Source organism: Desmodus rotundus, chromosome 11 (assembly GCF_022682495.2).
Source record: "Desmodus rotundus isolate HL8 chromosome 11, HLdesRot8A.1, whole genome shotgun sequence".
Taxonomy (NCBI): domain Eukaryota; kingdom Metazoa; phylum Chordata; class Mammalia; order Chiroptera; family Phyllostomidae; genus Desmodus; species Desmodus rotundus.
In genome coordinates this window covers 26,818,947-26,891,035 of record NC_071397.1, presented here as the reverse complement: position 1 = coordinate 26,891,035, position 72,089 = coordinate 26,818,947, and positions in this window count along the sequence as shown.

Sequence of the window (72,089 nt, the reverse complement as noted above, 5' to 3'; positions counted from 1 at the left end):
AGTCATGATATATTTTAAAGGCACATTTTAGAAATAAATGAGGGAGTTAAGTGTGGGACTTTGTATTCCTTGGAAGAAAGCCATTATACATACACATACAAGTGAGTAGATTTATAAAGAAAATTATGCTGGTCTGGAACTGGTACTGTACTGCGCTGAGCATCCTGATAATAATGTAATTATCCTCATCACCTGTTATTAATGTTAGTGGTATAGAAAAGGAGGTTAGATGTTTCTCATGGGATATATAAAGGATTTTCTAGATCTAGCCATGGAAACTTTTCTGTATAAAAATAGTATAAACAAGGTTTAGTTTTGACAATGTTCACATTTTTAATTTTAAAAAATGTGAAATTGCCTTTCCTTCAAGATCTATCTGTCTAGTACTGCATTATATCATTCTCATGAATAAAGAGACCATTACTGCATCACATGTTCTAAGGACAGAGTAAGTCACAGCAAAGGGTAATGAGAAGAGTCACTGAGAAGGAGCAGATGAAGATGACAAGAGTGCATCTTTCTAAAGGACAAGTGACCAAGTCTCCTTTGCTTGCATGGGAAGGGTACAGCCAACATCGAAGCAGCTGGATTTTCAAACGACTACCATATATGTACATATAACATTATATAATTATGCATATGTTATATATCTATGTAAATCCCTTATTCAAAATTCTGAAGTAGTCATTTACCCCAATTGTTTATAATAATACAGGAATATGTGGATCAAAGTTCATGATTTCAAAACATTAACAAAACAACTATCATCAAAAAGAAAAAAGTTCTATTTCAACTCACAGACTAGTTTATTATCTTGCAAATGTGTAAAGGATTTAGTAACACAAAATTTTACTACTAAAAAAGAAAAATAAAACTATATACTAATGATATATTCCTTCCAGTCCACCTATGTGTTATATACATTATTTATATATCTAGTTTGACTATGAAAAAGATAAAGATGGTGTATAAATTGTGTATGAATGTGTGTGCTTGTGTGTGTACTCATAATCTGAACTTCCAAAATATCTGCTATCAAAAAGATAGCTTCTCAAATTTAAAACAAATTCAATTTTGGTAAGCAAAAACTTTATGCTAAATAAACTACACCAAAAGGCCAATAAATAGAATGCTATTATCTAGTTTAAAATTCTATCCTTTATTGAATGTATAATTTCCAAGCTTAAAAATTATAAATTCAACAAGTTATTTTGCAGTTTAGGTAATATATCACTTCATATTTTTCCTGGAAATATGTATACAGCACCAATGAACCTATCACAATTTCTTTTTTTTTAACCTACTGTGTGTATTGGTAAAGTGCCGTACAGATTGTAAAGTACTTTCTCATGCATTACCTGCCCTGCCTTACAAAGCAACCATATGAGGTGAATAGGGAAATATCATATTTCCACTTCTATACGTATTTTTTAGGTTCAAAAGATTAAAAAAACTCTCTGATGTCAAATTTCTATGAAATAGCAGAACTAAGATTGGTAATAAAACTATATTTTTTGGAAGAAAATCATGCTCGCTTGCACTTCAAAATATTATTAGCTACCTTGTTTTCCTAAGGAGAATTAAATAATTAGATTCATGAGTATCTGATTTTGCTTCAGAGACACAGAATCTGACACCTTGTCAAATCTTGGTCAATCCTCTGTATAGATTTCTGCACTTATTTGAATATGTTCTTCTCTAGGGTGTTTGTTCATAATTGAAATTGGTTCCTGTTGAATAAAGTGCTAGGAATTTTAGGTAATGCCCAATAAACAAGAATGAAAAATAAAGTAAGGGTAAAAAATAAGTAAATAAACAGAAACAGAGTTTTAAAATACTAAAAAAGAAATGTAGAGTGAGAAGAATGGCAAAGAAGAAAATAAAAATGTGGGCATTGGAAAAGGAGGAAAGGAATACAGGGAAATATTGGAGAAAAGGAATGTAGGGAATTGTTAGAAAGAGAATATCCATGACTCACCCAATTATCATCATTTAATTTCTAATTTCATAGAAAACACTTCCTAAAAACAACTAAAAAATGATTGCCTGTATATCTGTGTTCTAAGTGTGTGCATTTTTTTGGTGTACAGTGACATGCCCTCTAGCAGAAAGAGCAGGGTGTTGCCTTGCTATGTGCTTTAGTTACTTTTAGCCTTTTTAAGTCCTTCACAAATCTGTGACTTATTACTTCTACTAATACTGTTTTAACTACTATCGCTACCCTACAAGTAATAGCATTTTTAAGCAATTTTTGTTAAGATATTAGCTCCACCTAACAGAGAATTATTGCTTGCATTTTTATTCTTATGTTTGAAAAAGAAACAAAAATCACCATCACCGGGGATTACAAAATCTAGGGGAGAGTTCTTCCTCTCTCACTCATTTGCCCTATCTTTAAATTGCATAGGTCCAGTTTGATTGTTGCTTTTCATACTGCTAACTTCTGTCAAATATATATATGAAGCGTTAGCCTATAAATATATTGTCATGGAGCACATATGTCACTTGACATGAGTCAGCTAAATCCTATACTTATATAATTTTAATTTGCATTTTTTGAATGACAGCTTAGAAGAGACATTATTCTCTTCTAAGAGTACTGCTTAGAATTCTAATGACTAATAGAATCATTCTTCTTCTACCCTCCGTTATAATATATTGTGTGTTATATATTATATGTTGAATTTTATATATTATATGTTATATATATCAGAGAGAGAGAGAAAATCTAGCCATTCACCTTTGTTTGTAATTGGAAAGTTTCATCTTCCCATAGACAATCTAGAAGAATGAGAAGTCGTATATGACTACTAGACAGGAGGACTTGTTTGATTTTTTCCCCACAGTTTCATTTTTACCCACTGTGTAACCAAAAAAAGTGATTTTCCTTTAGTATGACATATATACTTATAACAACATTCTAAATAAAATGTTTGCAAGTATTCTTCTGACTCCACGTGGTGAGTTACTAATTTCGGAAATGTGTGTACGTGTTGTGTTTTGTTTGCTGTCTCCATCCTATAGACACATTCCAGGAAGTTTAAAATATTTCAGTGGTGTTTGATTGGTATTTTCCTGTTATCTAATAGATTATTGAGCAAGATTTTATGTATTTATTGGACATTTATTTAAAATGCAAAGATAGCCTCATATATTCTGTTCTTCTTTTTATTAAATGAAAAATATTTTTATTTTTTAATTCCTTTTAAGATCTAAGGATGATTGAGAGATGGCAATAGAATTTAAATAATTTCCAAATATTTATTGGCTTTTAAAATTATTATTTTCATTGATTCCTATATTAAACTACTGTGGAAAGAAAACATGTCATAGGGTTTTAGTTTTTTGAAATTCATTGATAATGATTTTATGGCCCAATTTTTGAATTTTATTCGTACTTGGAAACAATGTATGTTCTGTCATTGTTATTTGTAGTGCTTTGTTTCATAATTCTGTCCAATCTTCCACATCTTTGAAGACTGGTTTTTTACTTAATTTTTCAAATTCTAAGATAGTAGTATTGAAGGGCCCAAATATTTTTTACATTTGTCAATTTCAAATTTTAGTTCCATTTTGTGCTCTATGTTTTGAAGGTTTGTTACTGTGTGCACTGTGTTTAGGATTGTATAACCTATCTGATGTCTTTCCTTTCTGAGTAACACGGTGTGCATTTTTCATCTCTGGTAACACTCTTTGTCTTAAAATCTATTTTTTGACATTGATAAAACAATACTCTCATTCTTATATTTAGTATTTTATGGTATATTTTTCCCAATCTTTTAGCTTCAACTATTTTTTCTTATACTTTAAATGTTTTTATTGTGTTAAACAATAAAATAATATTTTCTATTTTAACACTTTTTAATGTATAATAAGTGAAATCAATTACATTCACAATGCTGTATAAACCACTCTTCCTATCTAGTTTCAAAATATTTCATCTCTCCAAAAATTTTTTTTACCCCATTTAGTAATTTCTCCCCATTTCCCCCCTTCAACTAGACTCTGACAAAGAAAAATCTCTGCTTTGTCTATTCTCTATATTTCATACAAGTGGAGTAATGAAAAGTATGACATTTTGTGTCTGGCTTTTTTCTGAGAAAAAGAATACAATGATAAAATTACATAATGATATACTTATTTATTTTTGCTCACATAGCCCACATAGTCCTTCCATTGTTCATTTATTTCTACAGATATAGGCCTGCATTTGGTGTAATTTCACCCTCATTTTATGTACTTTAAAAAATATTTTATTTATTTTTAGAGAAAAGGGAAGTAAGGGAGAAAGAGAGAGAGAGAAACATCAATGCGTGAGACCTGTATACATAGACCGGTTGCCTCTTGCGCACCCCAGCTGAGGACTGGGCCTGCAACCCAGGCCTGTGCCCTGATAAGAGTCTAGCCAGTGGCCTCTCAGGTCACAGGCCGGCAGTCCATCCACTGAGCTACACCAGCAGGGGTGCATTTAATGTATTTTTAAATAATTTCTTGTGGTACAGGTCTTATAAAGATAAATTTTCTCAGCTTTTGCCTTTTGGAAAAATTCTTTATTTTGTATATATTTGGGACTCAATTTTATATTCATATTAAATTTTATGTTGTCAACAATTTTTTTCAATGCTTCAAAGATGTTATCCCATGGCCTTTTGAACGCCATTGTTTCTGATGATTGTTTCTCTGTATGTAATGAGTGTTTTCCTCTCATAGATTTTAAGATGTTACTCCTTTTTTAGTTTTTAGCACTTTTACTCAGATATGCTTAGGTATGATTTTTTTGTATGTGTCTTATTCAGGTTTCTCTGAGCTTGTTTGATCTTTGAGTTTTTACCTTTCATTAACTTTTAAAAACTCATGGCATTACCTTTATTTTGCACTTTATTTTTGTTGTATTTTTCCCGTTACCATTTAGTCTTCTTATATCACCTCCCCCCAGCAATGACCACATGGTTGTCCATGTCCATGAGTCTTTTTCCTTTTTGCTCCATCCCTCCACCCCCTCAACTCCCCCACCACTAGCTGTCATCCTGCTCTCCATCCATGAGTCTGTCCCCATTTTCCTTGTTAGTTCAGTCCTTTCTTTAGATTCCACATGAGTGAAATCATACGGTATTTGTCTTCCCTGGCTTATTTCACTTATCATAATGTTCTCCAGGTCCAACCATACTGTTGCAAAGTGTGAAATTTTCTTCTTTTTTTATGGGCCAGGTAGTATTCTATTGCATAAATATTCTATAGTTGTTTTAATCACTCATTTACTGATGGACACTTAGGCTGCTTCCATACCTTGGTAATTTTAAATGAAGCTGCAATGAATATAGGGGTGCTTATGTTCCCTTAAATTAGTGTTTTTGGTTCATTCAGATATGTTACCAGAAGTGGGATCACTAGATCAAAATGCAGATCCATTTTCCATTATTTGAGGTATCTCCATACTGCAGTTATTAATATGTTATAGTAACAGGTATTCGCCAGTACAGGGCAACCCACTGTGCCGTTCTGTGGCGCTGTTATGTGGGGTAAGGGTCAGAGAGGAAACAATGCTGCTCGGTGGGCTCTTGCCCTGCTTTCAAGAAACTGTTAGTTTTCCCACCATCACAACCCCAAAGGGTTTTACTGACAGAGGTTCCGAGGCTTTAGCGAATGCTGGAAACCTGGGTTGCACAGTCTGCCTAGCTCCTCAGTTGTTCCTCCTGGTTTATCCACATGTGAATGTGGAAACTCTAGGTGCACCAGCCACCACCTCTCCCGTCTTGTCTGTCAGCAGCAACTTGCCTCATGTCCTCTCCTCCAGGGCTACCTATCTCCATCCCTCCTACCACTCTGGATGAATGTTTCTTCTTTAACTCATAGTTGTCAGACTTCCATACAACTGTTTTCTGGCAGTTTGGTTGTTTTTTGTTTGTTTTTAAGTTGGTTGTTTCCTTCTTTTGGTTGTACAAGGGGGTGAAGTGTATCTACCTGTGTGTCCATCTTGGCCAGACCACTATGGAACAATGTCTTTTTGCATGTGTTTCAGTGTTCTTCTTGTGATTGATTTCTGCTTTCATAGAATTATGGTCAGAAAAGATGCTTGATATTATTTCAGTCTTCTTAAATTTCTTGAGACTTGTTTTGTGACCTAACATATGGTCTATCCTAGAAAGCATTCCACTTGCACTTAATAGGTATGTATAGTCTGCTGCTTTGGGATAAAATGCTGTGAAGATAATATAATTAAATCCATTTGATCTAGTGTATGTTTAAGGCCACTGTCTCATTGTTGATTTTCTGTCTGAAAAATCTATCCATTGAAGACAATGGGGTGTTAAAATCCCTAACTATGACTGTATTTCTGTCAATCTATGCCTTTATGTCCCTCAAGATTTGCTTTACATATTTAAGTGCTCCTGTGATGGGTGTGTAATTGTCTCTAGGGTTATATCCTCTTGTTGGATTGTTCCCTTTATTATGTATGTAGTGCCCTTCTTGTCACTTACAGCCTTGGTTTTAAAGTCTATTTTGTCGGATATAAGTATTGCTACCTCAGCTTTTATTTATTTCCATTTGCATGAAATATTGTTTTCCATCCCTTTACTTTTAATCTTTCAATCTGAGGTGGGTCTCTTGGAAGCAGTATATATATATATATATATATAGGTCTTGTTTTCTTATCCATTCAGCTGGCCTATATCTTTTAGTTAGAAGGTTTAAGCCATTTACATTTAAGGTGATTATTGATAACTACATATGTATATTATACCATTTTATTGTTAGACTAGTTTATCTGCTTTTTTGTTTTATTTTGCACGTTTGTTTTTCTTTTCCTTCTTCTTCTTCAAGCAAGCCCTTTAACATTTGTTGCAGGACTGGTTTGGTGTTAAACTCCTTTAGCTTTTTCTTGTCTGGGAAGCTCTTTATTTCTCTTTGGATGTTAAATGATAGCCTTGCTGAGTGAAGAAATCTTGGTTGTAGGTCCTTACTTTTCATCACCTTGAGTATTTCATGCCTCTCCCTTCTGGCCTGAAATGTTTCTGATGAGAAATCAAATGACAGTCCAATTGGTGCTCCCTTTTATATTAACTACCTACTTTTCTCTTGCAACTTTTAGGATTCTCTCCTTGTTGTTAAGCTTTGCCATTTTAATTACAATGTGTTTCACTGTAGGCCTCTTTAGGTCCAACTTGTTTGGAACTAACTGAGCTTCCTAGACTTGTATGACTTTTTCCACACCAGCTAAGAGAAGTTTTCAATAACTATTTCTTCATATAGTTTCTCCATCCCTTGCTCACTCTCTTCTTCTTCTAGTATTCCCATGATGTGTATGTTGTTATGCTTTATATTGTTCAAAATGTTTCTTAAACTCACGTCATTATAAATTCTTTTTCCCCCTCCTCTCCTTGGCTGTTTTTTTCCTACCATGTCTTCCAAATCACTGACTCAGTCCTTTGTTTCATCTAACCTACTGTTTATTCCTTCCAGTGTATTATTTCTTTCAGATATTGCATTCTTTGTTTCTGACTGGTCATTTTTTATGGTTATATGCCTTTTTTATGCTGTTGATTATCCTTATAATCATTACTCTAAACCCACTAACTGATAAATTGTTTGCCTTCATTTCATCTAGTTCTTATTCTGGTGAATTCTCTTGCTGTTTCATTTGTGGCCTGTTTCTTTGTCTTCCCTTTTTGGCTACATCTTTGTGTGTGTTTATATTTATTATGTAGATCTGCAAAGACTGATGCAGACCTTTGTCACATGCTGCTTGTCACTGTCCCTGGGTAAACTGGGGCATCAGTGATCCACAGCTTGCTGTGCTGGGCCTGTTTGCGAGCAGAAAAAAGCCAGGCTGCACACCAAGGCCAGCTTTTATGAGCACCAGGCAGGAAAGTGTCAGCTACAGTCTCAGAGCTCCCAGTTATCATCCTTAGTTGTTAATCAATGATATAGCCTCAAGTTGTACTCAGCAGCCCAGCTTAAGCTCATCAGTGTGTAGCTCAGTAATTCCTGCAGGTGGGGCTCTACATTCCCCTCAGACTGATGCCACTTGGAGGGGAGCGCTGTGCCTGAGAAAGGTGGCTTTTGCAGTATGGGGAATGACTCAGCACACAGACCCTGACTTTGGTTTTCTCTCAAAAGCCACCAGCCCCAGGCTCTCCTCACACATTTCTAGTCCACTCTGCCCTCACTCTGCTAGAACCCAGATTATGTGGCTGCAAACAAAATTTTGTGTGTTGGCCCTTTTAGAGGCTCTTTGTGTCTCCAGATGTTTCTCCCTGGCAGACAGAATCCCCACTGCTTTTCACAACTGGATGTTATCTGGATTCTTTTCCCAGCTCTGTTGCTATAAGTTAGGATTCCAGCTTGGGGTTTAGACCCCACACTTCTCAGGCAGAGCCCTCAGATTTGAAATATCCCTCTGGAACTTCAGCTGCCACATATGAGAGCCCATCCAGCCCTGTCGCACCTCTGCACTCCCTACCAGTCATGCTGTGCTGAAGTGGTTTCCTCTGTCTGTCTGTGGTTTTAAGGGTTCACTCCAGCTAGTGTTCAGTTGGTTTGCAGGATGATTTCTCTACAGTTTAGCTTTAATTTCAGATTGGTTCTGGAAGGAGGTTAGTAGTGTAGCTTCCACTTACACCTCCACCATCTTTGGTCCTAGATTGCGGGTTCAGTCCACGGCTGGGGCATGTACAGGAGGCAGCCGATCAATGTTTCTCTCTCACATTAATCAGCATTATCTTTTCATAAATTTCTTCTTTCATATCACTTACTTCTTTACTTCTAGAACTCCAATTAAACAAGATATTTCTACAGTTCTTAAAACCTTTTTTTTTGTATTGTTTTTTGTTTGGTTTTCAGTTTAAATTATTTCTACTACAATCACTTCAAGTTCAACATTTATATAATTGGCATCTCTACTAAAATTACACATCTAATTATGTATACTTTTCTTTATAATCAAAATTAAAAAATATATTTTAATAAATATTTTACAGTTCTCATATGATAATCCAAATCCCACCATCTGAAATATCTCTGTGTTTGCTTATATTGATCAATTAATCTTTTAAAAATAGATCGAATTCTCTTCTTTCCAAGTCTCATAATTATTTATTGCATGCTTTATATTCTAAATAGGGATGAAAATGAGCAATTCTTATCCACAAAAAGACAAAAAAAGTGGATTGTGTTTAAATAGATTTGGGTATAGTATCTATAATATTATATGTTCCCTTTGTTGATTAATACTGTATGTAGTTATATTGATGGGTTCAAACCATTTCATACCACAACAAGCATTTAATTATCATGAAGCAAAGAGTGTTGTAGGCTAATTTGACCACAGAACTTAAGGAAAATAATAGCTCAGTTTGCACAGGCTACAAACCAAGGGGTCACCAGTTTGATTCCCAATCAGGGCACATGCCTGGGTTGCAGGTGCCCAGTGGGAATCACATGAGCGGCAAACACACATTGATGTTTCTCTTCCTCTCTTTCTCCCTCCCCTCCCCTCTCTCTAAAATTAAATAAATAAAATCTTAAAAAAAGAAAAAAACTCAACTGTTGGAAAGCATTGTTGGATAAATGCTAAATTAGGTTATTGGGACAAAAAAAAGAAATATAACTACACAAGGTCTTTTTGTAGTTCTTAGTACATAAAAAAATTTTAAAAGAACTTTATTACTGTAGATTAGTACTTCATTAAGACAAGTGAGGAGGATATAGCAAACCTATCTGATGGAGAAGTTAAAGCCCTGGTAATCAAAATGCTCACAGAATTGATTGAGCTTGGTTGAAAAATGAAAGAACAAATGAAAGATACCCAAAATGAGATAAAACAAAATATTCAGGGAACCAACAGTGACAGAGAGGAAACCAGGACTCAAAGCAATGATTTGGAACAAAAGGAAGAAATAAGCATCCAACTTGAACAGAAAGAAGAAACAAGAATCTAAAAAAAGGAAGAGAGGCTGAGGAATCTCTGGGACAACCTGAAATGTTCCAATATCCGAATTATAGCGGTCCCAGAAGGAGAAGAAGAACAGCAAGAAGTTGAAAACTTATATGATCAGATAATGAAGGAAAACTTACCCAATCTGGCAAAGGAAATAGACTTCCAGGAAGTCCAGGACACCCAGAGAGACCCAAAGAAGTTGGACTCGAAGAGGAACACACCAAGGCACATCATTGTTAAGTTACCCAAGATTGAAGACAAAGAAGCAATCTTAAAAGCAGCAAGAGGGAAGGAAAGAGTTACCTACAAAGGAATTCCCATAAGACTATGAGCTGATTTCTCAAAAGAAACTTTGTAGGCAAGACGGGGCTGGAAAGAAGTATTTGAAGTCATGAAAGGCAAGGACCTACATCCAAGATTACTCTATCCAGCAAAGCTATCATTTAGAATGGAAGGGCAGATAAAGTGCTTCCCAGATAAGGTCAAGTTAAAGGAGTTCATCATCACCAAGCCCTTATTCTATGAAATGTTAAAGGGACTTATCTAAGAAAAGAGAAAAGGAAGATCAAAAATATGAACAGTAAGATGACAACAGACTCACAACTCTCAACAACTGAACCTAAAATAAAACAAAAACAAAAACAAACTAAGCAAACAACTAGAACAGGAACAGAATCAGAGAAACGGACATCACATGGAGGATTTTCAGTGGGGAGGGGGAGGGGAGGAAGAAGGGGGAAAAGGTACAGGGAAGAATAAGCATAAATGGTAGGCATTAAATAAATGAGGAGAGGTCAAAATTGGTATAGGAAACAGAGAACTCAAAGAATTTATATGTACAACCCATGGACATGAACTAAGAGGGGAGATGCTGAAATGTGGGGGGTGTAGGGTGGAGGGGGATAAAGGGTGAAAAATTGGAAAAACTGTAATAGCATAATCAACAAAATATAATTAAAAAAAGACAAGTCTGAATCAATGAGGAGAATTTTTGTAATTAATATAACCATTCTAAATTGTATATCTATTAAGTTGATAAATTAGTCACTTTGCAAATAAATGACTAATTTAGAGTGTTGGCCACATAGACAACACTCTGTTTTGTTTACTTTGCCACCAGATGATTTAAATTAAATTTTGTTAATATAATAAATTTATGAATAGAAATAGTTTTCCATACAATTTGTATACTTTGATTTAAAAAATATGCCATTTCCATATATTTCTACAACCTTGAAGAATATTAATTCGTATGCATGCAACATGTTGAGTCAAACTTAAGAAAGAATATCTGATTGTGCCACTTTCCTAAGGAATGTCCAAGTAAAACAAAAGTGTGACAGTGATAAAGATAATATTTTGAAGCAAGGAAGTCAGAAGATCTGAGTCCTGGTGTAAATTACATGAAAATGTTACTCGAAGCATAGAAAGAATTGTGATAGGGTGTGTGTGGTTTTAGTTCAGCTAATAAGATCATTTTCCATACATATGCTTAATTTTTATAGTTGAAAGTTGACTGTGCTAGTATCAAATATCAATATATATGTGGGTTCTAAATACTAGTCATTATTAGTTTGTAGTAAAATACAAGATTGGTTGGGACAGGAAAAGAGAAAAAATGTAGATTTTTAATGAAAATAAAACTAATTATGTTTTTAAAAGGAAGTAAGTTGTCAGTGCCTTTTTTTTTCCCCATGAGATTAAACTGTTTCCTGAAAGCCAAAAGTCAGAAGCTGTTATCATATACACAGTAATGGTAAACTGAAGAGCATCCACAGAGTGAAATTCTTCGAGCATCAGCTCATTAAACAGAAAGGCCTTTGAGTTACTGGGACTGGGAGATGTTTAATGGCCAAACATAGGAGAGTTAAATGGGCCCAGACAGGAAGAGATATATTTTCAAGAAATTACTCTTCACAGAAATTGGGGTAAAATTGTTCCTTCTATGCTGTGAGGATACAAGGAATGCTGAGGGGATCAAAAATAATGCAACCAACAATGAAAAGACAGATCGATTAACATGAAAAGACAATTTGTAATGTTATTAACATTGGCCTTCAGAATTTTAAGGAAAATATTAAAAGGAAGCCAAATCATCTATAGAAACCATCTGATAGAAGCAGTATGTGAAGATCCTTTTAAAAGCTTTTCGGCAACTTCATAGGAAAAAAAACTTTATGCTTTCAGTGAAGAGGCCTAACAGGAAGAACCTTCTACCTCAGTGTAAAGGACTGTGGAAGGTATGGAACTGGAAGACAAATCCTGGAAGAGAGATGATGTAGACTAAACTACACTCATTCTCTTTACATCAGAGTTACTTGGTTTTTTCCTTATGTCAGTATTACCTGAAAAAAAATTTAAATGACCATAATCAAGCTTCACTTCACACAAGATTACAATTTCCAGGTGATTTTAATGGAGCATCAGTGTTGCTGTCATTGAAATGGGTAGACTTTATCATAAGGTTATTATTTTAAGATAAATCTGGATTGCTACATCAGACTGCATTTTATAGTTATTGATTAATCCCAATAAACGAAAGCACCTGGAAGCTGCCTATAATCTAATATGGGATTTATTTATAGTTTCATCAAGAACACCACACTCTGTGGGGAGCATTAGAGACTCTTAGGAAGAGGGACCTAGGAGAAGCTTGCTGTGGGATTTCACACTGTCCTGGGTGATTTGAGGGAGGGCCGGAGGGAGGGAAGGTGTAATCTGGATTGGGTGCTCTCAGGAAGCAGAAGCAATTTCTTGATTGACCTCAATAATTTTTATCAAGGAAATAAAAGTATTTGATGTGTCATTTGTAAATGTAAGGGGCCACTCGGAGAGCCAAGAGAAAAGAGCGTATGGGATTATTTTTGTGGTGACACAGTGTCCTTTACTTTGGCTTATGTTTAAAATTGAAGCTAGACCTTGTTTTTGAATGTGTCCAAATATTTTTGACATTCTGTAAACTTATTATCAAGTAGAGAATACTACAATTTAACTTTAAGCTGTCAGCTTCTAGAGACTTTTAACCTCACAAGCTTATATAACAACACATAATTTTATTTTAAGTTGTTTTCAGTCATCTTCAAGAAATTTTATGTGTCTACACAATTTGGGATTTAAAAAATATTTTTGAGGATCTCTATAAATATTGACAGATATGGGTAAACCTTGTTTGAGTTTATAATGTGGAGCACTGATTAAAAAATAAAAAAACGACCCCTTACAGAATACTTTAACATGATCTATGATATAGTTTGTTTTGTTTTTTTCTCACTAGGTAGAAGATATGACATACACCCTTGCTGGTGTGGCTCAGTGTATTGAGCGTGGGCCTGTGAACCAAGGGGTCATCAGCTCGATTCTCAGTCAGGGTTGGGGACCAAGTTCCCAGACGGGGAAAGGGGCACCAGAGGCAACAACACATTGATGTTTCTCTTCCTCTTTTTCTCCTTCCCTTACAGTCTCTCTAAAAATAAATTTTAAAAATGTTTAAACAAAATATCACATTACTTTGTCTCCCTCTTTTTTTTTTAATACTCACCCAAGGATATGTTTATTTATCTTAGAGAGAGAGAGGAAGGGACAGAAAGAGAAAGACAGAGAGAGACATTAATCCATTTGGTTGCCTCCCTTACACTCCCCTATTGGGGTCAAACTTAGGTATGTGAGCTCACCAAGAATTAAACCCACAATCTTTTTGGTATATGGAACAATGCTCCAATAAACTCATCCACCTGGCCAGGACACAAAATTACCTTCTCTTTTCAGGTTTACAATGAATCCTAAGCCATATAGTTTTCTATTGGATGTGTACATGTGTGTATTCGGGGTTCTTTGTGCATGTATATTTGTACATCAAAAAGGAAATGTTTGTGCATTATTAGGTTGTAATGGTCTTCTGTTTTCAAGAAGCTAGAATTTCTAATATAAATTCCAGGAAGAAAAAGCATTAATTTAAGGTTGAGTCCAGGATTGACTTCACGGAAGGAATACAAAATTTTTTTAAAAAGATGAAGAGGCAAGAGAAAGAAATGTCCACTTCTTGAGATCCACTAATCTAGATACTTATTTTCCATGTGATATAGGGACACTTTCCCTGGGAAGTTAAAATGCCTTTTAAATGTCATTGAGGAAACATTCAACCCTTAGCATCAATAAAAATAACCATATATATAATAATATAAGGAAAAAAATTCCCTGTGACATAGGGAAAGTGCCATTCAAATGACAAAATAAAGAAAAAACAGAGCAGGTTTCAGTGTTTTGTTCTTTTTAAGCGGAAAGTTTACCATAGAGAGACAGAGTCACATAAGAAAATTCTGCATGATGAACACTATGAGCAATTTGCAAAAAAGCATCATGAAGTTAAAGCCGGAAAGGTGGACAGATTCTTGTGTATTCTGAGGGGGAAAAGTAGCCGTTTAAAAAAATCAGTAACAGCATTCTGAGATTAATGTCAGGAAATGTCAAGGTCATTTAGCAATTGCAATGTTTCTACACCAGTAATTGTATTTTGAATTCCAGAGTAGTAAAATAGAAGGTAACTCCTCCAATAAAGAAGTCTTTGCACTAATGCAGAGAAAGGATGACAGGGTTTAAATGTAAGGGAGGAGCTGTGGCAATGGAGAGAGGATGGAAAAGAGACGTGTTAATGAAGTGAAATAAAGAATGCTTTGTGTGTTCTTAGAGAGAGAGTGAGAGTGAGGTTACTTTTTTCTTTCTGATTGGCATGTGAAGGGAGGAAGTTGTCATGAACTAAGATGAGAGATGCAGATGTTCTCAAACAACTTACATATGGTGTCAAATGGGTCCTGGACTAAGCAGGGTGATCACTGCGAGTTACAAATGTCTAATCACTGGGTTGTGCACCTGATGTTAATATATTGTATGTCAACTGTAATCCAAAAAACTTTGTTTTAATTATAAAAATTGAAAAATTAAATGAAACATACTCTTACCATACAAAAAATATGCAGAAGACGAAGTGAGATTGAGAATAAGAAGAAAGATGATGAAGTGAATAGATTGGATCATAGAGTAATCTCACCACTGAGTATAATTTGAAAATTACCCAGGGTTTGAAATGGTAGCTACAGGAGTGATCAAACCTTGAAGGAAGAAAATAAGAGAATTACCAACATCATGAGAGAAGAACAAACACAGATGAATGAACAGACAGGGTCTTGGAGGTGAGAAAACAAACATTTGGCGCTGTCTGAAAAGCCAAGGGGAGAGACTGAGGGGGAGCCACAGGGCGGAACAGGCAGCAGTGGGGAGACTGCTGAGAGCTCCTTGGATGGAGCCACTGAAAGATCATTGTACATCTTTCCCAGCACATTACAGTGGAATATAAGAGTGAAAACCAGACTGCAGTGGGCGGAAAGAGCAAATACGATGTGAGGAACATAAGACAGGAAATATGGAAATATGCTCTCACTTGTTCTCTGGAAAGGAAAACTAGGGTGACATAGTGAGGAAAAAATTTGTTTGAGAAAGAATGTATCTTTTGATGTTTTTAGTACAATAAAGCTTTGTTGTTTTATTCATCCATGAAGTAGATAACATTGAATACCTAATATGTGCCAAGTATTATATAAAAATGATGTCATTCTATATATTATATTGTTATGTCATGTTTTTTTGCCTAAAATTCAAGACTGTCATCTTATGTGACTCAATAAGATTTGTTGATTATATATATATATAATAGAATATTGTTCTATAATAGTTATACAGATCATATATTTAAGATGTTTCAAAGTTGAATATTATTAATAAAATTTAATTAGTTTCCTTGCACAGGTCCCTGAGTATACACTAAAAATAGTTATTTGATGATGAGTGTATGTGTGCATTTTTTTCTTCCCTAAAAATGTTAGGGAGTCTTTATTACTGTTTTATCTTGGCCATAATATCTGTAACACCACTCTGCATTGGTTTTTTAGGTCTTAATGACAATTTGACAAGTTGCTGAATTCCTTGTCCTGAAACCTAGAGAAACTTTTATAAATCTAGGTCCCTATCAACAAAGCAGCCTCCTGTGACATCAATAAGTAAACTATAATAACTCACAAATAAAGTGGGACTACGCAAAGTAAACTTTTTTTCCTTAATTTGTGCAAGAGATATATATCTCAACAAACCATAGGCCCTCCGAAATTTCACTGAGGGAAAAAAGCCACTTTATTTTTCTGGTTTGTTTGTCCCACACTTTGGCATGTGTGTCTCAGGCATCTAGATTGCCTGCTACGCCCTTCACTTTGGGACAGGTCATCGTAAGCCTGTTGCTTCAATAGGGTTGGCATATGTTGTTGAACATATGCTGTTGTAGGGTCAGATGATCACGAGCTCTTGAGGCCTAAATCATAGCAAATAGGGCGAATCAACCTCAGTACACCTGATGTGAGAGCGTGGAATGTCAAGTGTGCTGGGATCTGACACGCATTATAAATTCGAGCATCTAAGTCAGTCACGGGTGAGGTCTGAGTTTAATTGGCTTCATCTCCCTGGGTAACTTTCTCAGATGAGATGTTCAGGAAAAGCATTAACAGGCACAATGTAAAAAAGGAGGAGCAACTGATCCAGCTTTTAGAAACACTCAGTCCCTCCAGCTCCCTCTCCTTCATCTCACTATTTCCTTTCTCCTATGCTGACCCTTTCCACTGTCACAGATCCAACACCTTGCTTAGCACCCCCAAATTTTGCATAAGTGTCCTGGCAATGCTGTGAATTCTATTTATGTAATTCATAATTTAGCAACTTGTAGGATCAGATATTCATTTCATTCAATTACCTTAGCTCTGCTGTGGCCAGTTATGGGTACATTTAGCACTGAACTAGGTTTTGGGAACGGGAACATGTCATTCCCATTTAACTCTACTGCAATCTTAGGAGAATCTGCCTAAACTTTTCAGTATTTGAAACCATTGTGCCCTTACAGAACAGCAGCAAAGATAGAGGTTTACAAACTGTCCTGGCTTATTTCAATGTAACAATTTTTTATATTTATTTATTTTTTAAATCGTGCAAGTTCTAAACCAGATAAGAAAGTGGGCGTAAATACTACTTTCTCCAGGCAAACTAAACATACAGGCACCTTGGTGAGTTGATCCAGTCGCCAGTGCCTCTATGCACCTGGGAAGGAGCAAATGAAAGCATCTGTGAGAGGAGATAAAAATCCCAGAATTATATATATATATATATATACGTTTTCAAATACCTGAAGACATAAGACAAACTGAAGGAAAACTAGCAGAAACAATAAGCAGGAAAAGATCCATAGGAAATTCAGATAATGGAATTAAAAAACACAAATAAGATAACTGAGCCAAGTCTGAAAATTTTTCCCAGGGAAGTGAACACTATAAAAATTGACCTAGCTGATTAAAAATAAAATACTTTTATGAATCTGGAAAATAAATAAGCAAAATTTAGAGCACAATAGAAACATTTAATACAATTTGATTCTATTTTCTTTCAACAATTAAAAAATGTCACTGTCTTTTAACATTCAAAAAGTTGATGTGAATTCTAATTGTAATTCCTTTGAATTAGTATCCCTGTACCTTAGAGCCCTTTTTTTCCCCTTTATCTTTGATATTCTGCAGTAACACAAAAATTTGTCTAGGTTAATGCTTCTTTAATCTTAGGATGTATATTATTCATTGTGAAAAATCACCAGCTATATTCACTTCAAATATTGTCTTGCTGCTATCTTTTCTATTGTGTCTTAATGGAACTCATTATAGATTAATGCAAGACCTTCTCATTCTACCCTCCATTACCATCCTTTTTGCTTTTGCAACACATTTTGATGTTAATAACATGATAATAACAGCTACATTCTCGTACATGAATTTTGTTCCAGGAACTGTATAAGTACTTTACATTTAATTCCTAAGACTTACATTGGAACCTAAAAAAAACAGAGACTAAGTAACTTGCTGATGCTCACACATTAACTCTTGTGCTGGTTTCTTTTAAGCTTTGTGTGCAATTAATTCCCCAATCAAAGTTTAAATTTATTTCAATTGTTAAAAATTTCACGGGGCTTACTGTTTTTTCTTTTCATATGCATGTGCTTTTACAAAATGTACTATTCTTGTTTTATTAATATTAATTTAAATTGATCTCTTTGAACATGTTTATATGCATATTAAATATCTCTCATGTAGTTTTAATATCTATCTGTTTCTCATGCAATTTATTTCTTTTTTTGTTTTGCAACTTAGCTTGTGAAATAATCTTCAGCAGGCTTTTTATCTAGAAGATTCTCTTTGAGTTACCAGGATATACTCATGTTGCTTTGTTCATGGTGAACGGCAGCAGCTGTTACCATCAGAGTTAGACCTCGGTTCTTGAGTTTGGCTAAGAAAGAGCTCTGAGCCAAGAACTCAAACATGCAAGTAAAAGTTTAGAAAGTCACAGAGGTAAGAGAAGTGAGGCAACTGGGTTACATGTGTTCAGGTAACAAGTTAGAGGCACAAGTATGGCCCTTGGAGTTTAGGAGATAGAAAGCAAAGGCACCTACCTCTAGAGAAGAAAGGGAGGGGAAAAGGTGGGCATGCTCTAGAGAGAGTGAGCCACGTGAGGAAAAAAGGGTGTGGGGAAAGGTGCATGTGCTGGCAAGGGAGAGAGAGAGAGAGAGGGGAGGGGAGGACAAGGGAGAGGGAGAGAGAGAGAGCTAGCTCACTGGCTGGGTCCTTGTCTTGAGGGTTTTTATCAGGTTTCCACAGGTAGAGATTTTAGGGGAGGTATCAGAGAAGGATCTCAGTATAATATTATCAGCTTTCCAGTGTGTCCTTTCAGTGTCAAGGTCTCTACTGCTCGGTCAGTGCCAGGGGTCATTAGTCATTGCATCTGATCCTGATATCAGCCATGGCGTCACCCTGCCTGGCCTTGCTGCTTTCCTGGTCCTGGAGCAGAAACAAGACTGAGGCCTAGATGGTATCTCCAGTTTGACCAAAGCTCTGTCTCTGTGGTCAACACACCCAAGGCTTTGTTCCTATGATTACTTGATGTGGGTCAGAACCTGATTGTCCTAAGGCCTTCTGGTTAAATTTATTTATCATTGAATTTTAGAGAGAGAAAGGGAGAGAGCAAGAGCAAGAGAGAAATAAAGAAACATCAATTTGTTGTTACACTTATTTATGCATTCATTGGTTGCTTCTTGTATGTGCCCTGACAGGAGATCAAACCTGCAAACTTGCTGTATCGGGGCAACATTCTAACCATCTGAGCTATGTGGCCAGGGTCTGCCCTGGGGTTAATGCTTAAGGGAGTGGTTGAGAAAGTCTTGTATGGGAGTCATCTAAGGCTATTCTCTGGCCCCCTTGCCCCTCTTCCAAGGGGGCCTAAACTTCATGGCTAGCTGTATGAAAGGTCAGGGAGTCTGAACTGCATGAGTAACAATATGCTAAGGGTGGAAAGGTCACCCTTGGGGTAAAGTCCTGCACTATACAGCTTGTTTTCCTGGTTTTGCCCACTGCTAGGCACCTGGGATTTTCTACCCTGGTGCTACTCTGTGCCTGGCCTATCCTTCTTGCTCTGCTCATGCCTGTCTAAATGCCTGTTCTATCAGCTTCACATGCTATAGAAATAACAGAAGTTTTGAGTTTCCTTTGCCTGAAATACCACTCTATTATGATATTGTATACCTCTATTAATTATGCACAAAATATCAAACTCAAGTTATCTGAGAAACACAGTTAATGTGCATATGGACCCACACCACCACACAGCCGATTTTAAGTTCTCATTTCTTTCCAGTGACACTTCTACTGTACATACAATCCCGCCTGAGTGACACACTTCCTTGTCGTATTGTTAGGCCAGGGACTGATATTATTTTAGACTCTCTTACATGAAATGATCTGTCCTTCTCCGAAGTTTCAGTTCCAAACTGGAGAGAGGATTTTTCATACAGCATCCTAACTAATTTTTTAGCCAATGTCTTGCCCAGAAAAAAATAGCCTGTTTTAATATCTCCCAAAGCTTTGTGGACTTACTTTCTTTTCTATAATGGTATCCTTTCTTTTTTATAATAAAAACATGATCATTTTTATTAGGTACAACAGATATAAAATAACTATGTCAATTTTCTTTAAAATTTCTTACATGTAACTCTGAACATTATCATCACAGACCAATAATGAACAAAGTACCAGACAGGTACTTTGGAATAGCACTGTGGTCAACAGTGACCCCATAAATGCTTGGCTCAGCATTTTCAGCACTGCCACTATTTATAGTTCTATATACCCCTTTACCGGGAGTTCTGTACAGAGACATCCAGCAGCTAACTTTCAAAGATGCTCAGCAAGTATTTATTGAATGAATGACTGGATGGATGGATGGGTGGGTGGATGGATGAGGCACAACAGAACATAAGCATTTCTGCTAACATTTACAGGCTTCTAACATCTAGAGCAGCTCCCATGCTCTCCTCACTTCTTTTAAAAGAATAGAGCACAGGTTTGGCCTCCAGGTTCCTGCTTTTCAGAGATAATAAAAACTTGGGGATCTTATGCCTTTATTTTGGGGGTTTCTCTATTTTCTTCATTGGATTTACTGCACCATTATGAAAATATTTATGAAATCTTTCTTTGGAGACATTTGCTGCTTCCCTCAGCTCTGACATTAGTGTACAACTGCATAATGAAATCCTTTTCTTGTTCATTTCTAGCATGTGAAATTCTCTTTGTTGCTGTAGAACTAAAGGATGCATTTGAAATATCCTATTGTTATTCATCCAAACTTTTAATGTGTTTGCTGTGATTTGAGGTGTTTTGTGTCCTCGCTTTCCCAGGAGGTGAACCTCTTAAAAGGAATCCTAGAGAACAGTTTAATACTGTATCTTCTTGATTCAAGGTTCAGAGAAATCTACCTATACATGCAGAACTGCTGTGGAAATGCAACAGGACTTACCGGCAAGCCTGATCACTGGAAAATTCTAAAGTTTCTCCCCTGCCTCTTGCTCTACAGTCCAACTTCCTGTACTGGAAGAGCATTTCCGTCAACCACAAATTAGGTTCCTCTATGAGAGAGCAGTGGATGGTTGAACAGCTCCACTACAAGAATTTGCAGCTCCTTCCAAGCAACTATTTGCCTTGCCCATCATACTCTTCTTTCATTCTTTATATAAACTGGGGGGTGATCATGTTTAGTGGTCTTACCACATTAAACAACGTGGTGAGCACCCTGGAGACAGTTCTTCAAAGGGTTCCATGAGGAGGAGTCACGTTATAGTTTCCCTTATAAGTCAGCCAGGTAACGGCTCGGCGAGTGCCTATGGAGCAGCCCTATACCAAGAAATAGACAAAAGTCACATGAGGTAACTATGCTATGCTACTCACTATGCTATTCACTTTTTATTGAATACAGGTTCACTCAAAGTACAACATAAACATACATTAATATCCTGTTCACACTCACAATCTAGGAGGAATATAACACACCTAACAATCAATGGGGGATAATGAGCCTGAGTCCCCAAGTCAAAGTCAACGGGAGACAAGATGGTAGGCAAGGGAGCCATCAGCATCTTGAAAGGAAGAGCTGGTCTCATGGGTGAAAGAGGGTATGGTCTTGACCCAGTGGCGCAGAGCCTTCAGCAGCCGATGCCAAGAGAGATTAGCACTCTCCTGTGTGGAGCTCAGCTGTCTCAGCAGTGGTTTGAAGTCTACCTCAGTTATACCCATGAGGGTGGTGCACTCCTCCCCTCTGGGTCTCTTGATAAATATCTGAGGACCCCTGATGACAAGTGGGGAATTTCCCTAGGCGCCTATCTGTGGGTGGTCCCACCCTGCAGACACATCTGTTCTAGTCGTGTGTGCAGATATCTTAGGTGTGGCTCCTTACCATATGTGTCTCAAATAACTTAGGTAGTTTCCTTCTTGAACCAAAGTGTCATGGCTGAATTTCTTGGTTGACACGGGTGACTCCATTTTGTTTTGTATACTTTACCTATATTGATCAGACCAATGCCATTTTATTGGCCCTGCTTCCACAAATAATATAAAAAACAAACAGCCTTGGCCAGGTTGCTCAGTTGGCTGGAGCATTGTCCTGCACACCAAAATTTTGAGGGTTCAATCCCCAGTCAGGTCACATGCCTAGGTGGTGAGTTTGATCCCCAGTTGAGGCATATACGGGAGGCAACCAAAGGATGTTTCTCTGTGACATAAATGTTTCTCCCTCTCTCTCTCCCCCCTGCCTCTCCCTTCTCTGTAAAATCAATAACATATCCTAAGGTGAAGATTACAAAAATTTGTTGTATTTGCAAGTCTGAATTAGGAAAAAATAAATTTCACTATATTTGTGTCATACAGTTTTCTAAGGATGTCTAGTTAAGTCAGGGTATTTACCTAAAATAGGTTTGCCTATATCCCCAAGTGTTACAATATTATTATTTCTTATTATTAAAATAATTACGTATCTCAGCATATTACCTAATAAATTATAACTTCTGGTAATACAATGGCTAGCACAAAGTAGTTCCTTAATAAATAATATTTTAAATAATTTTAATAATAACTCATGAGAAATATGAACACTGTGCAATGAAAAATATTTAAGATTATAAATTGATATTCAATAACTAGTAATTGAGAAATGACACAAAAACTCAGTGTAATGTAAGGGTAATTATAAATCTTGGAATAATTCATTTGATCATTTTTGGGGGGTGTAACATATTTCTGCCTCTAAAATTCCTCAGTAACTACTATAACTCTTTAGCATATATCAGAAATTGACCGCTCATTAAAAATGGGTAAAGGAAATATATTTTGTGTGGTAGCTTCTTACTCATAAAATGTATTTGAAGTTTGGGCCAAATCCAATCCAGCATTTCAGGAAGACTAAATATCCCTGCTTAGCAATAATAAAAAACACAAACATGCAGGGTTGAAATGACAAAAAAAAAAAAAAGCCCTAAATGTTGATGTATTTCATCAAATACCTCAATGTGATGTATTTTATTTTTCTGTTACTTTTTCTCTGACTGCCAATTTATAGAAGTTGCTTATCAGTCTCCAATCTCCTCAAAATTCATGCAGTCATCATTCATTCCATTTTCATAATCATAAAATCACTTCATCTGAACTTTAGAGAGTATTTGAAATTATTTATCAATAGACAAAGAAGTCAAATCACTTTTTATGAATAAACACTTAAAAAGATGGTATATCAAAATGCTTTTTTGAATAAAGAAGAAAATCACAAATTTTATAACAAAGATCTACATCTATGCTTGGAGTATGATTTTAACTGTATATAGAATTTAATAGTAGTTTAGCCTGGGGGTAGGAAAACTATGGCCTGTTGACCAAATCCAGCTCACTGCCTGTTTCTATAGATAAAGTTTTATTAGAACACCACCACACCCATTAATTTTGAAATTGTCTATGGTCACTTTCATGCTATTATAGCAGAAGGAAGTAGTTGCAAATAGGCCCATAAATCCTAAAATATTTACTATTTAGTATTCACTATTGTGCTGAATTTTGGTTAGACTGAGATCATTTGTATTTATCTTGAGATTTATGCCATTCAAGTTATAAATGGTATATAAGAATAGTGAATATTCCTCTGGCTGGAAAGTCCACAAGACTGGAAATCTTTAACTGGGCAGATTTTACTTTGGACTTTGGATACCTTTAAATATTTACCTATGAGTAAGTTATAGAAAACCATACAATGATATACAAGCTGAGATTGTAATTTTGGTTTTCACTTTCTCTCTTGTTATTTTAATGGGATGGAACCTCAGCCCACATCTGTAGTATAAAATAAGTGTACCAAGTATGTCCAGAAAGTGTGCAGCCATGTAATATGAAAAATAAAGCCATTTACTGAACAAGATACAAGAAACATTGTACACAGGACGATGACACCCCAGTCCTCTTCAAAGTAGGCCTTGGGACCTCGGGACCTCACACAGTTCTCCCAGCATCGCTCTCACTTTTCAAAACACTCTGCAAAATTTTTGTGATGCTTGAATGGGCATGTCATCATGATGAAGCTACAAGTCACCAGTTGCCTGTCGCTGCGGCCATTTCTGTCATACTGCATCTCTCATACTGCATTAATGTGGTCTTGAACTTGCTGAGACTTTGCTGCACCTTCTTCAGACGAGGAGAACCAGGAGACTTCCATTGAGATGACTGAGCATTTGTTTCCAGATCGTAGCCATAGACCCACAATTCATCTCTGGCTATGACCTTCTTGAGGAATCTGGTTCATTGGTAGCAGTTTGAATCAAGTCATTAGCAACTGCAGCACAATGTTGCTTCTGCTCTGGTAGCTGAAGCCACAGAACAAATGCTCCCATGACACATATCACATAAGATGCTGTGTCAAAACCTCGGCACAGTAGTTTTGGAATCCCCAGATCAGCTTCTAGTTCTTGCACTGTCAGTCACTGATCTTTGTTGATCTCAGCCTGTTAACATTCCACATTCTCAGGTGTTCTGCTTGCTCAGGCCTTCCAGAACATGGATCACTTTCAACATATTCTCGACTATCTTCTATTTGTGCCACACTTTTATTTGTGCCACACTCATTACATCATCCCTGAAAGCCTTCTGAATCATCCAAATAGTTTCTACAGAGCAATGTTCAAGCTTAACATAAAATTTGATGCAGATTTGTTGCTCTACTCTCTCAGTCATTTTGAATACAATAGCCACACAGTACACATGCTCACTCAACAGTGTTTACTGCCCCCACTGACTAGTACAGTAAAGTCGTCATTGTTCACACACGTTCACTTCAGTCCACTCTCCTTGGCTGCCAGGTTACATCGATGTCACACAAACTTTCTCATTATATTAACAATGCCTGGACTTTTTCCAGACAGATCTCATATGTTAAAATGTTTTAACTACAATTTCTATTTTAAATCCATATTCCTTCTTGGTTGGAAACTTTTAAACTCAGTGTGTCAATATGTGGATTTTCTTCTTTTGATAATTTCTATGTGTATTTGAACTATAGAAATATTGGAAGGACTGGTTATGGTTGTTTTATCTGGTTTTAGTTATTAACCCAGACTCATTCCAGGGTTACCAATATTCTATATGGCATTTGCTCAAGTAACCTAGACAGTTCCTCATAAGACATTTCTTCTATACCCCATTCTGTTATATGTCTTTTGGATCTTGCTTCTATGTCAAGGCCATTCCTGGGGATTTGTGGCTCACCTTGCTCTTTCTATGATACTCTGTGGCAGAGAAATCTCTATAGGTTGACTTACCTATTCTTGCTCTATAACTTGTGTGTGTAGCTTTCTGTGGCTCTGCCTGAGAGTAAGGAGTAGTGATCCATTTTTAGGCAAAGCAAAGCCTTACCATTTTCTAATATATTTATTTATGCCCAGTAGTCTTCTCCTTTAAGTGATAATGGGCTATGCAAGTTAAGTTCAACAGAAGAGCACATATCAATATATCCTGCCTCATCTTTCTGCAAAAGGAAAAAAAAAACAATGACAAATATCTGGTCTGTTTAACTGAATATAAGAGAACAAAAGGAAGACAAAACTAATGAACAAAAATAAAAGTCTTTTAAGATTTCTGAAATAATATTTCACTGCACTGATTGCTTGTATTTGCCTGCTTAATCTGATCAAATATTAATTTTGTATGTCAATATCTCAGAATGCAGATCTATTATTGGTTGGAATAGGTTTAACGTAAAGCAACAGTTAACCCTCGACACTAAGTAGTATAATGTGGTAAATGTTAGTACCATTTCAACATATACATCCACTGCCAGGTGGTGTAGGCATCTGTGCCACAGGATCACTCAGGACTTACTGTGACGGAGCTTTCACCAGTCTGAGATCCACCTTTTGAAACCTGAGTCATTTTACATCAACAAAAAGAGAAAGAAAAAAATTAAAAAGCTGGAAAACAGTGCAGAGACTTTACCCTGGCCCAGCTAAAAATGTAAAATATGTCACTTTAGCTCTCTTATTATTGACCAGAGTTAGAACACAATTCCACATAAGTAAAAATAGGTAGAAAGTGAGTTTTCTGAATGGTTAGTCAGGAGGTATTTGAAATGAGATATAGTAGTATTTTTAACACAAAAGGTGTTACATAACCATAAGATTCTAATTCTTTTAAACTTTTGTAAGGGACTCTCAGGATCATATTTTCAAACCATCTGATAAGACATATCAACATAAAGAAACAATTCTCTCTTAGAAGAAAAACAATACACTAACAATACCAGTTTGTCAGAACCAAGTAAGGATAGCTCCTCATTCTACAGGAAACAAGTGAAAGAACATTTATGCTTTCTCCCGATATATTCCACATATCAGAACATCAAAAGACATGTAATATTTAATTGATTCTTTTACCGTATAACCATAATGGAAAGATAGAGTTCATAGCAAAAAACAGAAAACACACACACACACACACAAAACAACCTATTTAAGTTTTGCTTTTGCCATGTTAATGAAATATATTTTAATTATGTAAATACATAAATACTTAGTAAATATTTTCATTATTGTGCATTTTTCTCTTTATATACTTTCTTCATCTAAATGAATTATCGTAAGAGACAGGAAAAGACAGTTCTATATTCAAAGCATATATTGGCATGGTGTGCCCTTCTAATAATGTTCTTAACTGAGTGGAAGGGAAGGATTATCACAGAAGAACATGAATTTTCCTTTGTTTCATATATATATCTGTGTGTATGTAATTACATATAAACATGTGTGTGTATTTCTTTTGTTTCACATATGCGTGTGTGTATATATATATAATACATGTGTGTGCTATATTTACTTTGAAATGAGTGGTTTAAAAAATAAGGAAAGCAACATTAAAATATGAAAGATAAAAAGGAAAAATTAAATTTTATTATTTAATTTGCATTTTTAAAATAAATAGAAAATGCTCTTTTTTATTGATTTGAACCAATATCAAAGAACGTGATAATTTTTGCAGAACATATGTTTTTGTAAGTGCTAGAAATGTAAAAATGATTGTTATAACTAAGAATATATCTGGAGCTGTATATTATAACTCTTCCAATTGCAAGTCTATCACAATGTGGAAAAAAACTATTTAGTCAGAAATAACTTGTAAAGCTAAATAGGTTTGAGTCAGCAAACAGGCCACATGGCTGGGAAGGACTGATTCACTTGCTATCATTTAGTCCCCCTATCAAGTAAACTGAAGTTTAAATTACTGTCTTCAAAGTTTAATTTATTTTCTTAGTCAAGCAGTTAACCATATTTATAGAGGCCTGACAATTCTAGGAAGAAAAAATGCTGATAGTAGCACTAGTATGACAGAAGGATAAAAAAAATGTAAATGTGTATGTAAAATGTTAATAAAAACTGTTCTTGAAAAGCATATGATTATAAGTTACCAATAATTTAACTTTTGGGAAACATAGCAATTTAATAAGAATTCATCCTTTCTTTAATTATATAGGCATTTGTTTAATCCAGATTCACAACTCACAACTATATATCTTACCTAAGTGGATTGAAGCATAATGTTTTAAAAAAGAATATTCCCAGCCTATAGGAAGTTGTCATCTTATTTTAACACCCATAGAAAAATAGATGCATTTATTTTGTTATATATATAAATATATACATGAAAAATGGTTATGAAGTTAAAGTCATTAGGGGTATGTGCCATGATGTAATGTATTTTCTTTTACTGGAAATGCATAAGCATAAACTTAACTCCAAGAGCTGCATTATAGATGTGATTTTTATATTAGATGAAGTTAAAATTACATGTCTTCTAAATAATCTTCAAATTATGAATTAATCTTTTAGATTCAAATCCTCTCCACTATAAGTATCTCCATCTGTAATACATTTCTGGGAGTTAGCTAAATTTATACTTGGATATTCCCAATAAAATAAAATATACTATAAAATGACATAATACCTCTAATGACTTTAACTTCATAGACACTTTAATTAGATTGGGCTGCCTTGGGGCCCATGAAGGAGGTTTATTCAATGCAGGATGGGAGTGCCCTTGGAATCAACATCTGTGCCAGAGTGAAGAAAGAAGGATTGTGCAGAGAAATTGATTAAACTGGAATGAAATTGCAAAAGGCCTCTGCCAGTATTAAGGAGAGCTCGGGAGCTAGGATGGCCCTTCAAAGTTAACCTGTCTTCAGAGAGTGGGGGTCTTTACAGCGCTGTATAAACCCTCATTGGACTTAAGAAGCCTCTGGGGAGGGCCTTTGACCTCAGTGGAGGTAGCACTTTGCGGGGAGCAACTTGGCTATGAGCTCTCAGGCTTCAATACACTCAGCAGCTGGGGGGAATGAATGTTTCAATCAAATAAGATAGATATGTGTGATTTACCAAATATTTTATTCAGCCCAATTCTTGCTTCACTGAGATCATTTTTAATAATACAATGTTCAAACAGCTTCACAATGTTCTGATTGATTTTTCTTGAGAAAACTTTCAAGAAGGATAGTGGGATCAAGTACACTGCCACCTCCTCCCCATCCTTGCCAATGGAACAGAGTTCTTAATGATATTCATTGATCCTGGCAACTACTACCCATTCAAGATTTTTTTTAACCTAGGCTAGTACATTTGTGAAAAGATGATCAAGAACCTCATTTCTAATGGTCTAAGTTCATGGTACCATGCCTTTTTCAGGTTGTAGTAAATATAACAGTCCATTTGCTATCAAGGTTTACTACAAAGTACCAAAAGATGCTTCAAGGGATCACCTGAAGAGCCACATATTTCCCTCTATGTCCCAGGATTGTAACTGTGGCCAATCTCCTGTTGATAATTGTGGTCAATTATCCTAGATAGAATAACTTCATTTCTTTTCTCATGGTTTTGTGATACAGGCAACCTGAACTAACCAAACAGCAGTCATAACCTAGTTATTAGAACTATTGCCAAGTCATCAGGTGAAATCATTCCTCTTAAGCACTTCTAAATCCACAGAGTTGGCATGGGAAGTACAAATTCCCTAAGCAGGTAGCTTGGTGTGCTAGTAAGCAAGGACACTACTCCTGATACCACTGGGTTCCCAGACCTAAGTTTTCTATTGGTTGGGCACACAGCATAATGTTACAACTATTGATTTATTAACAACTCCAAGTTGACACTTCATTCCATCTTCAGAGACATTGCTTTTCTCTATCAAGCCAGTAGTTTCTGGGTGAAACATATTCTATATGACAAGTGGATGTGTCACTATCATGTGCTTATTTCCTTTGCTATAAATTGTATCTGTTGGTCTGTGTTACATGAGATCCTCTGTCAGAAAATCAACATTTTATAAATGGGCAGATACCAGATGCTAGCGAAAAGCCTGAGAGCAAGAAAGGCAAATCCATAGCAAAAAACATAGTGGATTCCAGTTAAGATACTATAGAATTTACATAGAATTTTATGTATGGTCTGCTAATGCCATATTGGGAGATAAATACTGGTCTCTCTGGTAGGCAGGTTGGGTATTCTGCAGCAACAATAACTAGATTAGCTTTGCTGAGTAAGACCAAACCCTAAGCTCTATGTGTTATCTCCCTGCTTACTGCTATGTTTGCTTCAATATTCCTGCCACTGTGCCTGTACCGGAGACTGATAAGGAAGGCTGGCTGGTAGAGTTGTTCCGTCTGCTGTCTTCTTGGTTGTGTAGTGCATCTACCATGATGGTTCTTGATTAACATATAGTACAAAGATCATCATCACTTTTGAAGCCCATCCATATGCCTTTTTTCCAGATGTATTTGTCCTTAGCCTCACACCCTTTCTACTTCCCAGCCTGTGATAAAACCAGCTAAACATTTATAAATCTGAAGGTATATATTCGTAGCTCTGGCCATTTCTCTTTTAACAAAAAGTAGATGGCAAAGAACATTACCCAAAGATCTGACCCTTGGAAAATTGTCTTTAAATTTTGTCTTTCAGGGCCAGACATAGATGAACAATAGGGTAGCAGACTCCTATTTTAAGTCTGCAATCACTGAGTCAAAACATCTCTTAACTCAGTGTGACCTATTCCTTTCTCAATCCATTGGACATAAGGGACATCCATTACCTTATCACCCATAGGTGTGAGCTGAGGGAAAGTCAGTGGTGTAACAATGCTTAATGATACCAGGTTCTAGGCTCCCTGATGATACAGCTTGTTTGTGAACTTAGAACATTATCATTTTCAGTTGTGAGCATACCACTTCTGTCTTAAGATGCATCAGGCTTGGGGTCGGGGGGAAGGGTGTTGACAGACCCCAGGCCATGACAGACCTGCATGGCTGCATATTCACCCAATGCGTCATAGTCAGATGCATCCCCCCACCCCGACCCTGGACTCATTTGCACTCCACTAGCTGTTTTTGAATGGGTACAATTCAAATGGCTTAGATGTGTTGCAGGGCCCTTTCTTGCTTTTAGACTCACTAAATGCTGACATTTTTGCATACCACTCAGAAAAATGTGTTGAATTTATATTCCCAAATGGGGAATTGCCATTGTAATCTTGCCTCTCTAATTTGGCTACTCGTTATAATAATTATGCCTCAACTCCCTTGCTCCTGATAGTTAAGCATCAACATATACACTGTAATATGTGGGGATCTTATCATCATTTTGCTAAATGGGATTCCAGTTCTGTAATAATATCATCTATTTTCAGTTCACTTGCAAAGAACACCCAATACTGAGTTTCTCTGTGATGCTTTGCCTCTTTCTCCAGCACAGTGCCTACTGCTTTGACAGACACAGTGTCCTCAGAATACTCCCAGCATCCAAGGAACACACTCAGTTGCTAAGTGTTCAGACCTCACTTAAGATATCTACCTCCTTCTTTGAATCTTTTGATTTTTCTCTTTCATTGATTATCAAAGCACTTATGTCTTTGAACTACACTTAGTGTTAGTTATTACATTCTCCAAGGACTAGCCTAGTAATGTGTGAGCACAGTTTCCTGGGGTCCTTACCAGGATGTTAGCCCCTCTATCAAGAAGAGCAATGCCATATCAATAAACTCCTCTTGATATAACTTTATATTTTGCTCTCCATGAATACAACCCCAGGCATACTCTCCAGGCTCCTGTTCTACAACTAGGTTAGTTCCTGTACTTCCTTTGAAGTATAATCCCTTTTCTTTTTTAAGACACCCAGTACTTCATTAGCCATATTATATGGCTAATTAGCCCTAGTTATTATTTTGAAGGGGTAGATCATGAGGAGGGAGCTTATTTTCTCATAAAGGCAGAGACCAAAGTGACATCTTCCATCAAAGGCAGGGGCAGGTATTACTAGGCTTTAGCAGAGAGTAGTGGGCACCCTTGCTTACCCAGAAGGTTCATAGGCATATGGAAATTTCAGGTTTTCCAGTGTCCTCAGGCAATTTCTGAGGATATCATTTCTTCCTACTCAGTGACACAATTTTAAGGTAGCCAACTTGCTGAAGTTGAGAGCTCCTCTGGAGCTTTGCTACCATTATGTTCTTAGCCTTCAATTCCTTCTGGCCACAGGATGCGAGACTCTCTATGTGTTGCCAAGGACTGCCTATTACTTTCAGACTTAGCCTCAATTTCACACCCTCAGGGATCCATTGTCTTTCTCCAAATGCATCAATTGATCCCAGCAATAGCCAACCAATTCCATAGTCCTAGAATAAGGACTTCCTATGAACTTCTCAAATGACTATGGTATTGTTCCCACTAATGCAACTACTCTTTTTCACTCCTTTCCCATCAAGATCACTACCGATATGGTATCCACCTACTAGCTGTGATAATCGTTTTTATTGCCTATTGGCTGTTAAGTGATAAACCTCAAAAATCTCATTCCTTTGAACTACTCCTGACATCAATTATCTGGGTCAAGTTGCCAGGAATTAATCTCTGAGATAGAGATTTATACACATGATATCCTAGTAATTGATATCTATAGGAAATTAAAGAACATATGAGTAGGCAAAAAAGGAATTCAACTGAACAGTTAGAGCACAAATGTCTCAGTCCACCTTCAGGGAGATCTGGAGCTAAGCTGGTCCTTTGGAATTGTCCAACCCTGAAGAAAGGTAGCTAACCCTTGGTATTCTTACATATAGAATGGCCTCTATAACTCCTGCCATAGAATCCAAGCAAGCCAGAGAGTACAAGGTGACATCAGATGTGAAGCTGTCTTTAGCTGAGGGCAATTTTTGGGAGGCTCCTCATTTGAGTGGTCATGTGCCAACACTCTCAGCAGCAGGGATGAGTGCCTGGGTAGCGGATCTGGGTGGCACGTGATAGTGTCCATCCCAACATTGCAATACTCTTATTGAGATTATCCATTATGTTGTGCAATGTATTGTCTCTTTCTTACACACAATTCACACACACAGTGGCCTTGACTATTAACTAAGTACACCTTGTACCTGACTGAGAGTATCTCAGAACACTTACTTCCATATTTCAACCCTCTCAGTTTCAGAGCATATTTTACTGTTAGGTTCTTGATACGCTCTTCCAACACAATTCTCCTGTCACATCTATGAAGGCCTAGTTGTATATTATCTTAGATTTTAAGACTTAGAGAATATTTGAGTAAATCCATGAGCTATTATATTACAATTTTACAAAGGCATGTTTATACATAATATTTGACCTCAAAATTTCTCATTCCAAAATTAGAAAAATAAAGACTTTGTATAGAATTTGGGAAAATATCAAAGTCAAAAACTTAAGGGCATGTAGTACATAAAATATTTTCTTGTGCTCATCAGAATTTTGGAGACTTCAACTGTATAATGACTTCAAAGAGTTACAGCAAATTCTTCCTTTCTAAATTAGAGAAATTTGCATGAACAGAAGACATTGTTTTTAACAGTTCACAAGCTTCTGCTGTTTTTATACTATCTGAAGGCTGTATCATCTTTTAATGTCAATGCAGTTGGTTGCCATAGAAATTTTAATGATGTCACTCACTATTCAAGTCTAGAAATAAACAGCAGGAACAGATGGGCATTTCAGAATGAAGGGCAGAGTTTCAATGCAAGTGTTCTTAAAAACAAAAAAAAAAAACAACAGGTTAAAAATCACATGCAAAAAAAATAAAACTACCTTGTGCAACATTAAACATGAGAATGTGCCTCCAAAGTTAGTTAAGTAGCTGGATAGGAATCAGGAGTCTATGAGCAGAAGGAACAGGAAGTGCATTTTAACACAGCAAACACTGACACAGAATCTTGTCTAAATGGAACTGGAATTGAATCATGGCTGCAATATACAGATATAAATGCCCAGTAATCTTGAGCAGGGAGGGGCCGGGACAGACTGAACAAATATCAAAGAGGTTGGGGCAGGTATGATGACAGTTAAATAAAAGAAGCCAGTGATATGTGTAAAGACAGAGAACCAAAGAAGACACTTACATTTATGTCCAAAATCACAATGAAAATTGCTTTAAAAATGCATTGTTCCATCATTGCTACACCATGTTTGTATAGAAGCTATTTCTACTTTATTTTATATCACAAAACCTCACCCTGACATATAATATTCACAAATTACTCAAAGTATAGCATTTAATGTACTGTGGGTACCAGTATTTGGGAGATCATACAAAAATCAAACAAGCTAAGCCTGCAAAACAAAACACAACCCTACTAATTTAAAATTAAGACAATTTAAATAGGACTTAGAGACATTGATTTTTAAAAACTTTGTTTTTAAATACTGCATAGGGATTATAAAAACCTAAGGATGCTTTCATCTGGAAGCCTTTGTTGTGTTAAATTCTGTTTACTTGGCTAGAAAAATTTACTCAGTGGTCACTAATATGTAAGTAGAAAATAAGAACAGAAAAAAATATCTACCTTCTAAAGATACACATTAAATAAATTAAAAGTGGAAATTCCCACAAAAATGCAACACAAAAGTTATTTGGAAGACTACTTTAAAACCCTGCACTGATGTTTACTATTGATCTTCTTAAGTTTGCATTGATATACAGTGATACCTTGGCATTCGTGGGCTTCAGAACTCATTGAACTCTTTACTCATCACATTTTGATGAGAAAAAATAATGTCTCAGCACTCAGTGTTTGCTTGGGACTTGTCACACTTGCTAGAATTTGTATGAAGCACAACACTGCCCGGCAAGAGAAAACGCTCCATCACTTGTTGCTTGCTCAGCACTCATTGGTTTCAGAACTCCTCAAGAGTTCCAGAATGAATTAATGACAAGTACCGAGGTACCACTGTATTTAAGCATAGGCTATCTTGAGTCTTGAGCCTGTGAAACAGTTGTCTGGAACAGGTGACTATGCAGTGATGATAAGAATTGTCCTTCAAGTAAACTGAGCAACCATTGTAGCTCTGTTCCTGGTGGCCTGTACATATTCACCCTTCCACTTGCTTCTTCTTATATATGTTTTTTATGTTTGTGCAAAGAGTGACACACTCACACCCAGAATGACACTTTAAGTCACTGTTTCATAAGTACTGTTTTTCTCTGAAACATGAATTCAAAATAATTGGCTATTTTGAATTCACCTCTTGTTCATGATTTCAAAAAGGATTTTGTATTACAAAAACAAAATGACATTGAGGGTTTTGTTATAGAATTAATATTTATGTTCCCCTAAATTTCATATGTTGAAACTCTACCACCTAATGTGAGGATATTAAGAGGTGGGGCCTTTGGAAGATAACAGAATTAGCTGAGGTCATCATAACTGAGTCCTTATAAATGAGATTAGTGTCCTGAGAAAACAAAAATTGGGACTTCCAGCCAAGATGGAGACATAGGTAGACACACTGTGTTTCCTTGCACAACCAAAAGAAGGACAAAAACAAATTTAAACGCAAAAAACAACCAGAACTGACAGAAAATTGAACTGTATGGAAGTCTGGCAACCAAGGAGTTAAAGAAGAAACATTAATCCAGACTGGTAGGAGGGGCAGAGACGGGCAGCCAGACAGAGAGGACTTGCAGCAAGCTGGTAGATGGAGGACTCAGTGAGGCAGCAGATTGCAGACTGGGCAGTCCCACATTTGAGTGCAGATAAACTGGGAGGAACAACTAGCGAGTGAGACAGACCCCGCAACCCAGGGTTCCAGCACAGAGAAATAAATCCTCAAACCTCTGATTAAAAACACCTCTGGGGGTTGAGGCAGCAGCAGGAGAAACCCCCAGACTCACAGGAGAGTTCGTTGGAGAGACCCACAGGGTCCTAGAATGTACACAAACCCACCCACCCAGGAATCAGCACCAGAAGAGCCCAATTTGATTGTGGGTAATGGGGAAAGTGACTGAAAACCAGCAGAGAGCGAGCATTGTTCCCTTTAGGACCCCTCCCCCACATACAGCCTCAAAATGCAGCAATGTGGGTTGCCCCACCCAGGTGACACCTAAGGCTCCACCCCTTAGTACATAACAGATGTGCCAAGACAAAAAAAAAAAAAAATGGCCCAAATGAAAGAACAGATCAAAACTTCAGAAAAAAATACAACTAAGGGAGGAAGAGATAGCCAGCCTATCAGATGCACAGTTCAAAACACTGGTAATCATGATGCTCACAGAATTGGTTGAGTATGGTCACGAATTAGAGGAAAAAATGAAGGCTATGCTAAGTGAAATAAAGGAAAATGTACAGGGAACCAACAGTGATGGGAAGAAAATCAGGACTCAAATCGATGGTGTGGACCAGAAGGAAGAAATAAGCATCCAACCAGAACAGAATGAAGAAACAAGAATTCAAAAAAATGAGGAGAGGCTGAGGAACCTCCAGGACATCTTTAAATGTTCCAACATCCAAATCATAGGGGTACCAGAAGGAGAAGAGGAAGAACAAGAAATTGAAAACTTATTTGAGCAAATTATGAAGGAGAACTTCCCGAATCTGGCAAAGGAAATAGACTTCCAGGAAGTCCAGAAGCTCAGAGAGTCCCAAAGAAGTTGGACCCAAGGAGGAACACACCAAGGCACATCATAATTACATCACCCAAGATTAAAGACAAGGAGAGAATCTTAAAAGCAGCAGGAGAAAAGGAGACAGTTACCTACAAAAGAGTTACCATAAGACTGTCAGCTAATTTCTCAAGAGAAAACTTGCAGGCAAGAAAGGGCTGGGAAGAAGTTTTCAAAGTCATGAAAAGCAAGGACTACATCCAAGATTACTCTATCCAGCAAAGCTATCATTTAGAATGGAAGGGCAGATAAAGTGCTTCCCAGATAAGGTCAAGTTAAAGGAGTTCATCATCACATAGCCCTTATTATATGAAATGTTAAAGGGACTTGTCTAAGAAAAGAAGATAAAAAATTTGAACAGTAAAATGACAACAAACTCACAGTATTAACAACCAAGCCTAAAACAAAAACAAACAAACAAACAAAAAACCCAAACAAACTAAGCAAACAACTAGAACAGGAACAGAAACACAGAAATGGAGATCACATGGAGGGTTATCAGCAGGGGAGTGGATGGGGAGAGAGAGGGAAAAGGTACAGAGAATAAGTAGCATAAATGGTAGGTAGAAAATAGACAGGGGGAGTTTAAGAATATAGGAAATGTAGAAGCCAAAGAACTTATATATATGACCCATGAACATGAACTAAAGGGGAAGAATGTGGGTGGGAGGGGGTGTGCAAGGTGGAAGGGAATAAAGCGGGGGAAATGGGACAACTGTAATAACATAATCAACAAAATATATTTTAAAAATCTTTTAAAAATAAAAAAATTAGAATAACAACAGTATTTACCTCTTGATGCATAAAAAATATTCTAATGTTTCCTATATAAAATGAAGAGGCTAAAATTATATTAATAATTTTTATTTGTCTATTTTCTTGACCATGATATGATACAGTGAAATCAAGGGTAACATACCATCTTATCTGAGGAGTGCTTGCTGCTCTCTGCTCTTTATCATATAAGAATGTAAAAAGGAGGCAGCCATTTACAAACCAGGAAGCTGGCTCTCACCAGACCCCAATCTGCTGGTGTCTTTATCTTGAATTTTCTGGCCTCTAGAAGTGTGAGAAATACATGTTTATTGTTTAAGCCACCTAGTCTTTGGTAATTTGTTATAGCAGCAAATATAGACCAAGGCAGATTTAGTTTAGGTGGTGAACTTAACTTGTTCCATAGAATTAAAAAATAAGCTTTGAAAACATGAAAAAACAGACCCAAAATACCTAATATTATATAGAATTAAATTATAGCAAGATCACCCTGTGATCTTTCTCAATATGTATAAATGACACTTTTATTAATTTAATCCCAGTCATAGTCACTGGCTTGATTCTGGTCTGCGGACTTTTCTGCCAGTTACCTGTGTTCCTGTTCATGTGCCATGTGGGACGACCCCAATCCATTTGACAAAGAATGCCCTTGTACCAAAATGGACAAACATTTACAAAAAAAAAAAAAAAAAGACACTCAAGGATTGTTTATAGTTGCTAAAAATCACTCTTCTTTGAACAACATAAGAAAATTCTGACCAGTAAATTTTTACTGCTTTTAAAATAAAATTTAAAAAATATCTTTCTGGAGGTGCTATGTTCCTTCAGTGGGTGGTCTGTACATCACCTAAACAGAATACCAAAGGCCTCCTTTCCACTGTTTATAGCTAGCATAAATAATTTTTTAATCATCTTTGTTTTTAGAAGACTATGTGTGTGTGTGTGTGTATGCTTATTTTATGCTCCTAAATGCTTATTTTATTTTCTCAAAAATTTTACACAATAGTTACTTATTCCAAATATCCAATGTCTTCCTTTACTCCTCCTATTAAAGAACTCATGAAGATTTAGCTAATTATGTTGTTTCATATTCAATTATCAGTAGTTTTATGTATAAAATAACTTGCTTATTGAGAAAGTTACAACCAACATATAAATAGTAATAATTTCTAATTTATGCCTATAGTTTATAGTAAAAAAAAGTTTTAAACCTTTGTGTCCTAAAAAAATGAAAAGTGAAATGAAAAGATAGTATTTACCTCTTGATACACGAAATGTCTCCTAAAGTCTTCTCGGTGAAACTGAGACCATGATTAGATTAATAATTTTTCTGCTTTTTCCTTAGTCAAGATCTTATGAAGTAAAATAGAAAGTAATTTTCACATGAAAAAAGTATGAAGTAATTTATAAGTGGTTAGTGGACATTACAAATGCTATTTAATGTAGCTATAGAGCATCTGGCATCTAATTTTGCTGATAATGCAATGACTGAATACAGGTATGTTATTGTACAATGATATTCAAAATACTGAAATGAGAAAATAAGATTTTGAAAATTATAATAACTTAGTTATCTGTTTTGGACATTTCCCCAAAAGAAAAGATAGTTCTCTGCCTGGAAAGGTACAAATAAGAACCATGTTTATACTTTTCCAAACGGGAGATCAGGTCTAACTTCTTGTTGACTTTGAATGGCATACAAAACCTGGCCTCACCTGCCAATGTAAATCATTTTTATTTCTAAATTCACCAACACTTGTGTTAATTGACTTATAAATTATATTAAAAATCAGCTTAAGTTGTTTCACATAGTTTTTTTTTAGATTAAAAAAATTAAGTATGGCTGCTATACAATAGTATATTAGTTTCAGTTGTACAATACAGTGATTCGACATTTATGTACCTTACAGTATGGCCACCAGACTAAGACTAGTAATCATCTGCCATTGTGCAAACTTATCACAATATTATTATTGACTATATTCTCCCTCACATTTTTTACCCACTTCTTAACCCCTAACCCTCTGTCAGTGATCAATTGGGTCTCTATTTCTATGAGTCTGTTTTTGTTCTCTTTTGTTATTTCTTTTTTTAGACTCCACATATCAGAGAAACCATATGGCATTTGTCTTTCTCTAACTTATTTTACTTAGCATAACACCCTCTAGGTCCATCCATGTTGCTGCAAGTGACAAATTTTCATTCTATTTTATTGCTGAGTCATATTCCATTTTATATATACCACATTTTTATCCATCTATGTATTCAGTAGACACATCTTGGTTCCACAGCTAGTATGTTGTAAATGATGCTGCTATAAACACTGCAGAGTGCTGCAGCATCTACGGAAAACAGTATGGAGAGTCTTCAAAAAACTAAAAAAAACATTCTTCCGTATCACCCAGACATTCCACCTCTGGAATTTATCCAAAGAAAATGAAAACACTAAATTGAAAAGACATATATACCCTAAGTTCACATATTTGGGTTTTTTTAATAGTCATTTGACATTTCATTAGACATTGGGTGATAAATTTAACTTCTCATTCTTCAATTTTAAAATAAGGTCTTCCTTTATTTAACATGTCTCCTCTCCACCCTGTCCCTAACTTCCGGAATACTTTGAGTGGAAAGGTGAGATCGCAGTTACACTTCACACTTCCCCACCTCTCATTTACTCTTCCTTCAACTGCATTTCTAGTAATGACCTGCCATGGACACTATATTTCCCCGGATCAGTAATGATTGTTTTGAGGATAAAACTGTGAGACATGTCCTAGACCTTAATGTATTTTTTTCTTGTGACATTATTCTGTACTTCTTACATTTTGAAACTCATTTCCCTTGGGTTCTAACACAGAAATTTTAGTTTCCTTCCAACATCTTTTCTCACAATTTTTCAGTTTCTCTTCTTTCATTATCAAGCTTTTTCCCTGGCTACCTACAAAATAATGTGGTTTTTTTTTCAGGTTCCATCTTTATAAATGGCCTTGCAAACCCACACAATTCTTACTCCCCTAAATCTTGCTTGGGTTTTTCACTCATATCAACATTTTCAAATGTCACAGAGATGCTGATGAATTAATTTCATCTCTGGAGCACTTGTATCAGGGAGTTTTTACTTAGCTATCTCGTATAAATCTGTAATTGTATGTGCTAGCATTCAACTCTCATCTCCCTTTTGACATTCTACTATTTTGTCTTCTGTTCTTGTTCCTGCATCAATTGTTTAGCCATTCATACTTAAAATCTGGGAATCACACTAGAGATTCTCTTTCTCCAGTAAATGAAATTCATACCCTTTCCTTCACTGCTCCTCAACCCATTGGTCAAAACCACTGCTGCTGTGTTTTCTAAATTTCTCTTTATGCCATTTTCTTCTACCCATTCTTTTATTGCCCATTTCTCCTTCCCCATGACCATATAGCTTATGTCTCTTAAAATCAGTCTGACCTCATTTCAGTCTAAGCACTAAAGATTTAAAATGTCATAAAAACATTTCAAGTTTCACTTGATACTACTTAAATTTGCCTCATTAAACCATGTTTATTCAGATCTTCTCGTATTTGCACATATTATTTTTCCCAAAATATTTTAATTGCTGACATATCTCTGATCCCTGCTAGCATGCATCTGTAGGAAATCTTATTTATTCTATTTTTAAAGCTTTTATTCATTTATTTTTAGAAAGAGGGGAGGGGAGAGAGAAAGAGAGGGAGGGAAACATCAGTGTGTGGTTGCCTCTCATAAGCCCGCAATTGGGGACCTGGCCTGCGAACTCAGGCTGTACCCTGACTGAGAATCAAACCAGTGACCCTTTGGTTCTCAGGCTGGCACTCAGTCCACTGAGCCACACCAGCCAGAGTCTTACTTATTCTATAAGATTCATATAAGCAATATTTCTTGAAGGAAAATCTCTCTGTTATGCCCACCATCCAATGTGACTTGATCATATGTTCCTCCTTTGCCCACTTAAATACGTACTACTATTTCTGCAATACTTTTATCATATTCAGATCTACTTATTCTCCTGAGAACTTCATGAAAGTAGGCTTTGTGGATTCTAAATTCCTATCCCAAATTGAAGGACTTGAAAATATGTTGAATCATTAATGGATGAGTGAAATCCAGATATTATGGACAATAAAATCATATAAGGATTTAATTGTATGCCTTGGGTTTATTCATCCTATTCATAGTACTTTTAAGTGGACTAGACATACATTTGTAAACACAGTATAAATACACTTGAAACCAAAGTGCTGCATTTGATCTATTACCAATATAATCATATCTCTTGTTTGATTTCTACACCAATATGCCACTCACACATAATTTTACTTACCTTTTAAACTTGAGTGCGTGTCTCTCCTATTGTTTGTCCCGCATCCTCTGTGCTCTTCACCCCTACAAATTTTGAGCTGCATATAAAAGATGTTTTGCCTATGAAGGGTCTATGAATTCATGGCATAAGGGACTGTATGCAATCATATTTTTCATATAGTTTCTTCATTTTTTATTGATTTTAAACAGAGAGAGGAAGGGTGAGAGAGAAAAATCAGTGTGTGAGAGAAACAAACACTGAATGGCTGACTCCTGTATGCCCCCAACCAAGAATCAAACTCACAACATCTGGTGCTCCAGCCAACTTAGCCACACAGCCGGGGCTGTATACAATCCCTTGGACAGACTAATCTGTGGAGTAAGGTCTCACATGAGATGCTATCCAGGGCTGCGCAATTATCCAAGAATACCCAGTGTGTTAAATATTTGGGGGACATACAAAGCTTATTAATTATTTAGAAAACTTATACAACAGAAGTAAGGTTTGGAGCATTTCGCTGGAATGTTAATGATGAGAATTTGGAATCTTGAGAAGTGGGTGCACCATATTCGTCTATAAGAAGCTTTATCTCAAACACTGAAGATGGTCCAAATATCCAAGAGCAACAGACTTGTGACACTAAGTCCCTGTGCCAGTTCAAGTATGGTAATGGTTCTCAAGAGAGTAAGTTTAGTGTTTGCTACAGGACCCAATTTTGTCTATCCTATAATGTGTACTAGTGCATTCAGAAATGCAAGGAACTGTAAATCAAAGGACAGAAATCCAGCATACAATAGTAGTTATTGTGAACTTGTCTTTTAGAAAAATAATTGTTTAGGGTTATCTGTTCTTTTCTATAGTCTCACTTTCATCTCCATATATGTTGTAAACATCAACATGTTAAGTGTGTTCTCAATTGGTATATTGGATTAGATATAGTTTAAAATGTGTTGATGCTAAAAAGATATTAGGGTGCCCAAAATCGAATAGCTGAAAACAAAAAGATGTTTAAATTAGTTAGTTTATTGGCAAATAAAATAATGTTTATTAGATTTTTTGAGTTAAACCATTTTAGAAGTAGACTTGAATATCAATACAAATGACCAGTATTAATAAATACACACACAGGAAGCATGAAAGAAAACAGCAAACAGGAAGAGTAGAAACCAATTACACATATAGATAGCTATTACTTCTTTGAACAGGAATACACTTTTAATGATATGATGATAATAAAGAAACAAAAAAAATTGGCACAAATGTAAGGATTGATTTTTTTAAAGTAGAATTCATTTTATGATTGACATAATTAGACAACTACACAATAAATACTTTTAGGAAAGATAATTTGAATACATAAAATAAATAGAAAAATTTACTGGAAATAATATATGGTGCCAATGACTGAGATTTAACCTACCTAATAAATCAATCACTTCTTGCCAAGCAGCTAGCCCAGGCATGCATTGTGGAGAGGATATGTGACCAGGTCCCAATAAACAGAACAAGATGAAAGTATTTACATTTTCTGGTTGATCTCATAAAACTCCTGTGCTCATTTAATGTCTCCCATAGTCCAGCTCCATAAAATGAAGGTGGCAAAGCCACAGGAAAAGGGGCCTGGGTGCCTGAAGTCACTGATTTAGAAGACAATCACTTGACAACCAGGAACACGCATTCACAAATTTTACAAAGAAATAAAATCAACTTGTGATTTGTTAAGATACTGAGATTCTGATATTTAATCTTTAAATGGTTGCAATAGCTCAACTACAAACTTTAACATATTTTAATTAATATTACTACCAAAACTTTCTGTAAAATAAATAGCATTCCTAAACAGAAGAGTGGGAAATAATTTACATGAGCATAAAAATTCCTACAAAGAAGTACTTTAAATTTACTTGTCTTTAGTAGTAAATTCCAATGAGCACTCAAGGAAGAAAATGATCTAATAATACACAAAAATCTAGAGAGAATAGAATACATGTTATAATCTCTAAGTCATTTTATGATAACAGTAAAACTTTTATTAAAAAATCCAATAAGACACTATCTAGAAAGAAAATTATACTCTAATATCATTTGCAAACATAGATTTAACACTTTTTAATAATTTCAAAACACAATATCGGTAAACTAAAAATAGAAGTCAACTTAAACTGATAAAGATGTAAACCAAAAATCTGCAGTCACCATAATATTTAATGGTTAACTGTTAAATGAAGTGGTGGTGTGTTAATTAACTTGATTTTCTTAATTTTTTTACAGTGTGTGTGTGCGTAATCATCACTTTGTACTCAATCTGTCAATCAATTAATCAGGCAATGCTTTTCCTCTGAAATGAAGAAGGTAAAAAAGTTCACTACAGTTACTTTCAATTAACTCTGAGCCAGAAGTTCTAGTTAGTGCAAAGGGAAAAAAATGTATATAATCTATAAGGATTGCAGAGGAAGGTGATATAATCATGTATATAGAAGAAATAGGAGAAGCTAAAAATAAATTTTAAAGACTTACTAAGACAGTTTACCAAGGTTTCTCAACAGAAATCAATATAAATATTATTTTGTTTCTCATACCAACTAAGATGGAGAAAAGAGGTAATAAATATATAAAATAACATCTGACAAGGCACATGTCTATGAATAAATATGAAAATATATTTAAGGCATATAAGGAAAATTTATAACATTGCTTTATTTTTCTGTTGCATAGTACTCCACTGTGTAAATGTACTACAGTTTTTGCTCCACTCATTTACTGATGGGCACTTGGCTGTTGTATATAGCGCTGCAATGAACATAGGGGTGCACAGGTTCTTTTGAATTATGTTTGTTTTGAAATAGACATACTGTTTCAAACAGACATACAGACATACTTACTTCTATTTCCATCTAAAATAGAAATCAGACATAGAAGAAAGAATACTGGTTATATGATTTCATTTATAGAAACATTCAAATTCAGGCAAAATAAAATTATTTTTATTACAAAACAGAATGCATTTCAGGTTGGAAAACTAAGAAGATAGACAAGAAAGAAAATACTTACTTTGGTGTGTGTGAAAAAATGAATTCATGAATATAAAGCAGCAATAAATAATGAGTGATATAGAGCTCAAAAGTGGAGAAACAGTAAAAAGAAAAAGTTGGTGGGTAATCATATCCTTTTCAGTGTACATCTAAGTCTGTATGACTGTAGAAATTTATTTTTTATTTGATAATCACAACATAATAGCATAAACTTAAAAATAATAATGTACCTAACAAAAGTAAAAAAAAAAAAGAAAGTAGAAACAGATATGTGTACAATAGCTTCCTTGATGTTTTTAATATTTAAAATATACCAGTAGGAATAAAAACTAATAAATATAGTAAAAAGAAATCTATAAAACTTCAAAACTACATAATGCTACCATGAAGAAAAAAAGAAAAAAAATACATATAGCAAATATTTTGAAAAAATATTAAAAACAGAAATAAAAGTAAAAGGGTTGTTTTAAAACCAGAGGTAGATTATAAAACTCATATAACTACAAGTGCATGGGAATAAATGCACCCAGTTAAAATTAAAGATAGAATACCAATATTTAGAATAGTACAAACAGGTATAACACCAAGTAGCTCAAAGTGATTGAAATTAACACTTGGCCAAATAAATGACAGATGCATGAAAAGAAAGGAAAGCAGAGTTTCAATTCAAGGCAAAATAATAGATGAGAGAAAGATGATACCAAAATATAACAACTATAGAAACTATTTTTGACCATAAAATATCACACAAAAATGCAAACACTGGTAAGGAATATAGAAATAGAGAAAAATGCAAAGAAATAAAAGAGAAACTGGCCCCCCAAAATTAAAAAATACTATAGAGAACCACATGATCATAATGCTAATTTTGTTCTAATAGATTAATTTAAATCCATATGATTTATAAACAAAGACTATATATTATCCTTTTAAAGATTAAGAACAAATAAAAATATCAACATTAACAGAAAGTAAAATTACATTCTCTAATGAAAATGAAAGAAAAAACATAGTTTAATAGTGAAAAAGAAACCCCCCCAAAATATCCAATAAAACTTGAGGGGAAGAAAAAACAACAACTTCTGAATAAAAAGAAAAATTAAAACACAAATTGCAAAACACAGATGATAATTGCAATGAAATTTTAATTTTCCCAAACTCTGGTTCTGGCCAAAATGGCCAAAGATAATTGTTTGGTTAATTATAGCTAAAGACATATTTATAAGATTTAAAGACACATTTTTAAGAAAGAAAATACAATATTCATTATGTATTGACTGAAAATGATAAAATAGTAATAAAAGTATTGAAAGAGAAACAACATAAATAATAAAACAAAATGTGTGTTTTATAAAGAACCATATAAATTATTCATTAAAAATAGAGTAATGCAGCTCCTAGCTGGGTAGCTCAGTTGGTTGGAGAGACGTCCCGGTGTGTCAGGGTTGCAGGTTTGCCCTCTGGGAGGACTACGTACAAGAGTCAACCAATGGATACACAGGTGGTTAAAACAGCAAATCAATGTTTCTCTCTTCCTCTCTGTCATTAAAATCAATAAATAAAAATTTAAAATATATATAGTAACACAAATATGCCAGTAAGTGACTTAAGATAAATTATCCTAAATGCACCAAGTTGAAAAATTACTAATGAGAGCTAAAATGTAAACATAAATACTAGAGAAATGTGGTGAGTTAAGAGATGATAATTTGCTTATCTCTGAAAATAAATTTGCAAGTGAATTGACACATGAAAAAAAAAAGCAGTACATTTTAAATGCCCAATCTCTCACACACACAAATAAATACAGGGCACATAGATTTCAAAAGTGAATTTAAATAAAAGTTCTCAAAATAGATGATTCCAATGCTTCGTTTAAAGTGTGCTATGGAGTTTTCTATTAAAATTCTTGGATTTGCAGTGTTGGCATCAGTAGGGAGCTTGATAGACCTATTTTAACAAGACACCCCTGGCAACTCATATGCACATGAAAGTATGAGAAGTTTTGTGTTAGAGCAGAGCTCAGCATCATTTACACATCACAATCACTCAGAAAGCTATAAAACAAAACAAAACAGGAAAAGAAAATAGATCATGGAACCCAAACCCAAATTGTAACTAAAACAGTGTAGAGTAGCTGCCAGACAATAATATTTTTTTAAATACTACTCAAAATTGGAGAACCAGACGATAGCATATGTATCAGGTATGAATATTTAGCTTCTGTTAATAAATGGCATGAACATCATGTGCGAGGACCATATGGCTTGATAGTCGTGGGGAAATTTTTAAGTTTCCAATTAACATATCTCATCCTTTGTGGTAAATTTATTATTATCTGGTGATTTTTGGAATATAATGCAACTATGGAAATTTTAGTTATCACATCATTTTGGATCCAAAAATTAAGTTTTACTTGTTTTCTGGAGATATTCCCCTTCCTCTTACTCCTGGTCTCACTTATCCAGGCACAAGAGTCACCTGTGTCTATACTCTCAACTATGGAAGGAGGAAGAGAACAGGAGTGAAGGACAAGAAGTTTCTGAAAGTTATTAACTACCAACAGTTGCTGATGAGTTTCATTGTCCTTCCTCCCAAGACAGCCTGCTGATAGGTCCCACTGCGTCTCTGCATCCATAGCCTCCGAAAACTTTTCTTGTGGCTTTGCATGCTTTCCTGGCGACCTTGGCCTCCTACAGCCTATTCCTCCCCTCCCATAGCAGGCAATTCCACCCCAAGGGTACTTGCACACTATCTCCATGGGCAGCTGCTAAGGGCGCTGACAAGCAGGTTAGAGCCACGCCTACCTTCAGTTACACGTTCCCTTCCAGAGCTCGGAACACGCCAAGCAGAGAGCTTGGCATCTCTCATCCAGGCCTTTGATCCTTTCCACTTTGCATTACAAAATTTGGGCAGTTCTCTGGACCACCAAAGTTTCAGATGAGGGACTAAATTTGTTCAGTTTTAATGAATGTCTACAGAAAAGCCCAGGAAAGAAACCATGCCATGGGCAGGAGTGGAAGGACATCACGAAAATCTGGAACAGTTGTCTCCCAAGAAGATCTTATTTCCCGTAATTCTGTCTTATAAGGACAAGGGGGCAGAAGGAAGATGTGCAGCCACACAGACTTTGTGCCTTGCAAGCCTTGAAGTGCAGTTCATACTACCGACGTGCGCTTTGTGGAAATTTGGAGGAACAATTTTATCATTAGCATCAGGCAAGTAGTCTCAAGTGGCTAGTCATACAACAAATAAAAAAATAAATGTTGATGTTGATAGTTATTCATAAAGCTATCTAATTAATGTTATCTCACTACCTGTGAATCTTAATCTTTTAACAAGCATATTCTATGATCATTCTTAATATTTATCTACTAAAAATATTCTAAAACTATTTTTAAACAATACAAGTAAGTACACTCGTACCACTCTCATTAAAATTTCTGCAAGTTTGTTTAAAGAAATGTGACAACAGAAAAAAGTAGGATTATAGTTTGCAAAAAGAAAATTAAATATCAACATGGTTAGAACTGCATAAAATTTAAAGATAATTTATTCTAACTTATTATGGGTAGAATATTTAAGTTTAGCTAAATGGGTGGTTATTAAACTATAAATGTGAATAGTGTAAACATATAAAAATAACAACTAGCTAGATAATATAACAAAAGAAGAGATGACAATTTCAGTAGACAAATGAAAATAAACCAATATTGGTGAATAAATTAATATATCCAGGAATGATCCAAAGGCAGGTTTTATTAACTGAAAGCCAAACATTACCCTGGATAGGAAGCCAATGTAACAAAAGTGTTAAGTCTCACCCAGTGAGCCTAAAATTCAAAGCAATCCAAGTCACACTATCAAAGGGATATTTTGGTAGGGTGGGGAGAGGAAGGCAAAGAGGGAAAAATTGGGACAACTCTATTAGAATAACAATAAAAAATGATAAAAAACAAACTCAAATATTCATAAATTTAAAATCAAAAAAATTAACATTAGGAGTGATAGAAATTGTTTTGAAAAACGGAACTTTCAGATATTAATCATTTCAAATGTATAATAATATATATTGATATCTACATAATATACTATGACAAAAATAAATAAATCAATGAAATATAATAGAACCTTTTGTTAACTAATAAAATAGTATTATATTAGGAAATGATAAATTATAAAATATTTTCTATCTAAAAAAATATTTTATTTATTTATTTTTAGAGAGATTGTAAGGGAGAAAGATAAGAAGAGAAACATCAATGTGTGGTTGTCTCTTGTGTGCCCCACTTACTGGGGACCTGGCCCACAACCCAGGCATGTGCCGTGACTGGGAATTAATCTGGCGACCCTTTGGTTCTCATACCAGCACTCAATCCACTGAACCACACCAAGGTTATAAAATATTTTCTAATAATTGCTAGTCATTAAAAATAAAATAATTTGGTATTTCCATTACACCAAGATAAAATACAAGTGGAACCAAGGTTTACAAATTATTAAAGAAAAAAAAACCTTACTGCACCAGTACCAGGAAAAGAAATATGAGAATTTTAAAATATAGCATTAAAGTAGAGAAAGAAGGCTTTTATTAGCATGATTTAAAATTTGGCAGTCAAAATGAAAATGAAAGCTGAGTACATTTTATATATGTTTTTAACTATTAATAAGGATTTTTTTTTTCTCTAAACATATCTACCAACAAAATGGGGAAAGCTCATTTGCAATAAATAAGAGAAAAATACATCCTGCAAACAACATATCACTTTAATAAATGAGGGCTATATTAACAAGAAAACATGGGGAAAATTGAGAACATGTGGAGAACACAAAGAAAATGAAAATGTTAAAAATATGTGACCTCTGTCATAGTAAAACACATATGTGTAACAATCAATAAAATATTATTTTCAGAACACAGACTGGCAAAGATTTTGAATAAATTAATTAATATAAACCTGTTAATTTGTGTGAAACTCAGTATTGTCACACATTATTAGTGGTAATAGAAATTGACACAAACTATCAGCAGAGTTTGTGTCAACATTATTAATATGGAAATTCATACCCTTTAATCTCTCAGTTCCATTTTCAGTAGTACACATATGCTAAATATGTGCAGGTTTACTCATATGCATGCAAAATTATTGACATATAGGATATTTTTGTAACAGTTTTTAATAACAAAGGAAATATTTAGAGCAACAAAACATCCACACTTACTTACACACTCAGAAAACTCACTTCTGGTAAAAGAAGATATTGTGAAATTCATGGCAGTGTTCATTTCGTGTTAGGGTTACACTAATCATCAACTGCCTTGTAACAAAAATGATCTCATGTCTCTCTTTTATTTAATCTCATTTCACTGCTAACTTGGAAGATGTAAATTTGTCGGTCCTATCAGAACAATTTTATTGCAAAAAAGTCATCCAGGAGTAGTTGCAACAATTATGTGCAAAGAATCTTCTGGTTTTCACTCACTCTTTGCTTTATTTACTCCAGTTCCCAGATGACCAATGGCGGAGTAGCCCTTTAAGACATGATGGATAGGTAACGTGCAAAAACTCTGATTAGTTTCATTTTATGCCAAGACTCAATAGGAAATAGATGCCCATTTCTTTGTAATTTGATAATACCACACATTATGTGGGACTCTAGTAAACTGATAGAATATCTTACTAAATAAGAGAATTCCTTAATAGTGCATTTCTCATTTATACATATCAATCGTGGCAAAAAATTATTTTTTACTAGAAAGGTAGAAACACACTGGATATCCAGGGTGAGACAAGTTATCTTAAATGCTACATTTCTCCAGTGATACAAATTTTATAGATTAGCACAGCTCTTATAAAATGAACATTTGAAAAAAACTGGAAAATTGCTGATGTCCCCTGGAAGACACTGTGGCACACTAAAGGCCACTATCTGTCTGCTAACTGGTGTCACGGGGCCACTTTTTGACTGCAGAGAATATACCACTGAGCCCTCTTGCCTGTTCTACTGGTGATGAGATTTAGCACATTTCTGATGAGTGCTGAACTCTGCCTGGATAGGACTAAGAGTCAGAGTGGAAGAATTTAATAAATTTGAAGTGCATGTCAGTATTCTGCTCTGCATATGGAGGGAAATTCTAATCAAATGATTTCCTGGACATTCACCAAGAAACACTGGTGGTGTTCATGTTTGAGAGGTAAGACCGTGTCATACCCACTGAGACCCACATGAGTCAAATGACTCATGGCAAACTTAATTTTTAGCATTATTGGAAATGTAATGATCTGAAACTATCCTCAAATTTTAAATGTGCTATAAGTTTGGCCCACAGACATGGCATTGGTTGTGGATTGTGGCTGGCATATTTAAACTTTCTGTAACACTAACCCTATCATAACTTGTAATGATTTGAAAATTCATGTAGATAATGCACCTATTATCCCAGCTTCACAATTCCTGCACCTCTTCTCCTTTAAAGACCATTACCTAATCCCTTGGTCACTATGCACCCATCATCAATACCAATAGCTCTACCATTATAATTTCAGTATCTACACTCTATTCTCTGAACACCACTTCCATCTTCCCAGCTCACTGCTTTGGATATCCCTTCTCCAATAATTCTTACACACCACAGAATGTTGTATCCATCAACCCAACTACATTTGCAATGACAAAAGCCCCTAATGCCTCTACTCTTCCTTCACACAGGTTAGATTCTGTGGACATTTAACTGCTCCCTTATACACCCTCAACTTTCTGCAGCTCTCTCTCTTTAACATATTCATGAGTGAAACTCCATTAGTTTAATTCAGACATCACAAATATCTCACCTGCAACCCAATTTCCAAACATGGCTTCCTGAAGATTTTAATTTAAATTCACAACCATTACCCACAAGGAGGCCATTCAGCTCAGCAACTATTTCATGTATTCTCTCTCCTTAAATTACCAAAACCCCATCTCCAATTGCCACTGTTAGCAGATAACCTTACCTTTTATTTTCCATTAAGAAAGTTGAAGGCATGAGAAGAAAAATTCTCTATCATTCTATATATATGAATGTACTTGTATTGGAAACATATACCTTGCTTTCTGGATTAACAATTTTTGCCATTATCTATGGCCAACTCTATTAAATCCTGTGCTCTCCCATTTTTATAAGGACATTCACTAAAATATTGATATCAATTTTACATTGCATCAATTTTTAAAATTTTTTATCAACCGAGAAAAATGCAGTAGAACTCAGATTTGAAAAACAGAATGACTTCTAATGCCACCTTCACTTTCTACCTCATTTGTCATCACCATCCCTCACAAAACACCTCAAAGGGGTCATTAACAGGTCTAGGTTTAAGTCTTTGTCTAGGTTTCTGCCTCCCCTCCTCTATTCTCTTATGAGCAGACTCTAATTAAACTTTCATTTTTACCACTGTGTCCAAACTGTATTTATCAGAGTTATAAATTATATCCTACCCACTTTTCCCAATCTTGTGGTCAATTTTAAGACCTTGAGATATTGCCGTTATCAACATCATTTAATATTTTTGATCTTTCTCTCTTTGACCAAAACATTACTTTTTATCTCATCAACAATTTTAATACCTTATTATTTTGTGAGCCTTTCCTGATCTCCAAGACAAGAAAAATCCCTTCCACTACATGCTTCCATAGAACATTCTTTTAAATTTGCTTGGCATTTTTTGCATAATAATGCCAAGTAAATATGCATGAATTTCCTACCAGAATGCAACCTTCTTAAGGACAAAATCACATCTGTTTATAGTTCCACAATTCTAGTGCTTAGCACACTGCTGGCATACAGCAGCTGCTCAATAAATATGTTGAAATGAATAAATGAATGCATGAATATTTCACAAAATATTTCCTGTTTCTTTTCCCTGGTACTGCTGAAACTTTTCCAGTTTTATTCTGATAAAGGAAAATAAAGAGCTCCAGAAAGACTTCACGTATCCTGGCTCATCCTCTTTAATCATGAAGTCAAGTAACACAGAGATGCAAAATCATACGTAATTACTTTACTAATGGAGTAGGAATAAAAAGAGTAACATTCAAATTACATTCCAAAATATGATATTGCCTTACATAATTTAGGGGTTACAATGTATGACAAGTTGAAATCTTATTTAATATCTCTATTTATGAAATAAATTTACATTGACTAGGTGAGCTAGTACTTACCAATTTGGTGAGATTTCCATCAAAGGGAAATTGATGTCATGGTCCTATCATAATTTGTGATCCCAGACCTCCCCTTTCTTGAACATCCAGGTCGAATTGCACCTCAGAACCTATGTGCGGTCCTATATCTGTGACTCTTCACACCCATCTCCATGTGATTTATGCCTTCACCTCCTTAAGGTCTTTGCTCAAATAAAAATTGTGTCCTCTCCCTAATTCTCTCTTGTCAGCTTTATTTACCTCATAGCATTTATCATCCACTTACATACTACATATTTTATTGATTTATTGTTTTTTGACCATCTGTTGTCTCCACTAGAATGTAGTCATCATACAGGCAAGGATTTCTGTTTTCTTTATTCACCATAACAATATGTAATGATTTAAAAATCATCTGGCCGAGAAAAGCACTCAATAAATATTGATTGAAACTAATGAATTTTATGCAACAGAATTACCTGCTGAGGCTGCTTCCCCCTTAAAATAAGCCTATATCAATTACAGTAAAATTAATTATAATAAATAATTAGTTTTCATCTGCTTGGGGAAAGTAGCATCCTTATCTCTAGATATATGTAAACTTGGAGGGAATAACATTTGCATGATTTTTCTTCTTCTCCCAAGTTTGTTTGGTTTAGAAGGTCTGACTCTATCCCACACTGTGCCTTTCCTTTGAACCTTCCTTGAACTCAGCCAGCAACACAGCATTGTCCTTGATCTTCACCAAGCAAAGGCATGATGTTCATGATAATTTTTTTATGACTAGTAGACTTTACTGAACTTTTAATAACCAGTTGCATATTTAACATTCTTATTTTTAATAGTACCCAACTCATTTCCCAAACATAATTTCTAGGTCCTGCTGTGTTGTCTCATTTTCCTGTGGCCTCTCTCTCCCTGTTTCTCTCTCCTCTACTCAATTTCAAATCCATGTTTCTACTTACATGTTAAGCAAGGCAGTTTGGTTGTGTGAGTGTGTAAGCTCATGTTTTAATTTTTGTCTTTAGTCAATAAAAACCTTCAAAGTTATTTCTCAATCAGCTCTTTATCAAGATTTCCTCTTAGCAAAGTTACATCATACCCCAGGAGAATATCTGGTATATAGCATATTTACTCCAGTATAAATTTTAAAAAATATTTAACATGTCATGTATCACAAATTTAATGTGGACTATTTTGCTTTCTTTCAATTGTACTTCCCCCTAAAACATACACACTCATTTGCTTTGCTGAAACCACGAAGAGGCAGCTGTGTGGACAGATGGCCTGTGTTGACTGCACTGTAGTAAACTATATTAAATGCAATTATCACATATTCTTATTTCTAACAGGAAGTAGTTTAGTGTCATCTATTTCAGACCAGACTACATTTTGGGTGTATGCATGCTTCCATAAACCCTCAAATGCCATGTGTTTTTTAAGTGAGCACTTTTATCAGCATTTCACATTTTCAGATTGACACTGAGAAATTTAGTTCAAAGAATATTAGTTCATAAGAATGTCCTCTCAGACTTTAAGTTATTGATGATAACTTATTACTTGGTCATATATTAGAGCACATTGAAAATGTTAAAATCTAAATAAATATAATAATAGGTAATTGTTTAGTATTTACTGTATCATAAAAATAATCTAAGCATATCAACAGTGTAACTACTACCCCTATCTTTATTTAATGGAAGAGAGATGAAACACAGAGAGAAAGCCGAAACCGATAAATTGCCCAGGATAACAGTCTCTGTGTTGGATTGGGGCTTTAATCCTTAGCCCAAATCAAGAGCTCTTTTACACCATGCTTCAAAAGTCTTCATTGAGTTCCAACTGTCTATCAGGAAATGAGATGAAAGACTGAAACTAATCATTAAATAATTTTAAAAGTATTTGTTGCCTACATTAATGTTAATGCTTTCTTTTGTACAAAGTGGATATTTTTCATAGCACCCCTCATGAACATTCAAATAGGGCATATAATATTACTGAAAATAAAAGGGAAACAAAATCTATCAATGTTGAACCTAAGACTCCAGTTTGAAAATTAATGTGTTATATCAGTGTCTATAGTCTATGTTTTATGTGACATTTAAAGGAAAATACAATTTCTAAGTCATTTTTAGAAAAGGTGTAAAATAATTTGAAATAATTATAATTGATTCCTTAATAACCACCAGATGAGATGATCTTAAAATTATTTTTGGACATTGTTATAGTATACAATTCCATCTCTTACAAGGCTCAGCATTTTCCATACTTTTCTGTTTAATATTATATATTTTAAAAGCTGGATATCATAAAACCATATAAATGTACCCAGAAATTTATATTATTGAAGTGACTTATTATATAAATAAATATAAGCCATTTCAAGAATAGAAATCTTTGGAAGAGATACCATTAATTTTTACTTTTTAAGATACTCCCTATTAAGAACATTACCTGTAATTTTGGTATAAATTTATAAATAACAGTAACTTTAAAATTGAACATATATCTATAACAACATATCATGGATGGAAGAAGACTAAAGAGTTCTGAATTATAATACATGAAAAGAAAATTTTACAAACTTAAGTGCAACACCTTTTTTAAGGCTACTTCTTTAGTAGAAGGGTCAAAAATACATATATCTCTTTTTTCATTTTCACTGTTGTACTTACATTTATAAAATGTCAAAGGGAAGATATTTTAGATTTAAAATTTCTTTTGATGTTTCTTAATGTGAAGAAAGAATATGTGTTATGAAATCAACCATCAAGCATCGACTTTACACAATTGTGGTTAATGTTACTTTTCAGAATATAAATGAACCATAAGGTAAGTTATCGCAATTTCATATCAGAATGTTGGAGCTCATCATGCATCCTCAGCATTGTGATAACAACAATAAGGGACCTAGAAAAAGTGTTTTGTATGATTCTAACCTCAAAGTGCTTATAGATTCTGAAAAAGACTGGTGCACATGGATGAGCATACAGCAAATTTATGAGAAAAAAATACATCAAATGTAAATGGTCATTTATAAATTACAATTGCTATAGGAATTTCAAGAAAACATCTGGTAACGATGTGGTGGATATTACTTAGATTTATTGTGATGGTCATTTTGCAATATATATGAATACCTAACCATTTGTACACCTGAAACTAGTATAATATATGTCAATCATACCTAAATTAAAAATAAAGATTGCTCTAGATAGACTATGTTTATGATAGTCTTTGTTCTCTTGTTCTTTTTGTTCGTGATGGGTTATTTCTTCTCCTCTGGTTTACTTCCTAAAATCACACTGATTAATTTTCAACAAGCTGAACTTCTCTCTTGATATGCAAAGAAGCGCTGCAAATGATACATGTACCTTCATCCTCCTTCTACTATTTGCAATGTATTTCTGCATAACAAAGTTAAGTTCTTGCTTCTTGTTTTATTTATGTGATTGTCTGTCTATTACCTTCAAAGATTCACAGTCAATTTCATCAACAATAAAAATACAAGGACATATCACCTCTGTTACAGTCTTCATACATGCCTTTCTCTAGGTTTAGAATACAGATCCATCCATCTGTTAAAAATACAAAGTCTCTTAAAGGGTTAACTCCAACAACTGTAATTGAATAACAATAAAAATTTAAAAAAAAAGAATTAACTCTATGAGAACCTCCCTATCTATGTTAGCTTCCGCCTTGCAAAACATTGAACTTGTAATCCTCATATACTGCTTATAAAATATTGCCCTAAATTAGATATATAAATATAGATATATAGGCATTTAAATATATGAATATTGAGATAGAATTTTTTAAAGTAAATTGCATGCTTTTGAGACCTGAGACTATAGTTTCTACATCATAATATAAATCACTACACCAAGCCTAATGCTATATATATGAATATGTGCTTAACAATTTTTTTTTTAAAAAAGAATGCTAATATATATGTTTGGTATTTTTTAAATAAATATTTCTCCTTATAAGTTGATTTAATTTAATAAGTTACCACTTTAATGTTATATATATTTTTTTCTTCTATGCTACCTTTTTTAAATGTGTATTTTTTTATCACCTTCCTATTTATCTTTCAGAGACATTTTAGAATTTTTGGATTTGCTCTAAGAGATATATTACTGAAAATAATTATCTAAGTCAAAGGGAGATTAAGGGACAAAGAGTCTTACCATTTGTATTTCCCACAAGGATTAATCTGGTACCAAACTGAGATCTTCTCAAAAATATCATCATCATCATCATTTACTCCTAATCTAAAGTGAAATAAAGTTGTCCATTACTATTTTTCTGTAATTTCCTTGAAAATATAATTAAAATAGTAATTCTAAATTTAATTTTATTACAACAAATCTTTGGATAATTGTTATTATTCATGATTACATTTCTTAAATATTATTAGTCCATAAATTTAATTTGGACTCTTTAACATGCCATAGACTGAAAAGATAGTTTGATATGGATTAAAACATAAAGAAGTACCATTCTGAAATTTCAGAATAATGAGAAAAAGCTCTTTGTAGCATTATTTAAATTTAGAAGCAAAACAATGTAAATTAGAATCATATTTAGATTACATGATTTAACGAAAAATCATTTTGATTTTAAATCTTGGTAATATCCACTATTCCCGGAATACAAAAAAATGATTGTTCTTACAGATTCATAAGGAAAAATCCAACTTTTTTAAGTGTTATGTTGCCATATTTAGCCCAAATAAATATATCAATATCTTTGATTAAGCAGTTTCACCTTAGGTATTTACCTTATGTAGATACCCTCATATCATTTCTTATTGTTGTGAAGAGGACATTCATGTCAGAATTAATTGGAAAGCTAAAAAAATTAAGAAGAAATAAATGAGAATACTTAAATAAACTACAGTTCACCAGTAGAATTATATGTTATTTCTTATTATATCTTCTATATTGCAGATATTCAAAATAATTTGTTACATTTAAAATATAAAAGTTATAGTTTTATTTTGATAAAAAGATATTTATTTACATGTATAAATAACCTTGAAATCTATGCATTAAAAATTCTGGAAAGACACATATAAAAAATACAGGAGATGTGACTAAAGAATGTGATATAGCTATATGCATGCATAGGACTAGGTGTAAGGATCCATGCATGTATAACTCTGTGCTCTAAATAATGGAGTTTTAGCTGCTATTGCTCTATTGGCCGTTGCTGGAATCTGCTCTGCTTAGTTATCAGACTGAGACAGTTAGCCGAAAAATGGAATTCTATCCAACACATAGTAAAAGAGAATTTAAATCACTGAATTAAATATTATTATAATTTCAGGATAGAAAATAATTTTACTCTGTTAATATCTAATATTGCATGGGAAAGTAAGTAGATATATGTGTAATATGTAATTGAAGTTCTAGAGGTCATTCGTAACTCCTGGTATTCCTATAAATATAGCTTATTTTTAATAAGGTTTTTAATCAATTCAAGAAGGGACTGTTCAGTTAAAAAGGTAATGCATAATTGATTTTAATTTTCTTTTATATAAAAATTAATGAATAAAATAAGATGCTTCAATTAAAATGAAAAATATAGTTATGTATTAATACAGTTATCAGGAAATAGTTGGTATCCAACATCAAGAGAACTATAAGCTCTTTTATTATAATTCTTGGATGAACTCCTGCAGAGGAAACTATTTTTCTCTAATTCCTACACCATTTTTTTATTGTTGTTTTAGAAGCACAGTTCATGTGAACATATCTTGATTCATTTCTATTTTTGTTCACTCTTCTGGTGCACAGTGATGACATTTGTGGTAATAAATTGTTCTTCTCATTTCATAAGCAAATCTTTGTGTGTATTTTTCTTCTAATTTTCCCTCTATTACTGCTGAAGTCTTTATCAACCTCCAGATTCAGTTTTTCCATGTATAGGGGTGGGCAAAAGCAGGTTGACAGTTGTGAGTATGGAAAATAATACAACAGTTAATAAATAATAATACAAGAAAAAACTGTATTTTGCATACTCACAACTGTCAACCTCCTTTTGCCCACCCCACCCTATACCCACTGCTGACAAAACTCTCTACCCTCTATTTACAAGAATGACTACTCCTTAATTTTAGGGTCTTAATTTAAAATGTCATTTATTCAGAAAGGTATTTCCCTAATAATTCATATAATAAGATTTTTTCCATTAAGTTTTCTCATTATGTGGTTATGAGAAACAGGAAGGTCACTTAGTAATCACTGTATTTGTTTTCCATTGATATTTCACAGGGTAACAAGCCCAACCTATTTTATTCAGCATAATATGTTCAGTGTGAAGCCTCATGACCAGTGCAAACAAAGTAAATGTTCAGTAAGTATCTGCTAAATGAATGAGATAATTGCACTGTTTGATTTGTGCCACATTGAGGCAAAAACCTGTCCCCTTGATCAACTACTACATTTAAAATAATATTTTGTACAGATGTTTTTATAAGAATGGATTTTTCATGGCTCTGTTCATCTATACAAAATTGTCACTCTGCCTTCTAAGCATTCTGAGGAAATACCTGGAACCCAACACCATTAGCAAAGAAGCATCTGTCTCCTTACTTGTGCACCTGAATTTGAGGGACCAAAGTACAATTGGATAATAAAAAGCTGTAAAGGACTTTTTGCCATCTGGGGAAAAAAAAGACAACACATCTGCATAAACATCAATGTTTTGTTCTTTGGGAATTTTTCTAATTTACTGACTCAGGCCTGCTAAAGCTTTTTTCTTCTCATTATTGAAACTGCAAACTGCAAGTGTGTGACAAAGAAAATAGGATTCAAAGACGAAGACAGACAACTAAATATAATAGTCCCTGAAAAAAGTAGTTATCGGGGGAACTGAAAATAAGAATCTGAGAGGGGGAAAATCTCACAAATACATTCAATCCAACCCCCTTCCTTTGAGAATACTGTCTGAATGTTGGTAACAAGAAATGCTACCTTGAAAAATCAGTCCCTCTTTCCACTCAGTCCATAGCATCACTAAAACAGGATAGAAAATATCTTGTGCTTTTAAACTCAGATAAGGAAGGGAAAATTTTTCATTTGTCAAAGGCCAAAAAGTATTTATATAGTTTTGAGTATAAACATTTGTTACCTTTAAAAAGAATGTTTTTATCACAAAAATTGCATATGAATGTTTACCATCGCATTTGTCAATTTCAAACATATTTTTTAAACTAGTGTTTTCCAAACTTTAACATATCCAAATTGCTCAGCAGTGTTACTAAAAACACTCAAATGTCTACAGGCCCCAGGCAGGCAGCTGGCCTCCCTCTGCCCTGTGCCTCTAGCTAATGGCCCCAGGCCAGGCACTGGGACCAAATCCGAATCTACACTAGCCTGGGGAACACTGTTCACACCACCCTGGTGACTGGCTCCCTGAGAGGGAGGTGGTTGTGTGTTCCCTATTCTTCACTATCTCTGTGTCTACCCCATTGCCTGATATTTAAGTGTTCAATAATTGACTTGCATAATGGATCTATTCTTTCCTGTAATAAAGGTCAAATTTCATATCTTAGCTCTCAAGAAAAAAGACCAATTCTAAGTCAGTATTCCTGAGGTAGAACTTGAGATTGTGTATTTTTAATAACATCCCAGGTAACTTTTGAATAAAAGAGAAAGTAGAGTATTAAAATTATTTGTTAATGGATTTAATTTTTACTAATAACACCATTTTGTTGCTGTAAAATGTGTGAGATGATAAAGATTTTAAGACCCTTTTCTTTATTTATTTTGAGAGAGAGGGGAAGGGAAGGAGAAAGAGAAGGAGTGAAACATCAGTGTGTGGTTGTCTCTCACGTCCCCTACTGGGGACCTGGCTTGCAACACAGGCATGTACCCTGACTGGGAATCGAACCAGTGACCCTTTGGTTTACAGGCTGGTGCTCAATCCACTGAGCCACACCAGCCAGGGCTTCAAACAACTTTTCTAATTATCTCAGAAATATTGTAAATATTTTAAATCTATTATTATCATTCTTATTTTACAGATTAAGACAATAAGACTGAAGAATATTAGATGGTTTATTCAATCTCACAATCTAAGATGTATACATTATTAGTCATTTTATAATCATATGCTTTTTCATTCCAGCAGGTAAAAAGTGCAAACAAACTATAGCTGTGCCATGTATTCAGAACTCATTTATCACATGAGTATTATCTTCAGTGTATTCAATCTCAGGGCTTTTTAAAATCCCCAATATAGACCTAGACAATTTTCTTTTATGTTTAAAGAATAGAAAAGCATGCTACCCTTTAACACATTGGTACAAATTACATGTGTATAATATTAAATTCCTACACGCATTTTAAAATATTGGGTTCCTACTGATTCCTCTCCATTTACAAAGGTACTTATTTAGCCAATATTTACTGAATGTCTATTATTTGCTTAATATTGTACTTAATAACAGGATGCATAATATTAAAATTATAGTAATACTAATCTTCATATTTAAAAATAAAAAGCATACAATTCTGTTGTAGAGATACTCATGGCCAAGCAAAAAAAAAATAGCAATTTTAAGAACAGAGAGTAATGGGTTAATAAAATCAATACTAGCCAGAAATGACTATTCAGAGTCATCTAAACATAGGAAAGGCTATACCAAACTTTACTGTTTTTATATATTGGGGTTCAGGGTGGTTTTCCATTAGTTCTTATTTTACTTATTCGAGAAAATGGTTTATGAAGCAACTAAGTTGTTATAAAAGTTTAGGTGAATATACAAGGTCAGATAGACCAAGTTTTCAGGAGCCAAAAAGAAGAAAACTCAAAAGAAGAATAAAATAGACTTAAATAAGTAAGTCCAAAATATCTGCTTGCTACTGCTTTTCTTATTTAGTACATTACAAAGTAGAAAATAATTAGTACAGCTTGCCAGAATTAAGGCACATCTAAGCTATTACATTTTTATCGACAATATTATTCATTGTGGCATTATTAGGCAAACTGAGTGTAAATCATATAAGAAAAATAGGTAACTGACTCTCTGGTCATTCTCCCTGCATCATTTCATATCTATTCTGGGCATGAAAATTCTGCCAAATCCTCAGGAACTATGCATTTATGTGAAAAGTTATGTGGAAACAAGGAGGGAAGGACAGTGGGCTGTGTAATCAGATTTGAAAAGTCTGAACATTTCTACAGTAGCTGTTTCTACCCTGCAATGAAATAAAAAATAGGAAGAAGGTTGTCAGCACAACTATTTTTTGTGGTAAAAACCTTCTTTTTTCTTAATAAAAAGCAGTGTAATGAAAATAAGAGTTTTAGTGTGAAGTTGGACTTTCCAAAAATGACAGTTATACTACTTGATTTAGAAAATTGTGCTCCTGGAAAAAGTAAAAACTTCTTGGATTAAAGAATTTTCATTTTGACAAATTTCATTTTGACAAATTTCATTTCAGATAGAGTTGATTTTTTAAATTTATTTTTTATCATTCTGACCCATGCAGTATATGAGCTTTATAGCTAAGTTTTAGGTACTGGCTGAGTTAAATTTTAAGAACTTTAGAGTATATTTTGTTAAAAGTAAACATTAAGTAGACTCAAGAAGAGAGGCAATTATTTTAATACATAATTATTTAAGAAATAAGCAGATAAGTAGAACATTCTTTAAATCTTCATTTTATCTTATATTATTAACAACTACTCAGAATAGAGTTAAATTGTAATTTGTTTTCAGTATAAATGGATTTCAGTAATAATTTGAGGACTATAAGTTCAAGCAACCAAATACTTAAACTTTTATATTAAAATGCAATCTTCACTGTGAAAACATTAGCATACACATATGTAATATCAGAATACCATAATTAATGCATGATGATAACAAGGGAAGAATATTTTTTCAAATTAGTTTGTAAATCTTGAAGAAAAAAGTTTTCTGCTATACAGGACCTAAATGAATTAGAATCAAATTTAGAGAGAATATAACTTATTGATAAACAGTATAAAATGCATAGTAATGGTGTCAAGTGTTGCTATAGATCTAGATTTTTTGTGATTTTATTTGGTTGTGCTTTCTCCTTAGGGCATAGAAGATGCAATTGTATTATAGCATTTTAGGCTAATTTATTTTCTGAAGAAGTGACTATAACCATTCTCTTAATAAACTATTCTAGTTCTTTGCATTTTGTTTGTTTCTCAAAAGTTTTTCCAAATATTTAAGTTACTACACATTTAATATATGTTGGTCTATAACCAAGCAAACTGGGCTTTAGTCACTTGTTGCCCTTCTATACAACCCAACAATTTGTGTTGAGGGGACCTGATTTTTATTAACAGGGTTCCAACTTTGGGGGAGACTCCTGCTCTGAACCCTTTTCTCCCATGGGACCCAGAACTTTCCTTGCTCCCCAAAACTACAAGCCAAAACCATGCCCAGAAGTTCCCCATTACTTTATCTGTCTCTATGCCGGTCACACAAACAGATCTCCAACTCTCTGGAATGTGCACTTGTGGGGTTCAGAGTTTCCATCTTCTCTCAACAGCTCTCTCTTTCAGGATCTGGGGTGTGCTGCTTCCATTCTCCATGTAACAGTCGAGGACCCATGTGCCCTGCTACCCTGGATCATAGTGGCTCAGAGGCTGGAGCCCAGGGACCCTGCCTCAGGAGTGGGCTCCCATCCAATATGGGGTCAAAGCCCCTGGAGGGTCCCCATACCAGGAGAGTGACTTCTCCATACCAAGCTCCAAACCAAGAGTGGGAGAGAGTGAGAGACTTTCTGCCCTTTGCTTTTAAAAAGCCCTCCTAAAATCCCACGTGAGCAGGAAGCCAGTGGAAGCATCCAACTCTTCTGATGGTGTGTCAGCGTCTGCCATTTTTGTCAGCTTCCCAGTGTCCTTGGCCTTCTTTTGGCTGCCATCTTTAGTCAGGGCAAAATCTCCCCAACTGCGCACAAGTGCACTTGCATTGTTAGTCCTGCACCCCTGCAGCGGTATGAGCGGCCCCTCACCCCAGACCCACTATGTCACAAATGACTCTGCTGGAGCACTTTCTCACACATTGTCTTTGTTTACAGTTTGTTCCGGGCAACCAGCCTCCTTCTGCAGCCCTTCCTTTCGGGAAAGCACGGGCTGTTTTAATCTGCTTTAGTTATACAATGTGCCTTAAATGCTGTGCCTTCTGCTCTGTTGGCACCCTTTCGGCCCTCCCTGCCTTTATGCAGGATTGGAGGGTGGTTCCTCTCTTTTCCAAGGACCTCTCCTCTGACCTACCCCATTACAAGTCCTCATCTTAAGTATATAAATTAAAAATATACCATTAAATAAATTCCATACATTTTGTTATTCCATAAATTTCAACACTTTTTAAAATTTTTCTTGATTTTTAGGTAGAGAGAGAGAGGAAGAGAAAAGCATCTATTTGTCATTCCACTTATTTATGCATACACTGGTATATTCTTGTATGTGCGCCTACTGAGGACTGAACTGGTAACCTGGGCATATGGGAATGATGTTCTAAGCAGCTGAGCTACCAGCCAGGGAACAAATATTTTTAGGTAATATTTTTTTTCTTAACTTTCACTGGTTCCATCAATATTCTTCTTACATATCTGTTTGACATTAAAATTTTTAATCTATAAGTTATTTCCTCCTTTCAGATAAGGCTATATTCTCTTTATACATAAATGCACTCCAAATGACCAATTAAATTAAGATCTCATTCTGGGAAATTGGGTGGAACTATATTATTATGTGGGAGGTTAATATTGTGTCCTTGTTGAGAAAATGTCAGAGTTGAGCACATTCTTTTGCAACCCTTATTTTGGTCAGCAGCTCAGCATGCATTCTGGGGTTTGCTGATGAATATCTGTAGGTGATGGGCAAAGAAATGTTTGCACTGGAATAGAAAAGAGACAAAATTGATCTTCACTGTTTTTACCAAGAAAATAATACCTACTACATGAAAGGAGTAAAAGTGATAAATATAATGATTCTTTTACTCATTCAAAAATATTCATTTATACTTAAAGACACTGCTTAGCCTGGAGATTCTACATCTTACACAGTTATAAATACTATATAATAATATAATAGAATATGATACAAATGTAATGCTCATATAATTTTAAGTTTTATGAGACTTTAAACATCATTCTCATTTAATTGTTTAAACTACAATAACAAATTGAATAACAAATACTTGAAAATCTCAAATGATACGAGAGGAAAAACTAGTTTTGTCATTTATTGATAGCCAGTCTTGCTTATCATTGTCAAGGTCACTTGCCAAGTGTCTGTTTTTGTTTTCACTTTTTCTATTAAAATCCTTAACCACGTATTCTTTGTTACTCTCTTTGGTTTTACTTGCATAACTATTCACTTTTACTCCATTGTTCTCTATATTATAAACTTTTGTCACTCCTATTTGCATTTGTTATTAAAAAAGCTCTTTTTTAAGGGCCTAGACATTCTGGACAAATTTTTGGTTAGATATTTTTCTTTCACTAGTGATGCATTATTTATTCTAATGTTAAATAAATAATAAGATTATGTTGCAAAATTATATATTTTAAATCATTATTCATTATTTCATGGAGGCTTTACTATGAACTGACATCAGTTTCAATAAAGGGCTATAATCTGACCAGAGGAGTCTACAGCCACCTGGTCTAATTACCTTCAGTTTTATCATATAGGTACTGAATGGCCAGAGCCCACGCTAAGCAATCATACAATTCAATCACTTACATACTTTTTTTAAAAAAATAATGGGTGCTTGAGTGGATTCCTCATTTAAAAATATAAGAAAAAAGATACATAACTTTGAATGAAATGACAACCAGTAAAGAAACATGACCCTCCTGTTTTGTCTATCAGGCAAGATTAAGTAGCACTGTCAACATTTAAAAGTAATGGCCACAGCAGTTCGGGAAAATGGACTGTCAAAGTAAGCCTAATGAAATCACTGGACTAGAAAACTAAGTGCAATTAATTTGACCACACTGATAATTTGAGCAATGAAAATGTTTCTTTGTTAAAGAACTGCAACTTCCAGATTTAATCCAGTGCACCTTGTTTTGCATTTCTGTCTGATCATTTAGCATTAATATTACATGACTTTTACCCTTACTCTTTGGTAAAAAATATTGGCTTTTCTGAGTCCTTAATCAGGCGTCAAATTAATCCTAAAAAGCTTCTACAAATGATAAAAGTAGCCTCATTTGTTTTCCTTATTGGTCCATTTGGTCTTGGCAAAAATTCTCTTCTATTAATCATTAGAAACATCTTAACTTTCTTTGGCAGAGATGGCTTTAAAGTATCTAAACTATAAATACACAAGGGCATTTCATAGAGAAGTGTGTAGATACAGAAGGAGGTGGAGTCATAAAGGAAGCGAGAGAATACTCAGCAAAATGGAAGACAATATTGCATTCATTGAGAACCACGCATCAGTGGGTATGTGTAAAGCAGTATCGGCCTGAGAGGAGGTCGCAGACCTGGGACCCCATCATTCCAGGCAACACTAGTGAGATCTGATCAAAATTATGTGTCTCCAAATGCAAAAAAGGGTGGTGTCAGCAGGTATATCTCACAGGATTATTTTGTCTAATTTTCATTTCTGAAAGTTCAACTATTCAGAACATTTATTTATAAAACTTTGAAACAAATACCTTTAATATGAGTTAAATAAATCAATAAAAACTGGTGTGTGTACAGATTTTACATGGACTGTATAATTTAAAAATATTTAAATTTAATGAAATTTTAAACTATTTTTTCATTAATTACTGTCTTGTGCAATGTATTTCCTCAATATGCAGTAAATATATTACACTTATCATATACAAAATATATAGACTAATACATTTTCACTCTGTCAACTACGAACATAACCATAATAATAATAATAATAATAATAATACCTAAGATTTATTGGTTTATCCAACATATCAGAGATTCCCAAATGTATTAACACATTTAATCTTGACAGTGACTTTATGAAATTGAGATACATAAAGGTTAAGTAATATTTAACAACCACATGCAATAGTTAGGAGATAGTCTCAGAAAAACTAAATTACGGAATAAATTACAACCCTCTGTCTCTCTACCTATCTCTCTTTCTCATGCACACATACACACACATACACACACAGCCCTATACATCCTCTCTTGAAGGCAAGCAGCAATTTATGGCATTGCTTATTCTTCTGAGAATCTTTAGCAATAGTATAAAGGTAAAAATCAATTAAAAGAAATAACATTTCTCACAGAAAAATGTTAAAGGATATTTTAAGTGCTACTTATTCAACCAGGATTACAATTTCATTGGTTCAGTTCCTCTTTTTAAGGAGGGAGAGAGGCAGGAAAGAGAGAGTGGGTGGGAGAATGAAAGGCAGGAATAAATTTAGAGAAAGAATAATTAATTCAGTTACTACTTTAAAATGTTATGTTTTCATATAATTAACCTGTCCCCACTTAATATGTTTTAAGTGCATTTATACAATAAGGTCTAAGAATCTGAACTATACTAAACAATCTCCTTAAAAGTATCTTCAATAAAAGCTGCAAAAATACAGTTTTTATAGGCCCCATTCTATTTAAAACTCTGTACTATTTATATCGCATTCCTATCTAGGCACAAAAGAAAAGAAAAGAAAAGAAAAGAACTACTCATTGGGGAAATGTACATGGGAGAGAGATTTTGCAGCATAATTTTTAATACTCATACATTTCTTCATCCATAATTTTTCTACAACATAGTTTTACAAAGAAGTAGACACTTCCTTCAGTGTTTTACTTTCTCCTGATTCATTTCAATGATTTATAGTGAAATACTTTCCTTCCTAATTAATGATTACTTTTTTCTTGAAATATAGTCAATCTTAGATTCTATTGCGTGGTTCTCGACCCCTTTCCCTCTCCCACTCTAGGCACTGCTGAGTTCCTTTTCTGGGTCTTCTTCCCCTAACAGGCATTGCAGGTCTCAACCCTGAGCTCTTTTCCTCTTTTTCTTTTGTGGATGAAAAAGGGGCCATGTACTAAACCTGGCAAGCTCAGGGGAGGCCTAAAGAGGGGGCCTCAGAAACTCCAGACTGAAAGTAACCGCACAGCACGATCTGAACACAGAAATTCCTAATTCAAAGAGAATCATGGCTGGGAGTTACATCCTAGGCCGTAGCTTCCTTAACAAAAATGGGCCTATCGTCTTTTTGCATCTAATTTAACATACCCTTGGAACACCAAAGTAAACTTTTACCAGATCCCTCAGGGTACACCCTCTGCACCAGAGGATGCCACCACAGAACCCTTCTTTGTTACCTCGCTCCCCCAATACTATCTCTGTGTGCTTAAGTGTTAACTATCCTGTACCTGCCAGTATCAAAGAAGTCTTTGTCTCTTTGTTTTGTTATTTATTCAATTTCGGAGATTTCCCCTTTTTGCTTTCTCTTGCCTCCCTAATCTGCCACCAATGAATTTCATGTAACCCCCTTAATCTCCTTCTTTGATTGCAATGTATAAATAAGGTGCAAATCTGCCGTACTCTGGCAATTGCCATCAGTTTTACTCAAATAAACTCATAAACATTCTTTACATGTTTGGATCGCCTTATATCCTCACTCTTTCATCAACATTCTACTTGCAGTTTCTCTCCAAGTGAGTCTACCCAGGTCCCTGACGATTCTGTCTATATAAGGCCAAATCATTTCATATCCTCATTTATTAACTATGTTAGAGTTCTAAATTAATACAGATATCCTAATTACTATAGCATGTTTAATCTCCCCTTAGATTTCTAATAAAATATCAACTTAACATCTCTAATATGGAAATATCAATTCCCTCCAAGTCCTTTACAATAAATTTCTCCAGGCTTGCCAGTATTATTATTAATGGTAAAACCAAAACTTAGCAGTTACCCTTAATAACTTGTTTCCTAATCTCTCCTTATCCAGCTAATTATAATACTATTTATTTTATCTCCAATGTATAATCCTTCCCCCCACTACTTCTGTCACTACCCTAGTCTTAGAGACTCTTTTTTCTTCCCTAATCTTCTACAATTACTGACTAAATCATTTTCCTGCTTCAACTATGACTGCAGAGGAATAGGTAGATGTATTACAAAGTGATGCCCCAGCTGGTGTGCCTCAGTAGACTGAGTGCTGGCCTGCAAACCAAAGGGTCACCAGTTCAATTCCCAGTGTAGGGCACATGTCTGGGTTGCGGGCCAGGTCTCCCGTGTGAGATGCCTACCATTCTGTTTAAGGGAACCCTTCATCCCTCAAGTACCTCTTCTTCTATCATCCTCTCCTATCACCCTCATTTTATTTAACTCAAAACACTGTTACCACTTTTTAAGTTCATGCATTTCAATTTCTTTGTGAGAATTTATTGACCATCTCACCCTACTATTCTCAGATCTGACTTATCACACATTCCCAGAACTTGGAACGGTAGTTGTGAATTCCTAGTGCTCTATAAATATGCATCCTAAAAATGAACAAAGTAATAAACTAACCTCTGGGTAAAAAAAAAAAGTACAAACATATTAACTACTACCTTGGATTACTTTATCCAGTTTTCACTTGTTTAGCTGTACTGAAAGGGTAAAATATTTACTGAGAAAGTTAACAGCAGACTCTGAAGAAATGGCCACGAGGCAGCTTTGCAGGTCACAGCATGTTACCGAGTAATCATGTTGCCTTTCCAATGTTTGAAAATAAATTCGGAAAAATCCACAAAGAGCTGACTTTTGTTTTTCAAAAATTTGTATAGCAGCCAAAAGGATATTTGAGATAGATAACAGAAATACTACAATGGACAAGGATTTGAAACAGAAATAAAATCCTAAGCACCTTTGGGGGACTTTATATTTTACGATGCACTTTCCTCCCTTCTCATCCCAAGAAGCTGTTCCTTTTATCTAGACTGAATGATCTCCAAACATTAAAATTACAATCACTATTTCCATCTATTTCATAAGGTATCTTGCTGGAGGACTGTAGACTTCAACGGGAAGAGCAACACTCCATGCTATATACAAGTCTGAGTTACATGAAAATTACTTTCCGTCATCTCTGTAATATATGAACCAATATTGCTTTTCCAAATCTGAAAAAAAAGTGTTCTCACATATGACTCCTTTGTATATTGTGATTAAATCTATGTTATAGAAACCAGAAGTGTGGTCTCTCATTTCACCCTGAACATGTTGGAAAACAAACATATTAGGCTCGTAGTTTGTGAATGTTCCATCTTGGTTTTGTCAGAAGGGAAATCTCAACATCCTAAAGCAAGCATGGACAGAGTATATACAATGTAAGTAGTATTCAAGTCTACACCTTCCTCCAGTTTGAAGCCTCATCGAACAGTGTCACGTATAAGCTAAGTGATTTATTTAATCCAGCCATTTGATTATTTACTTATTGAAAAATGAGTCTCCTTTACCAAAAATATGACAGAAAACTTTTATTTTAGTTCAAGTCTTAATAGACGTACACTGAGTCTAGTTTTCAAATGTATGACTTACATCTTTTCAGATGTTGAATCCCATAACTGGGCCTGAAATTGAGCTTTTCAGTGTTCAAAACTGTAGCCCTGAGCCCTGAGGACATATTCCCGGGAGTTGTTGTTAATATCAAACCGCAGTGTTACAGTGTCAAGAGATGATCCCAGAGGGATCCCTTTGAAGAGAGAAAAAAAAAAGAAAAAGAACCCAAGAGACTGAAGTCATGAAACTGAAAGATAAACATATAATATATAATGGCTATAACAAAACATAATACATATTAATGCTTTTGTATATATGATTAGTACAGCATAACATAACAATACACATTAATTAATTCCAATTTTCCCATATCTCTTCTTGTTATTTACTGTAAATCAAGTCTGCAAAAAGCAACTGAAACCCTGAACACACTGAACTAAGAGGTCTTTATGAATAGTAACTATGCCCCTAATTAACAATTAACAGATGATTATCCTTAAGTAAAAGTTATGAATAGTAGTTCATAGGATCAAAATAGACGCCAAGTTTGATTTTAAAGTCTATGTTTATTGTATAACTATTAAGCATTTGTTCATCTTTTTATCCCGATCTGGAAATATGTTACTCCCAAGGTTTTTTCTAGATTTTTTTTTGCATCAAATCACGGAAGGGTCTGGAAGTGACATTTATATCTATCTTCTCACATTCCTCTGACTGCAGCTCAGCCACATAATGGCATTCAGAGAAAAAGGAGGGTGGGAGATGAGATTTAGATCTATTCCTAAGAAGATAAAACAACTAGTAAAGAGCTAGCCAGTCTTCTTCTGATAATCAAAAATCAATTTTACTTGTTATGATAGAATATATTCACCCTCTCCTGAAAGGAAGGCAACCCTAAGTCATGTCCAATCACTTAATCCACTAAAATGGCTACGTCCTTGATGTCTAAGAAAATATTGGGACGTCTTGTGCTGTACAAACCTCCATTAAAACCAATTTTGATTGAAAACGATAAGAAAAAAGCACACAATTATTTTTTTTTTACTATAAAGCTCTAATTTATATGAAACTGTGGTTGAGCCCTGGCTGGAGTGGCTCAGTGGATTGAGTGCTGGCTTGTGAAGCAAAGGGTGCCTGGTTTGACTCCCAGTCAGGGCCCATGAATTGGTTGCAGGCCAGGTCCCCAGTAGAGGCCACGCAAGGGGCAAACACACACTGATGTTTCTCTCCTTCTCATTCTCCCTCCCTTCCCAACTAAAAATAAATAAATAAAATCATTAAAAAATAAAGAAAAGAAAGTGTGCTTGATATTTGTTGGTTGGTACTAAAGAAATTTAATTAGGTTTAATACATTGAATGTTTACTTTATGCTCACATCTGTTGTAATCAAGATGGAAGGAATATGATTTTTAATTTAAAAGCCAGCTTTTGTTCACAATGAATGTGCAATCTAATCCACTAAATTATTCTAATAGCTATTATAAATTATTTTTTCTATTTAAAAAATAATGAATCTACAAAACAAAGGAGGTAAGAATATGATATCTGACTGGAAAAATTCCAGCCATTGTTAATATAACAGGAATGGTTTGCAAAACATCAATGTAACCTGGCAGCCAAGGAGAGTGGACTGGAATACACACGTGTAAACAATGACGACTTCACTGTACCAGTCAGAGCAGGTGGTAGATGTTGTTGAGTGAGCATGTGTACTCTGTGGTCCTCACATTCAAAATATGAGTGACTAGAGCAATGAATCTGCTTCAAATTTTGTGTGAAGCTTGAACATTACTCCACAGAAACTATTCAGATGATTGAGGAGGCTGCAGCTCTGTGTAACTGGTGATTGGCAGCTTAATCACAACAATGTGCCTGCTCACTCATCACACCTCGTGCAGATTTTTTGGTGAAATATCAAACCACCCAAGTGACTCAGTCTCTCTGTGGCCTAGACATGGCACCCTATAACGTCTGGCTTTTCCCAAAACTAAAATCACCTTTGAAAGGGAATTGATTTCAGATAGTCAATGAGATTCAGGAAAACACAACAGGGCGGCTGATGGTGATTAGAAGAACTGTTTGAGGTCCCAAGGAGCCTACTTTGAAGGGGACTCAGGCATCATTGTCCTATGTACAATGTTTGTTGTATCTTGTATCTCCTTCAATAAATGTCTCTCTTTTTCATATTACATGGCTGCAAACCTTGTGGACAGACCTTGTATACAGTGGAGAAATGAGGGTCTGTTCAATAAGTGTTGCTGTAAAAAGTGGACAGATACATACACAAAAATGAAAATGGGCCACTTTCTTTTATTTTTTGTATACAATATACAAAAATAAACCCAAAATGTATTAAAAACTTAAATGTAAGATCTAAAACCATAAAACTCCTAGAAGAGAACATAGGCAGTCAACAGTTTGACTTC